This window comes from Schistocerca gregaria, chromosome 1 (assembly GCF_023897955.1).
Source record: "Schistocerca gregaria isolate iqSchGreg1 chromosome 1, iqSchGreg1.2, whole genome shotgun sequence".
In the NCBI taxonomy this organism is placed as follows: domain Eukaryota; kingdom Metazoa; phylum Arthropoda; class Insecta; order Orthoptera; family Acrididae; genus Schistocerca; species Schistocerca gregaria.
The window spans coordinates 890,374,422-890,446,510 of NC_064920.1; the positions used below are offsets into that span (position 1 = coordinate 890,374,422).

Consider the following 72,089-nt stretch of genomic DNA (forward strand, 5'->3'; position numbering starts at 1 on the left):
AGTAAATATAAACCTACCGTATTTTTAACTGATACTAAACTTCTTTGGATGTAAAGAAGAAAAATTCCATGTGGTTTGCTGAAGGCCACAACAAACTAGTCAAGTACTATTCATCAAACACACTCCAGAATTAGAGTTTGAAACCTTCAGATATGAATTAGTACATACTCAATCCCCATCACAAACGTAATTAAACATTAATAATTACTTTTAACACCAAACCAGCAACATATATAACAACATTTCATAGTCTTGGAAAAGATGAGACGCCACGCCTTCAGGGAATGTCGATATGACATTTTCATTTAAGTATCAAGTAGAAATAAGCAGAAGACGTGAACAAAGGTAGGCCTGAAATCCGAAAGGTTATTAGCCGCCACGTAACTAAATTTGAGTATTCATTTTATATAACTTCGCGGGGCGACGGAGAAATGATAATAGCATAAAATCGTTCTTCTCATGTAACGGTGTTGGCTCTTCCCAACCCTCCCCCCCCCCCCTCCCCCAATTTTTGTGACTTTACAAGTATTGGCATCGTTTATTTGATCAGCAAGATAGCGATTTCCGTTTAAACGGGAACTTCGTAAAAAGAAGCACACTTTCACGCACAGGGTGAAATTAGTGGTAAAATTTCGCAGGTATCTAACAACCTAACATCATAGAGTATTTCCTTCAGGACTTATTGCAAAAAGACACAGTTAGGTCAAGGAAATGAGTTCAACTTTCGTAAACCCTTTACATAGGTGTCTTTAAACAGGATGCGGAAAAAACCGCCACGCTTACTTTTTGGCTGGACGCGCGCTTCCGCGATCGATGTAATCTGTAGCCAAGCAACATGAACTTACAGTGCGGTATCGGCACGACACTGGTAGAAGTATGCAGGGTGTCTCAGGAGGAATTGTCAATACTCAGGAACGACCATTCGACGCAAGAAGGTCTAGTAAACATGGGCTCTTAAATGCGTACCGCAAGACCTACGAGCATTCTTTCATATTCGATAGTTTGAAACAAATCTCCTCTATTGGAAGCTCTCTGCTTCCCATATTTTGAGGGGTGGCAGAACGGTCAAACACAAGAAGAAAAGACCAGTAAACACAGTCTCTAAAGTGCATCCGTAAGCGTTGTGAGCACTTGTCCACCTACTCTACGGTGAAACGTATCTCTTCTACTGAACAAAGCTTGCCGTAGAAGAGACTTGTTTCATAGTATCGAAGATGAGGATGTGCTCATAGCTCTTAAGGTATGCATTTTAGAGCCAATGTTTACTTGCCTTTTTTGTTTCGAATGATCGTTCCTTCATATCCATGAATATTGACCATTCCTCCTAGGACATCCTAAATGCTGAGCGCTAATCCCTCACAGGAATCAACTACTTAGCAATGGTTTTGTCCCTTCCGCGTCTGGTAAGTCGGATGCCGCGTGTTTTAAATTAACGAACGGATGATCACCGTCAAGCCTCGACATCAATCACGCTACCACTCAGGTAACCGCCAAATTGTTCCACGGCAACTGAACCACTGCTCAGTTGCTTTCTCTCTCTCTCTCTCACTTGTCTCACTATTTAATGTTTCTTGTTAACAGCGTATTCCCATTAGCCGGTTGTCCGAGCAATGTCCTCTAAATTTATTTTCTTGTTCATGTTTCATGGTTTATGCTCGCTTTGCCACCTTCTCAGTGGTATTCTTCTTCTTCTTGTTTCGAATGGGCCTACTTTGGACGACGCTTGTTCAACTGTTGGGCTTTGATCTTTGCCCAGTATTGTCACGTCCTCTGTCGGTGTAACTCCTTCCTTTCTTCTGTCCACGGGGTACCTTTTCTTCGGGGCTTTTCTTGAAATCCTCGGACTTCCTTCAGAGTGTGTCTCACAGACTGTCTGTTCTGGAGATCACTTATTCCCAGGTCTTTAATGTCCTTCTCATTTTCCGTCAGTCAAGTGCTGCGAACCTTCTTGTTTTGCCAGAAGGTGAAAGACGGATGGTCGATCTGTTTGGAGGCAATCTTGCAACATGGCTGTAGAAAGCTATCCTTCTTTTCCTTGCACAGTCAGAGAGCCTCTCCATATGTTCATAGAGCTCTGAATTATGCCGCCTTCTGAATTCCCCAGCTTCCTGAGGATACCCCTCTCTTTGACTTCCAATTTCTCCATCAGAACTCTCCGTTTCATAGAAAGACATTCCATGGCGTACAGGGATTCTGGTCGTATGACTGATGTGTAGTGCTGAAGTTTCAGGTTGCGTGACAGGCATTTCTTGCTGTAGGTGTTCATAGTCAGTCGATAGGCTAGTTTCAACTTGTTGATTCTCATGAATAATGACGTTTTTTCTGATAAGTTGGGTTCAATACATTCGCCGAGATACTTAAATTTCTCAGTTCTTTTGATCTTTCCCTGGTCTCGTAACATCTCTTTGTTAGCTTCTTTGATGTTGGTGAAGAACTTTGTTTTCTCCAACGACACTTGAAGACGCACTTTGGCAACCTGTTTTCTGAGGCAGTATACCTGCATTGTTGCCATTTCAGGAGAATCAGCAATCAGTGCTATGTCGTCTGCAAAAGCCAGGCAATCTAAAATACGTTCTTCATTCTCAGCGGTATTATTATTCAATCAGTTACTTTTGTATGTATCTCTGAAGACTATACATCTCTTTCTTTTTGTTTAAATTCGAGGACTATTCGGAAAGTAAGGTCCGATAAGTCGCGAAATGGAAACGACAGTGAAAATCCGATGGAGTTTTGCACAGATGTGTTTGACAGTGTCTCTAATATGCCTGTCGATTTGATCACGTCGCTCTTTTCAGCTCTGAGCAAACAATGACCTCCTAAAGATGCCTAGAACACTAGTGTCAACCACCAGGTATGGGGCCCTACTGAGAGGTTTCGCTGATTTCATGCAACCCCACATAACGTACTAGTCATGCATTTCACTCTTCATCACAATTCTCGGTCGCACACTGTAGGGGCAACGAGGAAGAGCCTGCAGCGTTTTTGATGGGAAGTCTTTGATCACCCATTAGACAGCCCAGACTTGGCTCCCTCTGATGTTCTTCTCTGCTCCCAAGCACTGCTGGCTTTGAACACATTTCGCACAGGCAACGTACTGCAGACCAGCGTAGAGAAGTGGCGTAAGGCACAAGCGGCTGTCTTCTATGACAATGTTACTGAAAAGTTGGTACAACACAATGACAGATGTCTAAGTTGGTACGGTGACTAACTAGAGAAGTAGCTTGAATATGTAGCAAACTATTGGAAATAAAGCAATTTTTATTTTCACTGTGGTTTTCATTTCGCGAGCGATCGGATCTTACTTTCTGAATAGCCCTCGTACAACACTCTTATGCCTGGTTTTTATGTATATTCCATGCCGTTTTCGATTTTTTATACACTCCTGGAAATTGAAATAAGAACACCGTGAATTCATTGTCCCAGGATGGGGAAACTTTATTGACACATTCCTGGGGTCAGATACATCACATGATCACACTGACAGAACCACAGGCATGTAGACACAGGCAACAGAGCATGCACAATGTCGGCACTAGTACAGTGTATATCCACCTTTCGCAGCAATGCAGGCTGCTATTCTCCCATGGAGACGATCGTAGAGATGCTGGATGTAGTCCTGTGGAACGGCTTGCCATGCCATTTCCACCTGGCGCCTCAGTTGGACCAGCGTTCGTGCTGGACGTGCAGACCGCGTGAGACGACGCTTCATCCAGTCCCAAACATGCTCAATGGGGGATAGATCCGGAGATCTTGCTGGCCAGGGTAGTTGACTTACACCTTCTAGAGCACGTTGGGTGGCACGGGATACATGCGGACATGTATTGTCCTGTTGGAACAGCAAGTTCCCTTGCCGGTCTAGGAATGGCAGAACGATGGGTTCGATGACGGTTTGGATGTACCGTGCACTATTCAGTGTCCCCTCGACGATCACCAGAGGTGTACGGCCAGTGTAGGAGATCGCTCCCCACACCATGATGCCGGGTGTTGGCCCTGTGTGCCTCGGTCGTATGCAGTCCGGTCCCAGGTCGACGGGCACGTGCACCATCCGCCGACCACTGGCGACAACATCGATGTACTGTGGAGACCTCACGCCCCACGTGTTGAGCAATTCGGCGGTACGTCCACCCGGCCTCCCGGATGCCCACTATACGCCCTCGCTCAAAGTCCGTCAACTGCACATACGGTTCACGTCCACGCTGTCGCGGCATGCTACCAGTGTTAAAGACTGCGATGGAGCTCCGTATGCCACGGCAAACTGGCTGACACTGGCGTCGGCGGTGCCCAAATGCTGCGCAGCTAGCGCCATTCGACGGCCAACACCGCGGTTCCTGGTGTGTCCGCTGTGCCGTGCGTGTGATCATTGCTTGTACAGCCCTCTCGCAGTGTCTGGAGCAAGTATGGTGGGTCTGACACACCGGTGTCAATGTGTTCTGTTTTCCATTTCCAGGAGTGTATTTTGCTAGTGATATATGGTTGTGCACAAAAACTGGGCATATCTTCACCCTGCCAATAATAAAACAAATCTAATGTTTTGGTATCTTGGTCCTGACGGGTAGTTTTCTAATTTAACAGAACCTGACCAAGGGTAGCAGTTACTTTAATTGCCATTCCACCAGAGGAAAGGGGCATCTTCTACAAATTGAAACGTCGTAACTACTATTTTGCGTTGCTGGTAACCAGCGAGACTACTATAATGCTAATTCTACTAAGTCTAACTTACTAGTATCCATACTTCGTGAATTAGGAAGGAAGACACTACGTCCATTACGCAACGCTCAATTTGTTTTTCTGTATTGCTGTAGAATCAGCAGTGCCTTTTACTCGCCTTCACTGTGGGGTCATTAACTTAGCTTCAGCAGTACAACTTGCTTTAGACATCTTATATTAATGAACTGTGCAAACTTCCTCGAAAAAAATACTGTACCAGTAAACACTTTTACGTGTTCAATTAGTAACAAGTCGAGTCTCGGAGAATGACTCAGCTAGCGAAAGCCACCAAGGTAGTGCAGTGGATAAGACACTGGATTCGCATGTTGGAGGAGCGGCGTTCAAATTTTCATCTGCCCACTATGACTTAGGTCTACTATGATTCTTTCGAGTCACTTCTGGGTGCTTCCTTCCACAGACTGCATCCGTTTCCCCGATTCACCCTCGGCCATCAAGCATCCTTTCTAAAGTCATCAGAATCCATGATTGGTTAATCCTTAATATTCCTTCCTGCCTTCAGCGTTAAAACTTAAAAATCTTATTGGTTGTGCCTTCCAAATTAGAGAGGGAAGTAGGTCTCCATTAAGGGGAAGTAAGGAGGACGGAATTTGCGTGGAGCACATGAACTTTAAGACCAGCACCGACGAGCCAGAGTACATTATTTAAGTGGCTGTTCACACATTTTCAACAACTGCAGTGTTAGCTCACCCTCTTCTTCTCAGTCATAACACACTACCATTCGTAACAGACAAATACACACAACTAACTTTATACAATTGTCAGGTGGTCTACATATCCGTGTCACCGTGTCCAGGAGAACATCACATGGCCACGGAAATAAAATAATGTTATATTTAGAATCATAAAGAGCTCGTATCTCGCGAAGCGTGAAAAAATGTAATAACATGAGAGGAACGTAAAGTACAGAGTAAATTAAGAGAAAAACTTATCAAGTGTTACATTATCTAATGCTGTCGCAAATCACTTGATATTTCAGAACACTGCTCGGAGATGTATTTTAATAGCCGAAAAGCATATTAAATGTGGAGACAGCAGCGCGAAAAGGCTTTGTTTTGTTATAATCGGAAACACATTTATACAACAGCTGCGAATGTGGCCACGTCCATAAACATGTTACAGAGTTGTGTATTACATTATTCTTGAGTAAACCAGATGTAGCATGTATGTAGATACGAAGAGTAAAATATCAAGAAATGAAGAACGGCGACATATCATCAAAAACGTATTGATATATAAACTGAAAAGGAATGAAGTGCCTTTCGGAAAGACCTTTCCATAGACCTCGTCGGATGTTAGGAATTCTACGAAATATAGTGCGTAACCAGAACATCAGTTATGGAAAGCACTGTGCGGTAGATGACTGGCCGTAGTTAAACACAATCTTTTACAATCATATTTCCTCACTAATCGTTTCCTGGTTAGAATTCCTTCACAAAAGTCTTCTTTCGTCGTGAATCTGTCTCCAACCAGAAGGATGATTTGACACCGCCAAGTTTTCCGAGTGCTATTTTACATAGAAACTGTGGGTCCCTCTGTAACCGACTAGGTGACTCGGTCATGCTGAAACCTACAGTTCTAAGTGCTTCAGTCCGGCACCTCGCTGCAGCTACGGTCGCAGGTTCGAATCCTGCCTCGGACATGGATGTGTGTGATGTCCTTAGGTTAGTTTGGTTTAAGTAGTTCTACGTCCAGGGGACTGATGACCTCAGATGTTGAGTTCCAAAGTGCTTAGAGCCATTTGAACCATTTGAAATTATGTCGCGTAGCGAAATCGCGGGTACCACTCTCAAAAGGCCGCAGTGCTTTTCGTACACGAAAGAAAGTGATTAAACGATAAGTGCGTATTTCTAAAACCACCAAATTCTGTAAGTTGAGCAGTAGATAGACATACATTACAAAATTAGACAGATGGGGAATACACTCCTGGAAATTGAAATAAGAACACAGTGAATTCATTGTACCAGGAAGGGGAAACTTTATTGACACATTCCTGGGGTCAGATACATCACATGATCACACTGACAGAACCACAGGCACATAGACACAGGCAACAGAGCATGCACAATGTCGGCACTAGTACAGTGTATATCCACCTTTCGCAGCAATGCAGGCTGCTATTCTCCCATGGAGACGATCGTAGAGATGCTGGATGTAGTCCTGTGGAACGGCTTGCCATGCCATTTCCACCTGGCGCCTCACTTGGACCAGCGTTCGTGCTGGACGTGCAGACCGCGTGAGACGACGCTTCATCCAGTCCCAAACATGCTCAATGGGGGACAGATCCGGAGATCTTGCTGGCCAGGGTAGTTGACTTACACCTTCTAGAGCACGTTGGGTGGCACGGGATACATGCGGACGTGCATTGTCCTGTTGGACATCAAGTTCCCTTGCCGGTCTAGGAATGGTAGAACGATGGGTTCGATGAAGGTTTGGATGTACCGTGCACTATTCAGTGTCCCCTCGACGATCACCAGAGGTGTACGGCCAGTGTAGGAGATCGCTCCCCACACCATGATGCCGGGTGTTGGCCCTGTGTGCCTCGGTCGTATGCAGTCCTGATTGTGGCGCTCACCTGCACGGCGCCAAACACGCATACGACCATCATTGGCACCAAGGCAGAAGCGACTCTCATCGCTGAAGACGACACGTCTCCATTCGTCCCTCCATTCACGCCTGTCGCGACACCACTGGAGGCGGGCTGCACGATGTTGGGGCGTGAGCGGAAGACGGCCTAACGGTGTGCGGGACCGTAGCCCAGCTTCATGGAGACGGTTGCGAATGGTCCTCGCTGATATCCCAGGAGCAACAGTGTCCCTAATTTGCTGGGAAGTGGCGGTGCGGTCCCCTACGGCACTGCGTAGGATCCTACGGTCTTGGCGTGCATCCGTGCGTCGCTGCGGTCTGGTCCCAGGTCGACGGGCACGTGCACCATCCGCCGACCACTGGCGACAACATCGATGTACTGTGGAGACCTCACGCCCCACGTGTTGAGCAATTCGGCGGTACGTCCACCCGGCCTCCCGGATGCCCACTATACGCCCTCGCTCAAAGTCCGTCAACTGCACATACGGTTCACGTCCACGCTGTCGCGGCATGCTACCAGTGTTAAAGACTGCGATGGAGCTCCGTATGCCACGGCAAACTGGCTGACACTGAAGGCGGCGGTGCACAAATGCTGCGCAGATAGCGCCATTCGACGGCCAACACCGCGGTTCCTGGTGTGTCCGCTGTGCCGTGCGTGTGATCATTGCTTGTACAGCCCTCTCGCAGTGTCCGGAGCAAGTATGGTGGGTCTGACACACCGGTGTCAATGTGTTCTTTTTTCCATTTCCTGGAGTGTATATCGTTTAAACTTCGTACAAAAAAAACATTACGTGAAGTGATTCTTTTTAAAATGGAGAAAGTTATAGGGGGCAATCAAATGAAAACGAGACAGATGGAAAGAAAGTTAGTAGTAATTAGTCGAAACAACCCTGACAACATGTGGGCGGGCATTGCATTGCAACAGAATGACGCCGTCCACCAACATTCCTGGGATTTTGGACTTGATGACGCTCTTCAATTTCTGCATGTTGTCTACCAACAGATGTGCGTTAATTGTGGCGGCGTGTTCCAGGAAGTCGATGTACAGCGGGCCTTTACAGTCAAAGGAAAAAGTCATACTGACTTTCGCGGAGCTGGCGTGCCTATTGTTTCGACTATGCTGCAGAATTTTGTCTCGGAAGCCCCTACACATCGTCCACACAGTCCCGATCTCTTTTCGTGCGATTTTCATTCATTGGGAGCCCTGAAGAAAGACTTTTGTTGTCCGTCGATTTGCTTCGGTCGAAGAGGCGCTCGCCTCGGTGCAATCATGATTCCGTGGGAAACCGCTAACATTTTCTCCACTGACTGTCTTGTCTCACAGTCGGATAAATATGTTAATAGTTATGACAACAACTTTTCAAACGCCAAACAGTTTTCTTACTGTTTCCATCCGTCTCGTTCCCATTTGACTGCCCCTTAAAGTGAAAACAAAAGGTTTAAAGCAGGTCTAACGAAGAGGCAGCAAGGTTCGACAATCGGTTAAGGGAATGATGAGTAAATATGTCAACATGAGACCAAAAGATGCAGAATCATCGTGGAGTATCAGAAACAGGAGAGCAGATGGAAATAGTACATGAAATGAAACAAAGCAGCTTAAAAATGTTCAAATGTGTGTGAAATCCTAAGGGGCCACACTGCTGAGGTCATCGGTCCCTAGTCTTACACACTACTTAAACTAACTTAGACTAACTTATGCTAAGAACAAAACACACACACACACACGCACACACACACACACACACACACACACACACACACACACCAAAACACATACCCATGCCCGAGGTATGACTCGAACCTCCGGCGGGGGAAGACGCACGAACCGTCGCAGTACTCCTTAGACTACACGGCTACCAACGACGGCAATGCTGCTTACATCATCATAAAGGAATGTCAAATCATATATATATAAACGACACAGTAGAGCAGAAACGAAATCACACACTTGAAATACTGTTGCAATAATTTGTTATGAAAGCGGTGCTGGTAGACAATAAAAGCGGGTTAAAAGCTGTGAGCTGTATGGGGAAGTTAACCTTGCATTACTGAGCAACTGTTTCACCAGGTATCCAGTCTAGCTTACCAAATTCCCAACCAGACTAACATCAATTATAATCTTTTAATCGTTATACGACAACCGGTGATATATATACATGTGTGTACGTGTACCTCACCCCTCATGGTAATGTACATGTGCGTCAGTGAAAAAGACCAATAAAAAGGTGTTAGCATGTGGACGTAATGTGCTGTTCCAGTCTCTTCTGTACCTAAGGTCCATCACCGTTCCCTTTGGATCTCTACGTAATTCGGTGCTCTCCGATACACACGATCGAACAGCGGAGGAGTGGTACTCAAGCGTTACCTTAGGTTACAATATCTCCGGATGTAATTAACATTTTACAATGCAACAAACGGCACTGATTACGTATTTGTTTATATGTTCAAATGTGCTAACAAAACTAACGGGGTACCATTTTAAAAAACGTAGGTTTGTGTTAAAAACATATTTCCGTGCATTTTTTTATGGTTTGTGTTAACCAATTACACTAGCCCCTCTCCTCACGTTCGGTCTGTGGAATCGATTCGTCAGTATTTGATGTGGTTTGCGAAATATATCCAGATTATATATATATATATATATATATATATATATATATATATATATATATATATATGAGAATTTAAATAAAAAGAAATAAATCAGTTTATATTTGGAAACTTATTTTAACATTGATCATTGAAATTTCAGCATATTAAACTTGATTCCTAACTAAACTGGTGTCTTATTTAGGATTTTGAAATTTTGATTTTTTTTAACCTTATGGAACACATCAAATAGGGAGCCAAGATTGGGAGACTACATACAACACTGCATTCATAAAATAACACACGAAGAACGTTGAAACATATCCAAGAGGAAATTAACCACAACCAACCGATTCAATTTTTACCCAAAGAAGTTACGTTCGTAGCACAATCCTATCCGTCATGAAATTACCACACACTGGTATACTAAATGCATACTAACTCTTTGTGAAGTGCTCCCGAAAAGAATAGCTGAGGGCTAATTTGATGCTGACACCAAATGGTTCACGTGGTCAACTTGGTTTACACAAAGAGTGTAACTCCACAATAACTTTGATAATTAAAATAAATTACATCGAAACGCAATTTACAAAAGAAAAACATCGAACTGGTTACTATCGTCTTACTATTAAACTGATGGGCCAAACAATTGCATAAGCACGTGGTACTGGTCTCACAAAGTACACCCCGCGTGGGTTGAACATAAAGAAAAGTTGCTATTTTGAAAAATACTGTCAAGATGAGACGTTATAATCTCACGCACATTCGCATTTAAGATTGATGATCTTAGATAGAGTTATTGATCAACACGTGGTTCCACTTTACTCACAAAGTAGTGAAAAAGCAACTACTGGAAGATATTCTGAACTTCACACTCGAAATACACTGCGTTGCAATTTAAGATAACATTAGATATTTTAGAGCTAAACCTGAAATAACCAGTTAGGCTGAACTTAAGAAATCCATTGTCCTAAGGACTTAGCAGAGACGCGCTTAGCCGGAGATCTTACCACTTCAGACGCTCGCCGCGGACAGACTGACCTGCTGGGCTCCTACCGAGCGTGCTTCACAAATACAAACGGAAGTGACCAGAGAGGCAGCTCCCTATACCAACATGACAAGGGACGGACAGGACCATAATAAGAATAGAAACCTCTCTACTTTTAGAAAGCGTAGCTACCTGTTCCGACGTTGGACCTACTGTGCTCTAGCAGACAGGCTTGTCTGCTACCACCCAGCATGCAACTAGAAAACATTTGCTCATTCATCCTCTCACACAGAAGGGAAGGGGGATGTCAGTACCTTATCATATACAGTATATAAAAGCAAGCGGATGTAGGTTCCTTATGAGACTGTGTGACATGAATTACATATAAACTGTGTTTTAAAGTGTAGTGGTGTGACAGATCGTTCTTGATTATGTGTAAAAGCAACACGTTCCACTGCTCAGTCTCCTCCCAGATAGTCAGAAACACCACAGCAAATTTAGAAGAGGAATTTATGCCGTAAATGACAACACATTTAAGAAATTAACATAAAAGGAATCCAACAGAGACCTTTCATAACCCCAACGCTCTCTCTCTTTCTCTCTCTCTGTCTCTGACACACACTATTTTGTTTTTTGATTTATGTCTCTGATCAAGGACAACGATGTTCCCAGAATAAATTAAAATTAGTGCCAGTCCCCCGATTCCAATCAAACTTTTCAGCAGTTTTCCCTTTGTTGCAAGGTGAATGCCGTGACTCGTAGTCTCCTAGCGAATATTACCGATTTCCCCTCCACCTTTGCTCCACTAACAGGTGTAATTCACTCCTCCGTTTTACTAAGCCAACTCGCGCATTTTAGGCTATCTAAATTTTGGCAGTCAGTCGAAGTTGATGGTTACAACAGCATGGTGGGCAACATACAGGCAAGGTACACACGTCAGTTAGAGAAAGTTCCCCCACAGCGTACCTCCTGACATGTGCCCTGTCCACAACTCCAATAAATCTGATCATAAAGCACAACAAAATACGGCCGTCAGTGTGATGGGATAAAATGAAGTTCACTCAGATTTAATGACACTCGATTTATTATGCTTCAAAAACAAGTAAAATTATCTCTGCGAGCTCAGTCACGGTCACTCTGCATCCGCAGTATTTGATTTAACGTCGCTTTAATTGAATTTGCCGTTACTTGTAGTTTCTTGCGGTGCGTTTTAATTTTAAGAGTCATTGCCTGACTTTCTAAATAATGTCAATTCTACAAATTAATAATTCTACAAATTAATAACTCTGATGGGATTTTAAATACTCTACAGTCTCTCTACTGTTATTGAAATGGTATTGTTGTTGTACTTGTGGTCATCAGTCCTGATCCTGGTTTGATGCAGCTCTTCATGCTACTCTATCCTGTGCAAGCTTCTCCATCTCCCAGTACCTACTGCAACCTACACCCTTTTGAATCTGCTTAGTGTAGTCATCTCCCTCTACGATTTTTACATTCCAAGCTGCCCTCCAATACTAAACTGGTGATCCCTTGATGCCTCAGAACATGTCCTACCAACCGATCCCTTCTTCTGGTCAAGTTGTGCCACAAACTTCTCTTCTCCCCCATCCTATTCAATACTTCCTCATTAGTTATGTGATCCACCCATCTAATCTTCAGCATTCTTTTGTAGCATCACATTTCGAAAGCTTCTATTCCATTCTTGTCCAAACTATTTATCGTCCATGTTTCCCTTCCATACATGGCTACACTACATACAAATACTTTCAGAAATGACTTCCTGACACTTAAATCTATACTCGATGTTAACAAATTTCTCTTCTTCAGAAACACTTTCCTTGCCATAGCCAGTCTACCTTTTATATCCTCTCTACTTCGACCATCATCAGTTATTTTGCTCCCCAAATAGCAGAACTCCTTTACAACTTTAAGTGTCTCATTTCCTAATCTAATTCCCTCAGCATCACCCGACTTAATTCGACTACAATCCATTATCCTCATTTTGCTTTTGTTGATGTTATTCTTATATCCTCCTTTCAAGACACTACCCATTCCATCCAACTGCTCTTCCAAGTCCTTTGCTGTCTCTGACAAAATTACGATGTCATCGGCGAATCTCAAAGTTATTATTTCTTCTCCATGGATTTTAATACCTACTCCGAATTTTTCTTTTGTTTCCTTCACTGCTTGCTCAATATACAGATTGAATAACATCGGGGAGAGACTGTCCCTGTCTCACTCCCTTCCCAACCACTGCTTCCCTCGACTCTTATAACTGCCATCTGGTTTCTGTACAAATTGTAAATAGCCTTTCGCTCCCTGTATTTTACCCCTGCTATCTTCAGAATTTGAAAGAGAGTATTCCAGTCAACATTTTCAAAAGCTTTCTCTAAGTCTACAAATGCTAGAAACGTAGGTTTGCCCTTCCTTAATCTAGCTTCTAAGATAAGTCGTAGGGTCAGTATTGCCTCACGTGTTCCAACATTTCTTCGGAATCGTAACTGATCTTCCCCGAGGTCGGCTTCTACCAGTTTTTCCATTCGTCTTAAAGAATTCGCGTTAGTATTTTGCAGCTGTGACTTATTAAACTGATAGTTCAGTAATTTTCACATCTGTCAACACCTGCTTTCTTTGGGGTTGGAATTATTATGTTCTTCTTGAAGTCTGAAAGTATTTCACCTGTCTCATACATCTTGCTCACCAGCTCGTAGAGTTTTGTCATGACTGGCTCTCCCAAGGCCGTCAGTAGTTCTAATGGAATGTTGTCTACTCCGGGGGCCTTGTTTCGACTCAGGTCTTTCAGTGCTCTGTCAAACTCTTCACGCAGTATCTTACCTCCCATTTCGTCTTCATCTACATGCTCTTCCATTTCCATAATATTGTCCTCAAGCACATCGCCATTGTATAGACCTTCTAAATACTCCTTCCACCTTTCTGCCTTCCCTTCTTTGCTTAGAACTGGGTTGCCATCTGAGCTCTTGATATTCATACACGTGGTTCTCTTCTCTCCAAAGGTCCCTTTCATTTTCTTGTAGGCAGTATCTATCTTACCCCTAGTGAGATAAGCTTCTACATCCTTACATTTGTCCTCTAGCCATCCCTGCTTAGCCATTTTGCACTTCCTGTCTATCTCATTTTTTAGACGTTTGTATTCCATTTTGCCTGCTTCATTTACTGCATATTTAGTGTTTATAATCCTGTATTCACCTGACCAGAAGTCTTGTTAGTCCTGCCACCGAACTCCACTAATTCCCACTATCTCTAACTTTAACCTATCCATTTCCCTTTTTAAATTTTCTAACCTACCTGCCCAATTAAGGGATCTGACATTCCACGCTCCGATCCGTAGAACGCCAGTTTTCTTTCTCCTGATAACGACATCCTCTTGAGTAGTCCCCGCCCGGAGATCCGAATGGGGGACTATTTTACCTCCGGAATATTTTACCCAAGAGGACGCCATCATCATTTAATCATACAGTAAAGCTGCATGCCCTCGGGAAAATTTACGGCCGTAGTTTCCACTTGCTTTCAGCCGTTCGCAGTACCAGTATAGCAAGGCCGTTTTGGTGAGTGTTGCAAGGCCAGATCAGTCAATCATCCAGAGTGTTGCCCCTGCAACTACTGAAAAGGCTGCTGTCCCTCTTCAGGAACCACACGTTTGTCTGGCCTCTCAACAGGTACCCCTCCGTTGTGGTTGCACCTATGGTATGGCTATGTGCATCGCTGAGGCACGCAAGCCTCCACACCAACGGCAAGGTCCATGGTTCATGGAGGGAGGGAAATGGTATTATGTCACCAATATTGACCTTTCCACATAACTAAATTATTTTTAACTTCGATCGTGCAGAGCGCGAGTAAGCGGCATCTTCCCGGCAGACTTTCTGAGGCTCCACTAATTCACTTATGTGCCAAACCGAACGGCGGGCACCAAGCTCCGCCTTCCTAGTGCAGTCAGGCTTCCCCAACATGGCGCTAAGAAGCTAGACCAAGGACGCGCAAAGGTAGATTTGATCCGCCTGGGACAGGATCGATGATTGTACGGTTACTCAACGCGCCTAGTTTTTATACCTGAAGAGAACCGAAACTCTGTAATGAGAGGTAACTCTGTACAGGCCAGGTTTTCAAACAGCCCACTTGGTCTACATCTACATCTGCATTTATACTCCGCAAGCCACCCAACGATGTGTGACGGAGGGCACTTTACGTGCCACTGTCATTACCTCCCTTTCGTGTTCCATTCGCGAATGATTCACGGGAAGAACGACTGCGGGAAAATGGTTCAAATAGCTCTGAGCACTATTTGACTTATCTATGGTCATCAGTCCCCTAGAACTTAGAACTACTTAAACCTAACTAACCTAAGGACAGCACACAACACCCAGTCATCACGAGGCGACTGCGGGAAAGCCTCCGTGCGCGCTCGAATCTCTCTAATTTTAAATTGGTGATCTTCTCGGGAGGTATAAGTAGGGGGAAACAATAGACTCGATACCTTGTCCAGAAATGCACCCTCTCGAAATCTGAACAGCAAGCTACACCGCGATGGTACACAAAACAGGCCCGAACGCTGTTGCAGAAGCAACGGAAAAAGCTTGCAAAGTTCAGAAGAACGCGAAATCCCGAAGATTGGCTAAAATTTATAGACGAGATAAATTTGGCACGGACTTCAATGCGAGATGCCTTTAACAGGTTCCACAACGAAACATTGTCTCGAAATTTCGTAGAAAATCCAAAGAAATTCTGGTCGTATGTAAAGTACACAAGCGGCAAGACGCAGTCAATACCTTCGCTGCGCAGTGCCGATGGTACTGTTACCGACGACTGTGCCGCTAAAGCGGAGTTATTGAACGCAGTTTTCCGAAATTGCTACACCAGGGAAGAGACGAATGGAATATTCCAGAATTTGAAACTCGAACAGCTGCTAGCTTGAGTTTCTTAGAAGTAGATACCTTAGGGGTTGCGAAGCAACTCAAATCGCTTGATACGGGTAAGTCTTCAGGTCCAGATTGTATACCGATTAGGTTCCTTTCAGATTACGCTGATACAATAGCTCCCTACTTAGCAATCATATACAACCGCTCGCTCACCGATCGATCTGTCCCTGTAGATTGGAAAATTGCGCAGGTCGCACCAGTGTTTAAGAAGGGTTGTAGGAGTAATCCATGGAACTACAGACCTATATCATTGACGTCGGTTTGCAGTAGGGTTTTGGAGCATGGAGCATATACTGTATTTAAACATTATGTATCATCTCGAAGGGAACGATCTATTGATACGTAATCAGCATGGTTTCAGAAAACATCGCTCTTGTGCAACGCAGCTAGCTCTTTATTCGCACGAAGTAATGGCCACTATCGACAGGGGATCTCAAGTTGATTCCGTATTTATAGATTTCCGGAAAGCTTTTGACACAGTTCCTCACAAGCGACTTCTAATCAAGCTTCGGGCCTATGGGGTATCGTCTCAGTTGTGCGAATGGATTCGTGATTTCCTGTCAGGAAGGTCGCCGTTCGTAGTAATAAACGGCAAATCATCGAATAAAACTAAAGTGATATCAGTTGTTCCCCAGAGAAGCGTCCTGGGACCTCTACTGTTCCTGATCTATATAAATGACCTGGGTGGCAATTTGAGCAGTTCTCTTAGGTTGTTTGCAGATGATGCTGTAATTTATCGTCTAGTAAGGTCATCCGAAGACCAGTATCAGTTGCAAAGCGATTTAGAAAATATTGCTGTATGGTGTGGCAGGTGGCAGTTGACGCTAAATAACGAAAAGTGTGAGGTTATCCACATGAGTTCTGAAAGAAATCTGTTGGAATTCGATTACTCGATATATAGTACAATTCTCAAGGCTGTCAATTTAACTAAGTACCTGGGTGTAAAAATTACGAACAACTTCAGTTGGAAAGACCACATAGATAATATTGTGGGGAAGGCGAGCTAAAGGTTGCGTTTAATAGGCAGGACACTTAGAAGATGCAACAAGTCCAGTAAAGATACAGCTTACACAACATTTGTTCGTCCTCTGTTAGAATATTGCTGCGTGGTGTGGGATTCTTACCAGGTGGGACTGACGGAGGACATCGAAAGGGTGCAAAAAAGGGCAGCTCGTTTTGTATTATCACGTAATAGGGGAGAGAGTGTGGCAGATATGATACGCGAGTTGGGATGGAAGTCATTAAAGCAAAGACGTTTTTCGTCGCAGCGAGATCTATTTACGAAATTTCAATCACCTACTCTCTATTCCGAATGCGAAAATATTTTGTTGAACCCAACCTACATAGGTAGGAATGATCATCATAATAAAAGACAAGAAATCAGAGCTCGAACAGAAAGGTTTAGGTGTTCGCTTTTTCCCGCTCGCTGTTCGGGAGTGGAATGTTGGAGAGATAGTATGATTGTGGTTCGATGAACCCTCTGCTAATCACTTAAATGTGAATTGCAGAGTAATCATGTAGATGTAGATGTAGATGTAGATGTAGATGCAGAGCGCCTATCTAGCAGAGTCTGCCACTTGAGTTTGCTAAACATTTCCGTAACGCTGTCACGCTTTCCAAATAACCCTGTGACGAAACGCGCCTCTCTTCTTTGGATCTTCTCTATCTCCTCTTTCAACCCGGGCTGGTACGGATCCCACACTGATGAGCAATTCTCAAGTATAGGTCGAACGAGTGTTTTGTAAGCCACCTCCTTTGTTGAGGGACTACATTTTTAACGACTCTCCTAATGAGTCTCGACCTGGCACCCGCCTTACCAACAATTAATTTTATATGATCATTCCACTTCAAAACGTTCGGTACCCATACTTCTGAATATTTTACAGAAGTAACTGCTACCAGTGTTTGTTCTGCTATCATATAATCATACAATAAAGGATCCGTCTTTCTATATATTCCAAATACATTACATTTGTCTATGTTATGGGTTCAGTTGCCACTCCCTGCACCAAGTGCCTATCCACTGCAGATCTTCCTACATTTAGCTGCAATTTTCTAATGCTGCAACTTCTCTGTATACTACAGCATCATCCGCGAAGAACTGCATGGTATTTCCAACACTATCTACTACGTCGTATATATATGTGAAAAGTAATGGTCCCATAACACTCCCCTGTAGCACGCCAGAGGTCACTTTAATGTCTGTAGACGTCTCTCCATAGAGAACAACATGCTGTGTTCTGATTGCTAAAAACTCTTGAATCCAGCTTCACAGCTGGTCTGATATTCCGTAGGCTCTTACTTTGTTTATCAGGCGACAGTGCGGAACTGTATCGAACGCCTTCCGGAAGTCAAGGAAAATGGCGTCTACTGGGAGCCTGTATCTAATATTTTCTGGGTCTTATGAACAAATAAAGCGAGTTGGGTCTCACACGATCGCTGTTTCCGGATTCCAAGTTGATTCCTACAGAGTGGATTCTGGGTTTCCCGAAATGACATGATACGAGGGCAAAAAACATGTTTTAAAATTCTGCACCATTGGACTAGAGAGAAAAGGTACAAAAATGATCGCTGTACGCAGCACTAAGATACTTTATTTATTCGCTATGAAGGAAGACATTAACGGGTTGAGTGTGAACCACTGTACAAAAGTTTTGATGTTCCATGAGAGTGAGTTGTTAATCAAAACACTATGCTGTTTGACGATCAGTAAAAGGCAGCCCAAAGTTGTATTCAACCAAACAGCAAGGGAATTAAAAAAACTGAGATACAATCGTAGAATTCTCGTAATATGAGCTTCTGCACAAGTGAAATTCTAACAATAGATACTACAAAAGGCATCATGATGGGTGAAAACTGGAATCCAACTTTTAAACCCTTAAAGTGCAGATTACTAATTTAGATCACTTAGAAACACCTCCAGTGAATGGTAAACGTTGAACAGTAGGAGAACCGGCCATGAATTGGAAAGTGAAAACGACGGAGGAACAGCTGAGTTTCATTTGCGTGCTGAAGATGTGATGCGAAAAGTGAAAGGGCTGGAGAGAATTGGAATTCTGCAGATGGGCTTTTCACCTGTTTCCATTTCACCGCGAATGTCACGCGTTATTTATACAATGTATAGGCTTTGCAATTCAAATGAATGCTCGAATAATTACGCTGCCGCTGTATGCTGTGCTAGCAGTCGTAAGTTCACATACGTGATGACTGCTGCTCGTCAGCACATTCAAAAGCTAGTGGCACGCTAAAGAGGGGTAATTTATTTTACTGCCACCTGTCGTATGTCTCTGAAGTTTATTACTACTGTACTTATACTGCCGCAGCTAGTGGAGTGTTTAGCGAGAGTTTCTTGGGTCGTAACTCGTTATTACTGAAGCGAAAACAAACAGCGCGCAAGGTGAAAGGCTTACCTCGGTTTGTTATCCTCACTTCTGTCTTTCAGTTGTGCCTAACTGTAGATATTTTCCAAGAATTCTGTAAACCTGAGAGTAAAATATGGCATCAGCGTAAAATCTTTTGGCATGTTCATCCTCTAGTATCTTAAACTTTGCCAAGAGTTTCTCCCTCGCAGTAACATAACTGGGGTAACTGGCGCTCAGAGGAATCTTCTGCAGAGAGCTGTCACGTGTTAATAAACTTATCTGCTTGCGAAATGTTAGATCGCGTACATGACTGAACTGAGCACATTTTTCAGAAAGCGTTCATTACGTAGTTATTAACGGGAAAATTTTGTCAAAGTTGGAAACAGTATTAGTTTTGCACTGTAAATAAATTAAATGTTTCAGGAAGTGGTACTGTAGGCTATTTCGAATAAAACATTCATACAATGTGTCCAGGTTTTATTGATTACGAAGATGGACTTAAGGCTGTTAAAACGTCACACAAACAAATATTCATAGAAGTTAAGCAAAGGCAAATGATTCAGTTCAAGTTTATAAATTCCACGTCACATTATAATGTAAAATATCTATCATGCTATAATTAATTCTGTGTCAACCCAACGAAGAGTTATTGAAATAGTTCAAAAGAATTCTCACTGTGAAATCTAAAAGTTTGATTAGTAATAATCAGTATGAAATATCAAAATAATTCAATCTTAGAAAAGGTCTTTGCATAAAGCCTGAGACTAATCATGGGTGTAGATATAATTTTTTTGTACGAGGGTTATTCGGGAATTAAGGGACGATCTGTCACGAAATGGAGACAACAGTGAAAATCGGATGAAGTTTTGCACAGGTGTGTTGGTGAGTGTCTTTAGTATGCCTGTCGATCGCGTTACGTCGTTCTTTTTAGTTCTGAGCACACAGGGTGCACAAAGATACCTAGAACAATAGTGTCTCCAGCCAAGTACGAGGGCCTGGTGAGAAATTTCGCCTGAAGCTATGCAGCTAACGTTACATAACTGACGTGCGTTTTCTTCTTCAAGACAATTCTCAGCCGCATTCTGCAGGGGTAGTGAAGATGCTCGTGCATCGTTTTCAATTGTAACGTTTCATTACCCACTATACAGCCAGTAATTGTCTCCCTCTGAGCTTCATCTCTGCTCACATGAATCGATGGCTATGAAGACAACATTTTGGCACACACAACGAGCTGTAGGCCAGCGTAGAGAATTGGTGGAAAGCACTGGTGACTGTCATCTACAACGAGGGTATTGGAAAGTTGGTAGCACGCTACGACAAACGTCTAAGTCGGATCGGCGACTATGCAGATAAGTAGCTGGAAGTTGTAGCTAACTGTTGTAAATAAAACAGTTTTGATTTTCACTGTGATTTACATTTCGCGACCTATCGTTCCTTACTTTCTGAATAGCCCCCGTATTAATAGCACACGCTGATTTAAGCTAACGGCATTATTCCATTCAGCAATACTATACGTTTGGTAGCGTTTGTTTTACTACTTTCTGAACAATCTGGTAGTCTGCTCTGCAGTGGGGCAGCAACTAATTTCAGAAACTCGTATCTATAAAGAAGTCGTCAATGATCTCCACAGATCACCCGGAATCCGTCTGTGTGCAAGTACGGCTATATCTCTGAAATGTAGACGACAGAAGTCCAGCATGTGAATATAAAAAAGGTCATTAAAAATGATAATAGTATTTACAGAAGGAAATGTGACCGTGGCTGCAGGTTCTTACTTTTCATACATTCTGCATCAGTGTGCACACTTTATGCGACACGGTAGAAAATTGTAATGACGAATCTGTATTCCTTGAAATAAAACCACCTTTAAACAGTAATCAGACTATATTCTGGAATGAGCGGCACACTTTCCTATACAAATCGCCTTGATTCTGAGGCTGAGTCGTACCTAATATTTCATTTCCATTTACCTGAATCGAAATTTCGATTGCCAACAATGCATCTGTTAAAAAAAAAAGTCTATGAGCTACCGAATTCCTTTGACAACACTAGGGGTAGGTATTCAGAGGTCGCCACGGCGTTCTTTTACACACTGAGGTGACAAAAGTCATGAGGTGTCGGACCTCCTTTTTCCCGGCGTAATGCAGCATCCCAACGTTGGCATGGACTCAACAGGTCGTTGAAAGTCCCCTGCAGCAATATTCAGCCATGCAGCCACTACATACGTCCATAATTGCGAAAGTGTTGCCAGAACTGACCTCTCGATTACGTCCCGTAAATGTTCGATAGGATTCATGTCGGGCGATCTGGAAGTAAAATCATTCGCTCGAAATGCCCAGAATGTTCTTCAAAGCAATCGTGAACAATTTTGGTCCAGGGTCATGGTGCAAAGTAATCTATAAAAATCCCATCGTTGCTTGGGATCTTGAAGTTCATAAATCGCTGCAACTGGTATCCAAGTAGACAAACATAACCATTTTCACTCAATTATCTGTTCAGTTGGTCCAGAGGATTCAATCCATTCCTTGTGGACACAGCCCACACTATTGTGAAGCTATCACCAGCTTGCACAGTGCCTTGTTGGCAACTGTGATGCATAGCTCCGTGGGGGCTGTACCACACTCGAACCCTACCATCAGCTCTTACCAAATAAAGTCGATCATGCCTGGCTTTCCAGTCGTCTAGAGGCCAACGGATATGGTCACGAGCCCAGAAGAGGTACTGCAGGCGGTGTAGTGCTGTTAGCATAGACACTCGTGCTGGTCCTCTGCTGCTATAGCCCACTGACGTCAAATTCCACAACACTGTCCTAATGGATACGTTCGTTTTACATACCACATTGATTTATGCGATTATTTCGAGCAACGTTGCTTGTCTATTAGCACTGACAGCTCCCCGTAAAAACCGCTGCTCTCTGTCGTTAAGTGAAGACCGTCGGCCACTGCATTCTCCTGGGCGCACTTTTGACACTGTGTACCTCGGAATATTGAATTCGCTAACGATTTCCGAAATGGGATGTCCCATACGTCTAGCTCCAACTACCATTCCGCTTGCAAAGTCTGTTGATCCCCGTCGTGCGCCAAAATCACGTCGAGAACCTTAACACATGAATAACGTGAGTACAAGTGACAGCTTTGCCAGTGCACTGCCCGTTTATACTTTGTGTACGCGACACTACCACCGCCTGTATTCGTGTATGTGCGCATCGCTGTCCCATGACTTTTTCAGCTCAGTGTATGGACCAGCACTATTCATAACCCAATCAGTTCGACTCGTGTGTTTACTTTTTCTTTATAGGATTCACCTCTCTGTCTGGTGGATTAGCAACGTGTCAATTTCTGCCATTCCATATCGGTGGAATGCTATGTCACCTGGCGACTAGAATGTTTACAGACACCGTTATCCTTGGAGGATACTCATTTTTATTCCCAAAGGAACCTCTTGCAATAATACTGTTAACCCTTTGAGTCCCAAAAACATCAAAGATTAATTTTAAATTTCTCACAGCATTGATCTTTATCGTCATAATAAGCAACGAATACAAGAAGAAATTGGCAAAAAGTAAGCAATCAATTGTTTTAAAGTTATATTTCCCTTTGGAACCACTGGGCCACAGAGTTTTCAAACACACGTCATTCAATGAGCATGCAGGGTGGCTATAACTAAACTTTCGCTGCTTGAAAGGGCCCTCTTGAAAAAGGACTGATCGTAGGACAATGAAACTTTGAGGAAACATTTGTAAAAACATGCGGAAGAGAAATCAAGAAAAAACTATTGAAAGAAACACCTTTTAATCTTCACATGCGAGGGTAACATTTGTTAACCATGTTTACGTTCCAGATTACAAAAGTTGCTTGACGTGACGACCATCTGCATCCACGACAGTCTGGAACAGGATTGCATATTTCTCTACTAATGCTTGAAACAATGGTGGATCATGGAACGCTCGGCTGTCGTGACACAGCTCGTGCACTGCTTACAGATCTCACTTTACGTCCAGCATTCTCAGCCATGGCAACAGCAATTTGTGGCGCAAATGGCCGTCGGCCTCTCCCAGGAGCAGTTCCCACATCGCCAATTAATTCGAGCTTCCGAATCAAGTTTTGAGCCTCGGTGCGGAAAGAGGACCTCTCCGCATTCCTTCACTACATCGACACTCGCTTGGAGCACCACCACTATTGCTATTGTTTTGATAAGATAGTTGTACGAGTAAAGCCCTGCTCACCTTGTCCAGACCCATGTTGACTGTGTGCAACGAGAATGCAAACTGACGCCGTACCAGTACCGGCGCCTAACGGCAGGTCATGACACTAACACTACTAACGACGCAGATCCTGCAGCGCACTGTCTGAACATCATTCCTATAAACTTGGGGACAAGTGAGGCAAAAAGTTTACCGTCTACACCGGCTCAAATAGCGAAATTTTGATAACAACCACACTCCGTTTAAAAGCAATTTCTTATTTTTTCTAGACGCAATTCAACACCTCGAAACTTCCATGAACTCATAAACAAATTATAGTCCTGGATAACAAGCATCAATTGGCTTAACATTCACTAAATTTATGTAGAAATTGCGTACTGGTCCAGTGCTTTAATTTAGAAACCAATCGTGACAACAGTAATTCAAGATCAAATTCACCTTATAGTAACTTTAGACATACTTGCTTTCACTGTCAATAGTCTTCTCACTATGATCAGTATTAAAAAACAAAAATAAAAAATAAAATAAAAAAAAGTCACAATCTCCTACAATTACGTAGCACAATCTACACGCCGACTGCTGCTTTGGACACTGCAAGTGGCTGATACAATGCACTACATTCGTAGAAGTACCTCAGTGTACCACTAGATTTCTTTGTCTTGCAACAGCATCGGTGATTTCATGCGAAAGGCACGGATACTTTAAAAAAATTAATAAAATAGTGATTTCATGCTAAAACCACTGGTACTCAATGGGTTACGCGGCGGCTCTGCATCACTTTGCTCCCACTGTAACTAACCACACTGACGGCGCTGTACTTTCGAACGCAATGTAAATTTTTTTAGCCACTTACACTTTAATTTTTGTTTATCAGCCGACCTATCCGAGGTTCTGGCACACACAGTACAGGCTGCAGAATGCAATGTACTCTTCCCCGCAGAAGCGATATGGTGAAGGGGATTTAATTTTCGACCGTGGGCAATGGTTTTCCTAGAAACTATTACTGAACGGCCACTTTAAAAAGTGTAATGTCTTTGTAATTGCTCATTTTACCTATCCACCATCTTTGATGCTTTTTAACTTTCGCTCCCGGTTCACAGTAACAATACATTGTCGTTTTACATATCTATTAATCCCCGCTCGGCTTCTATGTGTCAACTATCTGCTAGAAAGACCGAGCGCTTTCCCTAGAAAACGGCCCATTTTAGGCCAAGTTTTAGGGCATTAATGACATCAAGTCCTCTGTATCCCAAACACTCAAAAAATAAAAATAAAAATAAAATCACTCTCGTATACAAGTCCGTCCAAAGAGTTCCGAGACTGATTTCATTCCTGGCGCATATGCGATATCAGAGCAGTAACTATGGCGATAGCTTGAACTAACAGCAGTAAAGAACAGATGTGCAGGCCCCCATTCAGTTGTGATTAGGTAATGCTAAGAAGTGGACGTGTGAGCATAGTGTGTCAATGTTGAGTCACAAACCGCAGTGGAGCAATATCTCTAAATGAAGTGTCCAACAAACTCTCCCGATTGTTTCGAAGAAGTGAAAAATGTGTGCAAAGTTTGTCCTGCACAGTTTCACTCCCGAACAAAAGCAACAACGCACAGACTCCCATGATGACGAGGCTTAGTATTATCAATACGTTCCTACTAAGAAACAACAAAGTGTAAAAATTCGCATCAAGAGTCAACACTTTGACGCCACAACCGATATTCAAGCCAACGTGACGTGCAAGTTGAATTAAGTCTCAAAGGACTCTTCTGCCAGTTTCAAATGGTTGTACGATCGTTTTGATAGTTGCATTCCAGTGGGTGGAGACTATGTACAACACCTGAAGCGTTAAAATCACCACGTGGGCGTTTCTCTATTTTTTATTGTACCAGTTGCGGTACTTTTCGGACCGACATGGTAATTGTCTTTCCATGATACTCCTGTGATTGCACCAAATTACCCATTTCTCGTCAGCAGAGTATGTGCTGACCACTCAAGCGGGATTCGTCTGTGAAAAGCACATTTTCCCGTTCATTTAATGCGTCTTCGCGCAGCTGAAAGCAGCACAAGAACCACACTTTCGGAATTCTGTGTACTTAACACATCCTCTTGAAATTGGAACTCTTGAGACTAACTCGGAAGGATGGCAGTTCGTTCTCGTATTTTTTACAAAATCACTCAAGACAAATATCGAATGGTACCTATGGAAAAGACACAACCTGTTTCCTTCGCTGCCTTTTCCTAATATGAGTTTGTGCTCAGCCTCTATTGACATAATATTCCTTTTGCAGTTCCTGAAGCAGTCGCAAGGTATTCAAACAATTGCATTGTGAACTTCTTTGGATTGCGTCACCTAGTCATGGTTCTTTATTCGCACGAAATAGTGAATGTTACAGACGGGGATCTCAAGTTCATTCCATGTATTTGAACTTCCACAAATCCTGACAAATTCTCAGAAGTAGCTCCGAATCAAATTGCGTGCCTATGCATTGTCGTCTCAATTGCGCAACTGGATTCATGATTTCCTGTGCTCACATTTCGTAGTTATTGACGGGATGCCATCTAGTGATACCCACATCTGGGTTGGGTTGTTTTGGGGAAGGAGACCAGACAGCGAGGTCCTCGGTCTCATCGGATTAGGAAAGGACGGGGAAGGAAGTCGACCGTGCCCTTTGAAAGGAACCATCCAGGCATTTTCCTGGAGCGGTTTAGGGAAATCACGGAAAACCTAAATCAGGATGGCCGGACGCGGCATTGAGCCGTCGTCCTCCCGAATGCGAGACCAGTGTTAAACCACTGCGCCACCTCGCTCGGTCCCCACATCTGGGTTTCACTGGGATACCTCATGGAAGTGTTAAAGAATCTCTGCTGTTCTTACCATCTTAGATAGTTTGCAGATGATGCTTTCACTTACCATCTAGTAAAGTCATCATTAGATCAAAACAAATTGGAAATGATTTAGGGAAAAAAAACATTTCATGGAGTGAAATGTACAGCTAAATCCTAACAACAAAATGCATGAGGTTGCCCACATGAGTACTAAAAAAATTCCATTAAATTTCGGTTACATGATAAATCACACAAATTTAAAGGTTGCCAATTTATTTAAATACCTTGCTGTGTCAGTTATGAAGAACTTAAATGGAACCATCCCAAAGTAAATGTTATGGGAAAGAGGCACCAAAGACCACTTTTTTTTGGTAGAACACTTAGAAGACGCAAAAAATTTACAGACTGTCTACCCCACTCTTATACTTCCTTTTTTGCAGTGTTTCTGTGCCGTTTGGAATTCATTCTACACAGGGTTGCGAGAGGAAATCGACACGTTCAAAGAAGGGCAGCTGGTTTTGTATTATCGCTAAATACGGGAGAGAGTGTCACGAATATGATAAGTGATTTGAGATGACAGTCATTGAAACAAATATGATTTTCGTTATGACGAGATTTTTTTACGAACTTTAAATCAATCCGAATGTGAAATTATTTTGTTGACTCTCGACTACATACGGATAAAGGACTGTCGGTATAAGTTAAGATAAATCGGATCTCCCACGGAAAGATTTAGATGTTAATTTTCCCTACGTGCTATTAGAAAGTGGATAAATCTAGGAATAGTATGGAAGTGGTGCTGTGAACCATGTATCAAGTACCGCAGTCTGACTTACGAAGTAGTCATATAGACGCAGATCTAGAGGAACAAGTTAACGCAAGTTAGCAGTCCTGTTGTGGAGTTTCATCGATCTTCCGGTGGCTTACGCAGAACACTATATGTGTTTCAGAATCGCCCGCCAAAGCCTTGACAAGACACTTTGCGACATAATTAATGTTACTGAGGCTGCAGTCTGAGTCTGGCCCACTTCAAGGTGCCAGGTAACTGAACCACACAAAATACGAACTAAAACTGCGTCTTTGTTGCATTAAAAACAGGTTAATTTATTAATCCGCCATTGTGGAAAGGAATAGTTTACTTTGCATTACGTTATAAACTTGACCAGGAGACTCCCTTCTGCTTGTAACGAAAATGTTATCATGGTTGACACATCGTGGGTCAATGGCACTGGTAAAGTCTGCGTTACAGTTAACGTGTTAATTTGGAAGATATGTTGCTGTTCTCCTGTAGACATATGCAGGAAAATGCTTAGGACAATGTATAAAGATGGTTCACCTGTTCCCTTTCAATCTCCTTCTTTACTCGGTTATGTTTAGCGTCTTGGTTCTGGGGTATGTGCGCGTGGGAAGGCGCCACATTCTGCATGGTTTTTCTGTCAGTGGTAGACACCTAACAGGTTTCCGATTCTGCATACACTCCTGCTGTTGAATTTACCCATACCACGATAGTTCAGCCAAATGTGACTTAAACAGCCAGTTTTTGGCACGCTTGTCATCCCGCACGGCTAAACTGATCCCTATCATCACGACCCACAAGCGATCCCACCAGCCGACGTCTCCGCTGCGTCATAAAGAAACAGACCGTAAATGTCAGGAACATCTGCAAACAGTCTATCAGATCTGCTCACATTGTCTCCCAAGTCGTTTATATAGATTAGAAACAGCAAAGGGTCTGTAATTCCTTAGAATACCCCAGAAATCAATTCTTTTCAACTCTTCGTTTTCCCGTCAACTACTTCGAACTGTGGCATTTCTGAGAGAAAATCACGAATCCAGTCGCACAACTGCGTCAATACCCCATAGACACTCTATTTCATTAGAAGCTGCTTCTGAGGAATGGTGTTAAAAGCGTTCCGGAAATCTAGAAATATTGAAGCAATTTGAGATCCTCTGTCGACGGCACTCATTACTTCCTGTGAATGCAGAGCTAGCTGCGTTTTACAAGAAAAATATTTTCTAAATTGTGCCGACAATTTGTTAAATAAATAGTCTCCTTCGAGGTACCTCACAATGTTAAAACACAGTGTGTGTTCACAAAATCCTACCGCAAATCGACGTCGGTGATATGGGTGTGTAATTCAGTGTATTACTTTTTTTTTGTATACTGGTGTGACTTGTGCAGCTTTCCGCTCCTTTGGTATGGATCTTTCGTCCAGCGAGCCGTTCCTCGTAACTGCTAAATACAGATCTGTTACATCAGCATACCCCGAAAGGAATCTAAGTGGTGTAAAATGTGGAGCGCAAGCCATGCTTTTACTGGCTACATCTATGTCATGTGATTCTGCATTACTCATATTGGCGGCTGTTCTTGATTCAAATACTTGGAATATTTATTGCATCATCTTTGGTGAACTAAGTTCGTAAAACCGTGGTTAATAACTGAGAGTTAGTGAAGGTGTTGATTGTGTCTTGCTAATGGTGTACATTACATACGATAAAAATCTCTTCGGATTTCCCTCCGAATTTATTGACAGAGTTTCGTTCAATAGCTATGAAAAGCATCTGTCACTGAAGTCTGCGCTAAATTTCGAGCTTCTGTAAAACGTCTCCAGTCTCGAATATTTTGCGTTCTTTTTTATCTGGAATAAACTTTTCGTTGCTTCTGCAACAGTGTTCTGGCCAGTTTTCTGTACTGTAGGGGATTTGTTCAGCATCGTAGTAATTTCTTTTGTATGAATTTCTCAATTGGTTTCAATAACATTTCTTTGAATTTAAGCCACATCTGGTTTGTGCTTCCATAGTTAGCTTGGAAGGAATGGAGACTGTTTCCTAGGAAGTCGTTAAGCACTTTTAAATATGCATTTTTAAATATGTATATTTATTGTCTATTTTTGGTGTATTTGCATATTACGATATTCTGTCTCGATACAACGACGTTTTGGTCACTAATTCCTGTATCCCTAATGAAGCTCTCTATTTGCTCGGGATTATTAATTACTAAGGGAGTGAGTATGTTATCGCAAAAAACTAAACTTCGAATGGGCTCCTGATCATATTAGTCTGAGTGGTTGTGTGGACCGCCCGAAAACATCATCAGTTTACTAAACCACAAGTAACTACACGTCACATTAACCCTCGCATTACCAAGATATGGACGGAGAGGAGGGTGGGGAGCGTCGGCGGAGGGGGGGGGGGGGGATACTTCATGCTCAACTTTTGAAAAGACAGCAGTCTAGTGAGCTATTAAATTTTGAAGAAATTAATGTGTTTAACTAGTTCTTCTATCAGATTACATAAATGTTTTATGTGTTTTAGTGAAACGTAATCAAAAAATTTAAATCTTAGTTGTAGACGTGACTTTTCACAATGCATGTGATATTTAATTTTTTCTCGTTTGGACACCTACTTACACATCAGTTCTTTAAGAAGTATACCGTTAGTAAACGTCCAGAATAATTAACGGAATTAGTATTTTAATTTTTTTGTTTTTGGCTTTGGTGGTCATAAAGTATCCCCCCCCCCCCCTCTTGGTAGGCGGCGTTATTAATAGTGCGTTGGTTTTGCTAACATATATTTTCAGGTTCTGGACCCTACCTACACAGCAACACCTCTTTAAAAAATTAATCTCTCGACATAAGCTAACAATTGGTAATATACGTTACGGAAAATGCGTTGGTATTTCTAGGGTTAAACCCTATATAGCCTGACCCATTGATCATACCATTGTGTTAAAGAGAACTGTCGAATATTTTGAGAGGTGGTAATATTCACTAAAACAAAAACCAAGTCCAATAAACATTGTCTGGAAGCACATACTTTCTGAGATGTGAAGTCTTGTTGACAGGAGTGGCTGAAAGACGTTGGTCGTGTGTATGAGATCAGTCGTTGCATTTGCACGCCATCAACACAAGCAGTGATTTGAAGTCTTTCTGTATCACAGTGCTCTAGGCACACATTAGTCTGAGAACCATGTAGTCTGTAGTCCATATTATTGTGCGTTATTGTTCAGTTAATTACTCGCAACTTGGAATATGTGTCGCGTTGTCTACACAAATGACTTCACATTTTCGTTCATGGTTCAGTACATTTTCTTTTCAACTGTGCATCACTTATCAGCAACGGAAGTAACTAGCGAAGCCATTCCCTCAACACTTGAAATTATATCCGTGGCAGCGTACGACCTGATAACATGCTGGTTGACTTTCCCAGTTTCTTATGGACAAAGGTTCTATAGCACAGCAAAAGGTTAACAGCAGAAGGCCACTCATTCCTGTGGTGGACGAACAGGCGCCACATTTAATGGACGAAACTGCTGGAACGAATGTACGACGGTTGGCAGCAGGGAAATGCTTGTGTAGGCGGTACTTCTTGCACAATTCCTACACTTCGTACGATGCGCGACTTCTTACACCGAAGCTCTGACGGATGCGTTGATATGGATGGACTTTGCGATGAGTACCTCCTATGAACAAGTGTCGTGAATGGACGTCACGTTAAGCCCCCTCAATGGATGAGTGTTCAGATCTGAGAAAATATGCGTTTCTGGACCACTGTTCGTTGGACCTTGTTTTCTTCTTTGAGGGAACAATAAACCACTCAGAATATTCGAAACTTTTTTTCAATCGCTTACATCTGTTCATTTTCTTCCTGATGCCCGTTGGAGGAGACAGCGCCGCCTGCTGGCTGCCGCTGCCTCTTACACAGAAGCCGCGCTCGAGTTATTCCGGTTGCGCCCCAGTAGGAGGCCGTGGTGACGACACACCTCCCGCGCGGCGACCCCTGACAGAGGCGCTCTCCTCCGGAGGAATCCTTCCTGTAACACCTGAGGCGTGGCAGCCGAACACTGTACTCAGTCCATTGTCCGATCTGGAACTGTTGGTCACTAACTGGAGAGACTCTCCGTTTCGTCAGTGGCGTACACTGTCTCATCAAAAGTATCCGGCCATGCGTATGTAATGCAGAGTTGACTAGTAGGTGTCGTGAGGGGCGGTAACAGCAGAACCTGTCTATCAGTAGAGCTCAATGACGGTGAACCTGGCTTATCATTGGATGTCACTTGAGTAACATATCTGTCAGAGACATTTCAACCCTTCTAGAGCCGCTCTAGTGGACGTTTGGTGACGTCACTGTGAAATGGTAACAGGGAGGAGCAACTGCAGCTAAACCACGACCAGGCAGACATCGTGTGCTGACGGACAGGGACCGCCGGGAATTGCGGGCGGTGGTTATAAAAAATGTCGTGAAATCAGCGGAAGGGCTTGCGAGGTGCCGGGGTGGGGAAGAGTTCGTGCCTCTTTAATTCTGACAAATTTTGCATCAGACTGAGACATGCATTCGAGCCTCTCCTTATCTACCACCTAATTAATTATGCACACAACGGTAACGGAAGGAAATGATGATGGACCCTGCTAGTTGTTAAAATAAGGAGTGCACACTCACAATAATTTAATAAAAATCGTAATCTACGCAGAGGGAAAAAAAGAGAACTTTATCGTAATAAACAACAGAAAATGGGATTCTGCATATACACTCCTGGAAATGGAAAAAAGAACACATTGACACCGGTGTGTCAGACCCACCATACTTGCTCCGGACACTGCGAGAGGGCTGTACAAGCAATGATCACACGCACGGCACAGCGGACACACCAGGAACCGCGGTGTTGGCCGTCGAATGGCGCTATCTGCGCAGCATTTGTGCACCGCCGCCTTCAGTGTCAGCCAGTTTGCCGTGGCATACGGAGCTCCATCGCAGTCTTTAACACTGGTAGCATGCCGCGACAGCGTGGACGTGAACCGTATGTGCAGTTGACGGACTTTGAGCGAGGGCGTATAGTGGGCCGATGTTGTCGCCAGTGGTCGGCGGAAGGTGCACGTGCCCGTCGACCTGGGACCGGACCGGAGCGACGCACGGATGCACGCCAAGACCGTAGGATCCTACGCAGTGCCGTAGGGGACCGCACCGCCACTTCCCAGCAAATTAGGGACACTGTTGTTCCTGGGGTATCGGCGAGGACCATTCGCAACCGTCTCCATGAAGCTGGGCTACGGTCCCGCACACCGTTAGGCCGTCATCCGCTCACGCCCCAACATCGTGCAGCCCGCCTCCAGTGGTGTCGTGACAGGCGTGAATGGAGGGACGAATGGAGACGTGTCGTCTTCAGCTATGAGAGTCGCTTCTGCCTTGGTGCCAATGATGGTCGTATGCGTGTTTGGCGCCGTGCAGGTGAGCGCCACAATCAGGACTGCATACGACCGAGGCACACAGGGCCAACACCCGGCATCATGGTGTGGGGAGCGATCTCCTACACTGGCCGTACACCTCTGGTGATCGTCGAGGGGACACTGAATAGTGCACGGTACAATCAAACCGTCATCGAACCCATCGTTCTACCATTCCTAGACCGGCAAGGGAACTTGCTGTTCCAATAGGACAATGCACGTCCGCATGTATCCCGTGCCACCCAACGTGCTCTAGAAGGTGTAAGTCAACTACCCTGGCCAGCAAGATCTCCGGATCTGTCCCCCATTGAGCATGTTTGGGACTGGATGAAGCGTCGTCTCACGCGGTCTGCACGTCCAGCACGAATGCTGGTCCAACTGAGGCGCCAGGTGGAAATGGCATGGCAAGCCGTTCCACAGGACTACATCCACCATCTCTACGATCGTCTCCATGGGAGAATAGCAGCCTGCATTGCTGCGAACGGTGGATATACACTGTACTAGTGCCGACATTGTGCATGCTCTGTTGCCTGTGTCTATGTGCCTGTGGTTCTGTCAGTGTGATCATGTGACGTATCTGACCCCAGGAATGTGTCAATAAAGTTTCCCCTTCCTGGGACAATGAATTCACGGTGTTCTTATTTCAATTTCCAGGAGTGTATCTACGAAATGGTATGCGGATTACATATTACAATGAGATTTATTATACATCAGAACATAAAGGCCCATGATTATAGACACAAACAGTAGGTTAAAGGATAGGGGGTACTGAACTGAGACTAAGAGTTGGCTTGAGAACAACGGGCTGCTAATCTCTGTGATGCAATAGCTTGACGATAATGACTGGAGGACCTAATCAATCAAATATTACTATCGCGATTAATAGTGAGAGCTCAAAAGGGATCACTTGGAGAAACAAGTAAGGTGGACTTGTAACAAAGCGAGCGCACGTGCTGCTGAGGGCTTCAGTATACAAATGATAGGTCCTACAGTGCCGAAGCTGCAAAATACTTTACCAATCCTGAAATTTGTAGCAGGTCGGTAGGCAGCTTCTGATGATGTACGCGCCGACTTTTGGTGTGCAGCAACTCTGTTTCAATCCCTGGCCTCAAAGGCTGTTCGAAAATTGTAAGTTCGGCCGAAAAAAGTGCGACTAAGTGGCAAGACCGTCCGACTCCGACGAAGATCGGATCCCGAATCCTACAGCCCGCGCAACACAAGAGCGAAGCCAACATTGCTCAACTCCCTACTCTCCTAAAAAACCGCGAATCGGCATTCAGTGCTGATTCCAAAATTCCCCCACACTGTCTCAGAACATCATACGCCCCAATAGCGACCGTTCCTTCCAATTTCAAGCAGGGCATTATGATGTCAACTAGCCTCAGTTTAAGTTGACCAATCACGCCTCTGCTATTCAGCTGAGGGCACTGAACTTGCCGTTTGAGCGGCTACAAAAACAACCTGCCTAGACCACCGACCATCTGGAGCCAGACAGTCGCACCCATCAAGAAGACAATGCAGTCACTCGGTGCCAGGAGTCTTCATTCCGGACGCGCCGGAACGGTAAACACATAAACTGCGGTTACAATCAGACGTCTCGCAGGTCGTTTCGCCCTGCGTACAATAGGGGAAACTCGACCGACGTCAGTCGTTCTTCCAGGCGTTTAGGCCCATTGTGCACCCCCAACCGGAAAATTCAGTGTGCCGCGTCCTCCAATGCTCGCCTCACACAGGCCACACAGGAAAGTAACGCAACATGTATGGGAATCACGTAAAAATAATTTTGAGCTCTCATTACAAACACTCTCATTAAAATAATCTTATTCGGTCTGTTACTACCGTGCAGTGACATAGAACATTAATAAAATTGATGAAAATGAGAGGTGACATGCAAAAGAGGGCATGGAACCCCTTAGGCTCATTTGTGAATTTCAAAGTACGTATGGAAATAAAAAGAGTGAAGTACAGTGGTCAAACAGCTCCCCATAAGCCACACATATCTGAAGTTAGTGTTACGCGGCGCCTGAGGTCAGTGGATGATTGGAAACGAGTGATTTGAAGCGATGGAAGGGTCTGGACTTGGCAAATCCCTGGAAAATGTTATGTGTCATGATGTGTAGAGCCAACTGTGAAAGACGGAGGAGGTGATGTTACAGTATGGAGTGTTTTTCGTGGCTAGATTTTTATCTCCTTGTTCCACTCAAGAAAGCGGAACGATATGAACTGATTTCACAGCGTTCTGTACTGCGTGCAGCAGAACAAGAGTATCAGCGTGGAAGTGCACCCTGTTATAATGCAGCATCTGTTAGACTATGGTTTGCATACAAAACACACCTGAAATTTCGCTCCAGACCCCAGGTTACAGTTAACTCTGGTTTCGCCTGCTGACGAAGAATAGACTGCCTTTCCTTGGTAAGCCTTCAGACACCTCACTCAGAGTATCCCCAGTAGAGCTCAAGTCGACACACCCACGTTAATACCCACTAACAGGTGTTCAGGCCCTTTGCATCATATAGTGTACATCGAAACCATCTACACTTTTCCTCGCCGGCCTTGGTGACCGAGCGGTTCTAGGCGCTACAGTCTGGAACCGCGAGACCGCTACGGTCGCAGGTTCGAATACTGCCTCGGGCATGTATGTGTGTGATGTCCTTAGGTTAGTTAGGTTTAAGTAGTTCTAAGTTCTAGGGGACTAATGACCTGAGATGATAAGTCCCATAGTGCTCAGAGCCATTTGAACCATTTTGAACCCATTTCGCGACCGCAGTACGGCAGCAACGGATGTTTGAGAACAACATCTGTTGCTGCCGCAGTACGATCGCGAAGTGGGGCCGAGGCTGTTCCACAGATAATTTATTGCAATATGACGATTATTATGATATTATAGTTTTTAGTTTTTGACGTTGTCCAATATGGACAAATCGTAGTTCCATTTATTCTGAAGAAGGTTGGGTTATCCCAACTGAAACCTAGGTAAATCTAGGTAAACATTGCAACTGAGGCTGTTGTTAATTTAAAATTAATTTTGAGCGTCGTTTAAGACGATAAGGAACTTAACTGCATAGGCTTCTGCAGCCACAGTCAGTTGACGTAAAAGTTCTGTATCATATAGTGTCACAATATAAAAAATTTTACACTATGACATTGTACGATACTTAGAAAACTTCGATGTCAACGACAGAAAACTTATTCTACGATGTTCCTTCAGAAAACAACAATTAATTTTACTCGTTACCGTAGAGAGAAAAATACTTTTCACCAGTCTACAGGCAGGGAGTGGCGGTCTGAAATACGTGCATCCGTTTTTGATTCCCTTTCTTAAAGCTTGTGTAATGTTTTCCTGTTAATCATAACTTCTCGCAGGTTCAGAGGTCTGGCTTCAACACCTACTATGTGAACACTGTCAAGTAGGAACGCCGTTATCGGAAGGATGGACACAATGAAACCTGACTAGGGATATGGTGTACTATGCTCCAGAATCAGCAGGCCAAAAAAATAAGATTTCTTCCGGTCATGGGATACAGTGTATACAGTTCAGATTGTAATCCACGACAAGGCGCTTCATTGGGGTAATTAAGAAAGGATCCATCACATCTCTCCTTAACTGCCACGCAAATGCAGAAGACGAAACTTGTTCCAATCACCGTCATTCACAGCGTCTACCTTTAGTTTGAGCTCCACCACTTTCAAAGCACAACTCCCAAGAAAACAAACAGTACGAATTATTCATGTTGTTATCTAATTACATGCCCGTGAACTGCTGAAGGAAGAATGTAACTCTAGGCCCCAGTGCGACTATCTTGCTCCATTTCACTGTCAATGTACCCATACCACTTCTGTTAGAATAACGGTGCCTTCTCAGCTTTTTCAGATGATCAGTTGTCTCGTATAATACGCTATATTAAAGCTTTCACGTGACTTCAACTAAAAACCAACTACAGTGCCATATAATATCTGCAATTCGTGTAAGACTGGTTTACTGGTGGTTCATAGCAAAATTTCTTGAGATTGTTTGATTTTTGTCGCATACCTATCGTCACGAACATAAGTTAAAACATTAGAAATAAATACGCCGTGCGACCAAAGATATTCGATTACGAAAATTCTGGAATGAGATTTTCACTCTGCAGCGGAGTGTGCGCTGATATGAAACTTCCTGGCAGATTAAAACTGTGTGCCCGACCGAGACTCGAACTCGGGACCTTTGCCTTTCGCAGGCAAGTGCTCTACCAACTGAGCTACCGAAGCACGACTCACCGCCGCTACTCACAGCTTTACTTCTGCCAGGAAGTTTCATATCAGCGCACACTCCGCTGCAGAGTGAAAATCTCATTCTGGAAACATCCCCCAGGCTGTGGCTAAGCCATGTCTCCACAGTATCCTTTCTTTCAGGAGTGATAGTTCTGCATGTTTCGCAGAAGAGCTTCTGTAAAGTTTGGAAGGTAGGAGACGGATACTGGCAGAAGTACAGCTGTGAGGAGCGGGCGTGAGTCGTGCTTCGGTAGCTCAGTTGGTAGAGCACTTGCCCGTGAAAGGCAAAGGTCCCGAGTTCGAGTCTCGGTCGGGCACACAGTTTTAATCTGCCAGGAAGTTACAAAAATTCTGCTTTATAGATATGAGGCATTTGGGAGACAAAATTACTGTTCCAGACTGTAGTTACCTTTAGGAGTAGTGTCTTTAAATAATGAAAACGTTCTGGCCCTCAGATTCGAACTCAACCACTGCTTAAATTTTGAATTAAAAGCATTAGCAATGTCGGTCGAAGACTTCCGGCAGAATAAGTGGCTCTCGCTTTGCCATTGGCCTTGTCAAAGAGAGCGGAGGAGTGGACAGAGATTCAGGGCACTATTTTCCCCTTGATGTGGGAAACTACCCCTGAAAGGTGGAAGAATAAGCAATGATCAACGGCATGAGGCTGGAGAGCGCAAAGGAAACAGTTGCGTTAAAGACACATCATGTGTGTACACAGGACGCATGACCTGTACTAGAAAAAGTACCATGATGACCTTTCCACTGGCAGAAGATTCCGGATTAGTCCCCCATTCAGCCGGCCGCGGTGGTCTCGCGGTTCTAGGCGCGCAGTCCGAAACCGTGTGACTGCTACGGTCGCAGGTTCGAATCCTGCCTCGGGCATGGATGTGTGTGATGTCCTTAGGTTAGTTAGGTTTAAGTAGTTCTAAGTTCTAGGGGACTAATGACCACAGCAGTTGAGTCCCATAGTGCTCAGAGCCATTTTCCCCCATTCAGAACTAGGGGAGGGGACTGCCAAATTGAAAGCGAACATGAGAAAAAGATGAATTAACGAATTACGGGATAATATTCTATGACTCGGAGCATGGAATGTCAGAAATTTGAAACGTGGTAGGAAAGTAGAAAATCTGAAACGGGAGATGCGAAGGCTCAATCTGGATTTACTGAGGGTCAGTGCAGTGAAATGGAAAGAAGAAAAAATTTCTGTATAGACGAGTTTAGGGTAATATCAGCAGCAGAAAACGTCATAATAGGGGTAGGATTCATTGTGAATAGGAAGGCAGCGCAGAGAGTGCGTACTGTGAACAGTTTAGTGACAGGGTTGCTCACATCAGATTCCACAGCAGGCGAACGGCGACAACCATAGTTGAGGCATACACGCTAGCGTCGCAAGCATCACATGAAGAGATAGAGAAAGTATATAGGAAAAAGGGACGGGTAATTAAGTATGTAAAGAGAAATTAAAATCTAATAATCATGGGGGATTGGAATGCGGTTGTAGTTGAAGGAACAGAAGAAGGGGTTAAGGAAGATAATGAGGTTGGCAATAAGAATGAGAGGAAGAAGATTAATTGAATCCTCCAACAAATTTCAGACGGTAATAATGAATAGCCTATTCAACAATCACAAGAAGAGGAGATATGCTCTAAAGAAACTGAAGACGCTGGGACGTTCTAGCTGGATTACATCATGATGTTGGATTGCGAGGAGTATCCATATACAGATACAGATTCAGACCACAATGTAGAAATGAGGAAGAGTAGAATGAAACTTAAGAGAATCGCCTGCAACAATCAATGTGGCAGGAAGTGGGATACTGAAGCAATGAGGAATGGCGAGACGCGTTTGAATCTCGCTAAGGATATGGATACTGTGAAGAGGAACAACAGAGTAGGCAGCTCAGTTGAAGAGAAGTGGACATCTCTAAAAAAGGGCGATCACAGATGTTGGAGAGGCAAACATATGTACAAGGAAGGTAACTGCGAAGAAACCTTGGGTAACAGATGAAGTACTTCAACTGATTGACGAGAGACGATAGTACAAAAAAGTTCAGGGAAGGACAGGAATATAGCAATGTAGATCCCTTGGTCATGAAATAAATTTTAAATTTAGGCTAACCAAGGAGAAATACCTGCAGGATAGTTCAGCGTATAAAAAGTCAAAACAACCTTAGGCGAAATTAAAAGCAAGGGTGATAACATTACGCAGAAAAGAGAGCAGGTACGTGGAAAGAGTACACATTAAGCCTCTGCGAAGGGGAGACTTCCATGATGACGTGTTACAAAAGGAAATTGGAGTCAACAGAGATGACATAGGGGAACCAGTATTACTCAGATTTCAAAAGAGCTGTGGTAGACTTGAGATCAAATAAGGCATAAGGTATGGATAACATTCCATCGGAATCAATCTTGTGACCTTCCAGTGCTGACGAGTTATAGCGTTTGTATGGGATCAGCGCAGTAAGGTGGAGTAAAGTGGGACGTTGCAGAATGGCATAAAAGAACAGTGTTGTTTGGTCTTGGGGGTGATCAACCTTTTGCACTGTCCTTGTAGTTATAGACTATAAACACCGTACTAGAAGAATTTTTTTCATTTAAAGCTAATGAAGTTTGATGTCCTCATGGTCTGTTAGTTCCGTTCTTTCAGATGTTTTCACTACAATTGTAGGTATTTAACTGCTGTTTGTTGTTGAGATAAAGACAGATGAACAAAAGGAAATCTCTTTGTTGGAGGATTAAATGAGAGAATAAATGGCTTGAGAAGAGCTTGAGATGGTTCTGCTGACATGCTTTGAGGCGTGGGAAGTGCGCTGTGAACCATCACCCCCCCCGCCCCGGAGAGGCGTGTGGGGGAGGGATGAGAGCAAGAGGGGGCGGTTAACGCGTGAGCGCCGTCTGGACCGGTTTCCGGCCTGGAGTTGACCTTGCCCAGCTGTGCCTCACTGCCGTCGACCGCACTCCCGTCGTATGCTCCAGAAGTCGCATTTAATCACATATTGTAATCTCGACCAATGGTTCCCCACTTGGGCGTAATTAAAATGAAATTTTATGGGGGTAAAAACTAAACAATTCTACTCTGTTTCAGTCAAGAAACTAAATTATTTTCAAAATATTATTACATTAACACAATTTTGAAAGACTCTAAAAATGATTACATATGTAATCAATAAGTACTTTTTCACAATTAGTATCATTAATTCGACGGAGGTTAAAGGTTCCTCACATAGTCCACCCACTACACGCGTATGTTGTGCTTTGTCCCGTATATCACTGATGATAAAAGACAGACTTATACGGAACAGATGCTAATATCTGAAGAAAATGTATTATCTAAGTTGTAAATAGTACCAGCAATAGCCCAGAAATTTCTTCATCACCCGCTTTCGAAACAGATAAATGAATTAACTGATAGGACAACACAGCATTAGCTTCATAGGGGCTACTATAGTGCTGTACACAGTGTTATTCCTACTACTATCAATACTGTGGTCAGCATTACAGCCTGAAGTCTTCCAATTTCTGGCAGTTCAGAAGTGAGGAGTGCAGCAATCACGTGAACAGTAAATACAGTGGACACATTCTAACCTGGTTGATTTTAAACAAAGTTGCAAAATGGTTCAAATGGCTCTGAGAACTATGGGACTTAACTTCTGAGGTCATCAGTCCCCTAGAACGTAGACCTACTTAAACCAAAATAACCTAAGGACATCCATGTCCGAGGCAGGATTCGAACCTGCCACCGTAGCGGTTACAGACTGAAGCGCCTAGAACCGAAACAAAGTTGTAGTGTGCAAGCCAAGCAAGTGTCGCAATGGAAAGGAATAACGCACGGGAAGTATGTTTTGTAACTGGTGTCCACCCTCACTGTGGATAGTTAGCTTTCTTATCTAAGAGGGAGTTTGGATAGCACTTGCGATGCACCACGAGTTCCTTCCTCATTTCATTCTAACACTCACTCCCAACAATATCATTCATGCTTCATCATTTTAAAAAAACAAGTGTTCCAAGAGACAAGTTTCATTCTACAGTTTAGTAATGTGCTCAACTTGGTGGTAATGTGGTGGAAGTTGAGGGGGGGAGGCGGGGGCAGGAGAATGGGGGGAACAAAGGTTCTAGACACTGTACACTGGTTTTATGCGTCTTTCAGTGACTCTTTACCAGTGACAGACCAACGTGCTGCTAATAAAACTCCCACTCAGTATCGACAATTATGACATTCCGTAACGATTGTCAGGTGGGCTGTAGAAAGACGTTCTAGGAACAAAGTAAAGGTAGACGTTAAGAAACGGATGTCTTTAAACAAAAGTGATCTAAATTGTACGGGCATGTGTACAAAACGAGCTTGCAAAATTGTTTACACAGTACCTATTATGAATAAAACCCGGCCGACTGTTTGTATTTCGAGTTTCATCTTTTTATTTCCGACATGCATTTCGGACCGAAAGCTCCATCATCATGGTTTTAAACATTCACAGGGACGCTTGCCGCTTTGCACTGCTGGAGCAGTCGCACTGACAAATGTTACGTTATTATAGACGTGTAAAAACACGTGAGCTCTAGTAAAAACCAACTACAGTGCCATATAATATCTGCATGTGATGTGAGACTGGTTCACACATGACCCGTGGTGAAATTCCTCGAGACGGATTTTTGTTCTGTACCTATCGTGAAGACTGTAAGATGAAACATTGTAAATACTTCCGCTATGCGAACGAAGGTATTCTATTCTGTAGATATTAGACATGGAGAAACAAAATTGCTCTCAAAGACTATAGTTATCTTGCTATTACGAGAAGTTATATAAATCATATCGAAAACGATAAAGTGTGATTTTACAATTTTTTTGTTGATATTCGAAAGAACATAAGACTGCAAAATGTACGAGCTGCAACGGATGGGACGATTTAAGCCAAAACACCTTGAAAATGTGGCATTCATTGTAATAAAAACTCGATGGGTTTCGCGCTGGGTAAGATCAGACTGCCATGTTATGTGGTGAGAAACTTCTGAAGATATTATTCAAATGATACACCGCAAAAACCTTCATAGACATACCCCACGCTTTAACAGTCTTATTTCATGTTGTCTTACATTTCTTGAAAAAACAATTCGAAAAACCGTAAAAACACTATCCACTTTTTCATTATAATTTTATGACGAAGCTGAGCGATATTTGATTATTTTTCTGTTCTTGTCCTGGCTGTTTTTGAGGAGAATACAGAGCTTGCTAACTCAGGAAGTATGCTTCAAATTAACTTAAAGGCCAAGGTTAGTCTATCTTGACCACAAAAGATCAGTCACAGAGGCTGCATTGCAATTCGAAGAAGCAATTCTGATAGGTACTTTCCCATCGCTTTGGCGGCGAATGCGGTATCCTCCTACAAATGCAGCTGCCACTAAACCTCTAGCAGTCCCTAGTGTATAACTGCGCGTGACAAATCCACTTTCTTGTACGCTGTTCAAAGAATGGGTCAACACGGCGCCACTCGGTCATTGTAAGAAAATTCGTCACCTTTCCCTCCGAATCTTGTTATCCAATCCACTGAGTCTTGCAATCAACCAATGCGTGGTACATGGCTAGCCGAAACCAATCTCTTGCACGTTGAGAAGCATTCTGTGAATCAAGTACGGAAAATTTCTGCAGAATTTCCCAGTATACAGATGCCTAACGCGACATTCTCGCTGGGGGGTGCCCTTCCCCCCCCCCCCCCCCCCCCCCCCGCCAAGAATTTTTCAAAAAGGCCAGGAGTTATGTTTAGAGGAGAATAATTTCGGGCACTTGTCGTGAGGAAACCGTCTGGGCCATTCGTGTTCCAGTGGTCGTCGGGTGCAACCCGTTTCTTTCAGTTTTTAGCCTTTCTTTCAGTCTTTAGCCTCTGCTGACTGGCGAATTCTAACGCACGTCTCCCGAGTTTGAGTAAGTCTCGTATGTCGCATTAACGCTAATCACTTTCTGAGCAGCTCACAATTTGCGGGATTTTCTGCAAAACTTGAGTTGAGTGATTAATTGTGTCATTTCGTGACTCATGGACTCGTTCACTTTGCATTTGCGACCTGCACAGATTAGGAAATCTTGTAGCATTTTCAAAGCAGCCTTCTACGTACATGAGGTATCTCCCACAGTGTTAGTGGCACATTCATGGTTCAACTGAGCTTCTGAAAAGTTTTATGTTTCAATATTTTACACTACTTGGTGCTCGTTGCGTTGGAGCAACTTCTCAGTCATCATTACGAGACCTAATTTTCATTCATTTGGAAGGTTATTTTCCATAATTTTTATGTGGTACACGTCAAGATTTTGAGTGAATAAATGACTTATTAAATTCAGACTTTATTTGAATCTCAGGATCAAACTATTGTCTTACAACTCATCTGGGTATACAACTCTCTGAAAACGAATATAACTCGCGCGTTCCTGACTTGTTTTCTTGCTGTTCCATGGCCAAGCAGACTGGTTTGATGCAGCTTTCCGTGCTACTCTATCCTGTGCAAGACTCATAATCTGCGAATAACTACTGCAACCTACATCCTTCTGAATCTCTTGGTCTCTCTCTACGATTTTTACCCCTCAAACTTCCCTCCAATATTAAACTGATGATCCCCTGGTATTTTAGAATGTCTTATACAACAGATTCCGTCTTTTAGTTAAGTTGTACGATAAATGTATTGTCTCCCCAATTCTATTCAGTACTGTTTCATTAGCTACGTTATCTACCCATCAGATCTTCAGCATTCTTCCGTAGTACCACATTTCAAACGCTTCTGTTCTCTTCTTGTCTAAACTCTTTATCGTCCACGTTTCGCTTCCGTACATGGCTACAGTCCATCCGAATACCTTCAGAAAAGACGTCTTCACACTCGATTCTATATTCGATGTTAACAAATCTCTATCGTCAGAAATGCTTTCCTTTCCATTGTCAGTCTACATTTTATATCTGCTCTACATCGCTCATGCTCAGTTACTTTGCTGCCCAAACAAAAAACCAATCTGCTATACTACGATACGTATAAAAGGCAAACACTAAGGAGGAATTTCTACGGTTAAGAAGTGTACCGCAATATACAGGTACTTTAGTGTGGGTGGTTTGCTTTTGCTAGAGGTCAGGTGCTTTTACATTCATATAACAACATAACGTCTGTGAATGTATTTGCTTCGGAAGCCTCATCTGATTCCTGAAAACTCTCATGATGGAGCATCATCTCTGAAATCCGTTTCTGAAATAAGATTCCATAAACCCCAATAAAGACAATCAACGAACTTTTCTTCATAAAATACTGTATTTTACGGGCTATAAGACACTTTTTTTTATCGAAAAATTGCCTCCGAAATTCAGGTCCGTCTTGTACTCGAAGTTAATATAAAAATATCCAGTGTTTGATTAAAAATTCCCGACATTCTTAAAAATGAACATACATTCGATACCACGGGAAACTTATCTCTATCTGGCGACATTGGATTCAACTGACAGCAGCAAAACAGCGATGCGACGAAAATGAGTTGCGGGGATTCACAAGCTTGCTAACATTGTCTCCCGCTCGTCCCGCCATCACAAACCCAGACCATTGCCCAACCTGTGATGCGTCATTACAGTTTACGATGCCACTGAACTTGAATTGAAAGGGATTCAATTCATCAGTAACAGTATAATATTTTCTTTAGTAGTTAGTCTCGTAATGGAATAAAATAAAGGTGTTCACTTGATGCAGGCTATAAATTGAAAGTAATAGCATGTTTTTGTTGTGGTCTTCAGTCCTGATAATGGTTTGACTTAGCTCTCCATGATACTCTATCCTCCCTGCGCAAGCTTCTTCATCTCTCAGTACCTACTGCAACCTACATTCTTCTGAATTTGCTTAGTGTATTTATCTCTCGGTCTCCCTCTACAATTTTTACCCTCCACGCTGCCCTCCAATGCTAAATTTGTGATCCCTTCATGTCTCACAACATGTCCTACGAACCGGTCCCTTCTTCTTGTCAAGTTGTGCCACAAAGTCCTCTTCCCCCAATTCTATTCAATACCTCCTCATTAGTTGTGTGATCTACCCATCTAATTTTCAGCATTTTTCTGTATCACCACATTTCGAAAGCTTCTATTCTCTTCTTGTCCAAACTATTTATCGTCCATGTTTCACATCCATACATGGCTACACTCCATACAAATACTTTCAGAAACGACTTCCTGACACTTAGATATATTCTCGATGTTAACAAATTTCTCTTCTTCAGAAACGCTTTCCTTGCCATTGCCAGTCTACATTTTATATCCTCTCTACTTCGACCATCATCAGTTACTTTTCCCCAAATAACAAAACTCCTTTACTACTTTAAGTGTCTCATTTCCTAATCTAATTCCCTCAGCATCACCCGATTTAATTCGACTACATTCCATTATCCTCGTTTTCCTTTTGTTTATGATCATCTTAGATCCTCCTTTCAAGACACTGTCCATTCCGTTCAACTGCTCTTCCAAGTCCTTTGCTGTCTCTGACAGAATTACGTCATCGGCGAACCTCAAAGTTTTTATTTCTTCTCCATCGATTTTAACAGCTACTACGAATTTTTCTTTTGTTTCCTTCACTGCTTGCTCAATATACACATTGAATACCATTGGGGAGAGGCTGCAACCCTGTCTCACACCCTTCCCAACCACTGCTTCACTTTCATGTCCCTCGACTCTTATAATTGCCATCTGCTTTCTGTACAAATTGTAAATAGCCTTTCGTTCCCTGTATTTGAAAGAGATTATTCCAGTTGACATTGTCAAAAGCCTTCTCTAAGTCTACAAATGCCAGGAACGTAGGTTTGCCTTTCCTTAATCTTTCTTCTAAGATACGTCGTAGGGTCAGCACTGCCTCACGTGTTCCAACATTTCTACGGAATTCAACCTGATCTTCCCCGAGGTCGGCTTGTACCAGTCTTTCCATTCGTCTGTAAAGAATTCGCGTCAGTATTTTGCAGCTGTGACTTATTAAACTGATAGTTCGGTAATTTTCACATTTGTCAACACCTGCTTTTTTGGATTTGGAATTATTATATTCTTCTTAAAATTGTGAGGGAATTTCGCCTGTCTCATACATCTTGCTCACCAGATGGTAGAGTTTTGTCATGACTGGCTGTCCCAAGGTTGTCAGTAGTTCTAATGGAATGTTGTCTACTGCCGGAGCCTTGTTTCGACTTACGTCTTTCAGTGCTCTGTCAAACTCTTCACGCAGTATCATATGTCCCATTTCATCTTCATCTACATCCTCTTCCATTTACATAATATTGTCCTCAAGAACACCGCTTCTGTATAGACCCTCTATATACTCCTTCCACCTTTCTGCTTTCTCTTCTTTGCTTGGAACTGGGTTTCCATCTGAGATCTTGATATTCATGCAAGTGGTTTTCTTTTCCCCAAACGTCTCTTTAATTTTCCTGTAGGCAGTGTCTATCTTACCCCTAGTGAGATAAGCCTCTACATCCTTACATTTGTCCTCTAGCCATCTCTGCTTAGCCATTTTGCACTTCCTGTCGATCTCATTTTTGAGACGTTTGTATTCCTTTTTGCCTGCTTCACTTGCTGCATTTTTTTTATTTTCTCCTGTCATCAATTAAATTTAGTATCTCTTCTGTTACCCAAGGATTTCTATTAGCCCTCATTTTTTTACCTACTTGATCCTCTGCTGCCTTCACTATTTCATTCCTCAAAGCTACCCATTCTTCTTCTACTGTACTTCTTTCCCCCATTCCTGTCAATTGTTCCCTTATGATCTCCTTGAAACTCTGTACAACCTCTGGTTCTTTCAGTTTATCCAGGTCCCGTCTACTTAAATTCCCACTTTTTTTTTTTTTGCAGTTTCTTCAGTTTTAATCTACAGTTCATAACCAGTAGATTGTGGTCACAGTCCACATCTGCCCCTGGACATATCTTACAATTTAAAATCTGGTTCCTAAATCTCTGTCTTACCATTATATAATCTATATGATACCTCTTCGTATCTCCAGGGTTCTTCCATGTATACAAACTTCTTTCATGATTCTTGAACCAAGTGTTAGCTACGATTAATTTATGCTCTGTGCAAAATTCTACCAGGCGGCTTCCTCTTTCATTACTTTGGCCCAATCCATATTCACCTACTACGTTTCTTTCTCTTACTTTTCCTAGTGTCGAATTCCAGTCACCCATGGCTATTAAATTTTCATCTCCCTTCACTACCTGAATAATTTCTTTTATCTCATCATACATTTCATCAACTTCTTCATCATCTGCAGAGCTAGTTAGCATATAAACTTGTACTACTGTAGTAGGCATGGGCTTCGTGTCTATCTTGGCCACAAAAATGCGTTCACTATGCTGTTTGTAGTAGCTAACCCACACTCCTACTTTTTTTATTCATTACTAAACCTACTCCTGCATTACCCCTATTTGATTTTGTATTTATAACCCTGTATTCAACTGACGAAAAGTCTTGTTCCTCCTGCCACCGAACTTCACTAATTCCCACTATATATAACTTTAACCTATCCATTTCCCTTTTTAAATTTTCTAACCTACCTGCCCGATTGAGGGATCTGACATTCCACGCTCCGATGTGACGTCAAACTCGGCGTGTTCCAGTGTGTCCAGCACAAACATGTTTACGACGTGGGAGCAATCGCTGGGCTCACCCCCCAGCGTACCGGCAGTCCAGCGCGCGCGGCCGCCTCATGTGACAGGCATCGGCAGTGTCTCCGCGCGCTGGACAGAGGGTGGCGAGGATTTGAACTAATTCAGTTGGAGCGCGGACGTCGTGGCGACTGCATTGCGATATCAAAGATGTGTGTGCTGACTGTGTTGGAGAACAAGTGACGACTTTACTGCTTGAAATAAAGTCTTCAGTCCCTTCCCCCCTGCAAAATCAATAGACGTGACTTACATTACTATAAGTGCAGTTTATTATTTGACGCGATTATGATAGGCTACCAGTGAAAAAAGATATGTGACGGAACAAGTTTGTACATGTTATCAGTTATGGTGACGGGATTTGAACTTGTTATGGATGTAAGGAAAATGGCTTTCTCACCGAGAAAATCGGACATCTTGAATAAATAATAAATGATAATAATAAATTGAAGTACAGTTTTCGTGACATTATCGTGTTTCAATTTGGCGCCATTTTCTAGTGGAGGTAGGCCTATAATAATAAATAATAATAAATGATAATGAATAATAATAAACAAAAGAAAGGTTTTGCAGACATTATCGTGTTGGAATTTGAATTTGGAGGGATTTTCTAGTGGAGGCAGGTCAATAATAATAAATAATAATAAATGATAGTAAATAATAATAAATGATAATAAATAATAATAAATGATAATAAATAATAATAAATGATAATGAATTTTAATAAATGATAATCAACAATAAAGATTAATAATTATAAAGGCAAGTACCGTTTTGCACGCATTATCCTGTTAGAATTCAAACTTCCTGCCAATTTCTTCTTCTGGAGGCTTAGGTTATTGAACTTAGCCAAAAAAACTATTTTCCCACCAAAATTCAAAATTGCCGACATTCTTTCTGGGCGTTACGTTAGTGGACGTAGCACAATTGACCTATTTTTCCGCTAACAAACTTCCCACTAATTTTTCTTGAGGTTAGGTTAGTGGACGTAGCACAATTGGCTTTTTTTGCTGCCAAAATCAACCATCTTTAATGACGTCACGGTGGCACTCTCTGGGGGCAAGGGTATGAACTAACACAGTTGGATTGCATACACACGTGCATGATATAAATAATAATAAATAATAATAAATGATCATGAATGTTAATAAATGGTAATCAATAATAATAAAGACAAGTACGGTTTTTGCAGGCATTATCGTGTTGGAATTCGAACTTCTCGTCATTTTTTCTTCTGGAGGCTTGGGTTAGTGGACGTAGCACAATTGGCCTAATTTCCCACCAAAATTCAAACTTCCCGCCATTTTTTCTTGAGTTTAGGTTAGTGGACGTAGCACAATTGGCCTATTTTCCCGCCAAAATCCGCCATCTTGGATGACATCATGCGCTGTTGCCAAGTCTAAAAAATGGTTCAAATGGCTCTGAGCACTATGGGACCCAACTGTTGTGGTCATTAGTCCCCTAGAACTTAGAACTACTTAAACCTAACTAACCTAAGGACATCACACACATCCATGCCCGAGGCAGGATTCGAACCTGCGACCGTAGCAGTTGCCAAGTCTAGATGCCATCATCTTGGGTGACGTCATCACTTCCATCTTGAATAAATTTGGCAACAATGCGTCGTGAGCTGACATCCTCCTTGTCCCCCTACTGCTGCCTTTGTAAGACATTCCTGTCACCACTGGTAACCAACTCTCAACTCGATTTTTAATTACTCTTTTAAGGCTTTCATTTGACTAGACCCTCGTACTACATGTATGTAAAAGATATACTCTCAAAACTTTCTAATCCTATGTATAAGTGAAAATTTGTCTCAAGTTTTATCTATCTTCTTGTAGATGGTGTGGTGTAATGAAACCGAATGAATTGTTTTGATACATCCCATAATTAAACTGTGCAAATTAACAACCGAGTTTTACAGATAGTTGAAGAATTTCATTATTTATGGCGATTGAAGACAATAACTGGAATATAAAAGGAATATAATAAACAGAAAGGCAAGAACGGCGTACATTGCTTCTGGTAACCTACATAGGACTTTCAGAACTAAACTTCCAATGACTGTGAAGGGGAAAGTTTACAATTTGTGTGTGCAGCTACTTTTGACTTACGGTAAAGAGATAAAAGCTTTTAAAGCAAACACTGTCGAAACCCTGACTTTTGCCGCCAGAGCAATGAAACGTGACAAAAATAGTCGATCGCCGATTGGTCTCCTGTGCATCCTACATCAATCCAGCCAGGCTAAGGTCCCTGATGGATGAACAGGAGTTGGGAATCGGTGTTTGAAATATTCTGTACGCTATTTCTTACCAGGATGAATTACGTTACCTTAAGATTCTTCCAACGAATTTCAGCCTGGTACCCGGTTTTCCTGCTATGTCTATGACGTGGGCGTTCCACTGTAAGTCGTGTCATCGGTTACTCTGCTGTATTTTAAAATTCTTACTGTTTGTCGTCAGTAGTGTAATCGAACAGTAGTGTATCTCTTTCCATATTTACGCACAAAATAGACTTATGGTAAATTTGTTAATTCCCACTATTTTTTAACCATTGCGAGACACGTCAAACGGGAATAATTTGTGTGGAAAATCTCATGAAAGATGGAATACCTGTTCCGGGAAAAACAATAGTAGTTAAAACGCAACTGTTGATTTATAAAAATGTTCCTGAATGAGAAAATTCTTTTCTTCTCTAGTGTTTGTGCCTCCAATGTACAGTGTGCTAATGATGGTCAATCATCGATCTCTAATTTGGCAATAACATTATATTTATGTTGCAACAAGGCGCAGTCCGTTTGAAGCTGACGTTAGGTAAGTGAGGAACCTCGTGAATTCTGTAAATGTTTTTTTCTTCGTATATTCGTATTTAAAGTGTTTTTGTTTTGTATTTTCTATGCGGAAATGGGAAACGAGTGTGGTATTTGCCTAGACGAACGTGAAAAGCCGCCAGACAGTTATCCTTACCTCGACCAGTTTACCGACGCTGCCGGCTTTAATTCTGTGCTTGGGTTCGATGCATGTATAGATACCCCCTCTGTTTCACAAGCTAGGAGTTAAGCTGTACCTCACGTCTTGTGAGAGTAGCTCACAGTAGTGTATTTAATTGATCATCAACAACTGTGTCGTGGCAAACGTTTAAAACATCCCTTGAAGTGAAAACAATGATCATTAACATCGAAACTTCCTGGCAGATTAAAACTGTGTGCCCGACCGAGACTCGAACTCGGGACCTTTGCCTTTCGCGGGCAAGTGCTCTACCAACTGAGCTACCGAAGCACGACTCTCGCCCGGAACTCACAGCTTCACTTCTGCCAGTATCCGTCTCCTACCTTCCAGAGCCGTGCTTCGGTAGCTCAGTTGGTAGAGCACTTGCCCGCGAAAGGCAAAGGTCCCGAGTTCGAGTCTCGGTCGGGCACACAGTTTTAATCTGCCAGGAAGTTTCATATCAGCGCACACTCCGCTGCAGAGTGAAAATCTCATTCTGGAAACATCCCCCAGGCTGTGGCTAAGCCATGTCTCCACAGTATCCTTTCTTTCAGGAGTGCTAGTTCTGCATGTTTCGCAGAAGAGCTTCTGTAAAGTTTTGGAAGGTAGGAGACGGATACTGGCAGAAGTGAAGCTGTGAGTACCGGCCGAGAGTCGTGCTTCGGTAGCTCAGTTGGTCAGTCGTGTTCCGGCACTCGGCCAGTGCACATCGCGCGGTGACGGGCGGTAGCGCGGGCCAGTGTTTACGTCGCGAGCAGTGCTGAGGTGGAGAGCTGAGCAGCGTGTGCGAGCGCTGTTAACGTTTATTTCTGTATAACTGTTGTAAGTAAGATGTCGACAATTAACAGAGCGAACAGCGTTCAGTGTGTTTTCGATCGCGCTGCCTTGCGACCGACGGCGTTTGAAATTCATGAGTGGATCTTTGAGGATTTGAAATTGCCTGAAGATGTAGTCGACACATTCCAGTTGGACTTTGTGCAGTACTCGTTATTTATCAAATTTATTTCGAGTGGCACTTACGAGAAATTCGCTGAGGAGCATGTTGGTGTGAGACCATTCCGTCATAATGATGGCAGTATTAGTAATGTCCAAATCGTGCCTTCGGGATACGGAGTAAGAACCGTCAGGGTATTTAATGTGCCACCTGAGTGCCCTAATGATCTGATTGCACGTTCTCTGTCACTGTACGGCGCTGTTTTGTCAGTTACAAATGAAAAATGGTCGAGTGCCTATCGCTACCAAGTTAATAGCGGGGTGCGCAGTGTACGTGTAGACTTGAAAAAGCATATACCTTCGTATGTTGCCATTGGCGGCTGTCGTGCACAGGTAACTTACATTGGTCAACCCCCTACCTGTTCGATCTGCCATTCAACTGAACATCTGCGGATGAACTGTACACGTAGACGTCCATTTCAACTTCCACGGGAACGTCCTGCAGACGGTAGTGAAAAGCTAGTACCACTATTGAGTGAGGTGGTCGCGGGGACTGTACCACCACCCCGGCAGCCGGAACATGTCAGCGAGGCGGAGGTGCCAGTTCAGGTGGAATGCAGTGCCACAGACATTCGCGGTAGGACGGACGTCGATTCGGCACCGTCATCCTCACCGGGGCAGTTACCGCTGGATACCAACGATGCGCCAACCACCTCTGAAACTAAGCCGTGTGAAATACAGGAGCGGGTGCAGATCAGTTTGCCTGAACCACCCCTATCGGTAGAGACTGTAGCAGACACGAAGAAAGGCCGCCGAAGGAGAAGCAAAGGGAATAGTAGCAAAGAGGAAAAGTCGAATGATTTAGGACCCGTACACATGTCAGAAAGTGGCAGCGAGACTGAACCTCAATCTTCTTGCTCCGTGCGCTGCGAGGACACCGCGAGGCAAGAACACATTCGTGAACAAACCAAACACCTGAAGGCACTACTGAGCGCTGAAAGGGATCAGAGCACCGTAACGGCCAAGAGGAAGAGCAAGCAGAGCAGCGAGCAGCTGTAGCAGCGCTCCCGCAGAAACTCGCTGACGTCAGTCGCAGCCCCGCGTGGTGGCCAGGCGGATGCGACCACGTTGACAGACTCAACCGGCGGTGGCGGGCAGGGCGGCGCGCGCACCGCGCAGCACCCCGACAGCAATGAGCCGTGGTGGCAGCAGAACGAGGAGATGCAGCAGTAGCTGCTCTCGCGCATGACCATCGCGCTGCGACCTTCCCCTCCCTGGCCCGTTATTGGTTTTGACATTTCGTTTCGTACTCCAAACGTTACCAACGAGTTTGGTTCAAAGCCGGAGAGAAGGACGATGCGAAACTCACAGCTCATTGTCCTCTGAACCATTATGTGTGACAGCCAAACGTACAACATTACCACACTTAACGTCAATAGAATTCAAAGTGCGGTGAAACTCCGTTCGCTCAATGATTTCTTGTATGGTACCAGCGTTGACATTGCCCTCCTACAGGACGTAGTCACAGCCTTAGAAGTGCCCGGTTACGTTCTTATTGATAACATCAATCTTCAGGATGCTGTAGGCACTGCCATCCTTCTGCGCGACGGTATACCCTTTACGGATGTGCAGCGGCTGCCCAGTGGTCGTGGCATTTCTCTTCGAGTGGATGGTGTGCAGATTGTTAACGTGTACGCCCCCTCAGGTAGCACTCATAAGAGAGATCGTTCAAAATTTTATAAAACCGAGGTTCCCATTCTTCTTAGTGGTTATCGTGAACATCTCATCCTAGGTGGTGACTTCAATTGTTTGCTCAACGACAGAGACCAAACTCCTAACACGAACAGATGTATCGAACTTGAACATTTAATTCATGGCATGCGTCTTCACGATACATGGGAACAACTGCACGGTGAACGGGTAGCGTACACCTTCGTAACCAGTCATTCTGCCAGTCGACTGGATAGGATCTATGTGTCCGATGCCCTCCAGCGACACACTGTGAACTGTGACATAGCTCCTGTCAATATCTCCGACCATTGTGCATATCAGTGTTACCTCAACCTACACCGCCAGCCAATTTACCGAGGGAAGGGCTACTGGAAATTGAATTTCAGCCTTCTGCAGGATGCCCAACTTGAAGAGGAGGTGAACTTAACGTGGCAACAGCTCCAGCGGCACCTACGTCGTTACGCTAGCGTTCTACAGTGGTGGATTCAGTGTGCTAAGCCTAAATTACGCCTGACCGTCATGAGCGACGCCCGACAAAAAAGCTTTTGGCAGAAACAGACTATTGAATTTTATTATCGCTGTTTGAGAGAACTGTACAGTCGCACTAACAATCCTTCTCGAGACATCGACGTAAAGATCAAACGATATCAAGCGAAAATCACGGCGATACAACGCCAACGAATGCATGGCGTCATCGTGCGAGCCCACCCTAAGGACGTTGCCGCCGAAGATCGGGCCTCTCTGTATCACATCCTGAGAACGACGAAACGGTGTAAAGCCATGTTGATTGAAGCCGTCGTTGATGACGCTGAGAATGCCATCACGAAGCAACGTGACATCATCTCGCACGTCTACGACTATTATAGTCAACTTTACAAGAAGCAACTCGTTGATGAACACTCGTGCGAGGATTTTCTTAGGACCTTGAGCTGTCGCTTGGCACAACAGGATAATGCAAAGTTGGAATCTGTTTTCACACAGGACGAAATCCGACTGGCGGTTCACAGTGCAAAGAAAGGGAAATCACCAGGACCTGATGGTCTCAGCGCTGAGTTTTACCAGCGATACTGGAACGTCCTCGGTCCGACACTCCTCGAGATAGCGAATGAACTCTGGCGCCTGGAAGTCATACCCAAGGCATTTACGGAAGGTATCATCCTGCCCTTACCGAAAAAAGGGAACAGCAGGAAGGTCGAAGACATGCGACCCATCACACTCCTGAATGCCGACTTCAAAATCATCACCAGATCGATTAAGCTAAGGATGCAAACCGTTATGTACAAGGTTTTAGGCAGTTACCAGTACAGTGCAGTGCAAGGTCGAAGTGCAATCTAAGCTGCCTGCGATTTGAGGGACATCATCTGTTCATTTGCTGAAACTAAAGGACAGGGCGCTCTGATCTTTCTAGATTTTGAGAAGGCTTATGACCGTGTACGTCATGATTTCCTCTTTCAAAACATGAAGAAACTAGGATTTGGACCTCATCTCATAGAATTAATTCGCAAACTTACTACAAACGCCTCTTCACGGATTCTCATTAATGGCCATTTTACAAAAGAAGTTTCCATCGAGCAGTCCATCCGCCAAGGATGTCCTCTCTCAATGATTTTGTACGCCATTGCAGTAGAGCCGCTCCTGAACAACTTAGTGCATAGCGGGATCGGGCTTAGCGTCGAGTCTGTCACTATCCCATGCATTGCGTATGCTGACGATATATGCGTAACTGTGTCATCATCACAACAACTTCTGTCAGCAGCAACTCTTCTACAAACATTCATGTTTCTTTCAGGAGCAATACTCAATAGAACTAAAACCACAGTTTTGCAGATCGGTGGCGGTATCGGAGACATATCCCATGTTACCTGATGCAAGGTAAAGGATTCTCACACAACCCTCGGTGTTACTTTTGAAGCCAAACCAGACAAATTCCTAACGAAGAACTGGTCACACATGCTTCATAAATTACGTGCTGCTTTGATGCTTCACTCCGACCGTGACTTGAACATACTACAGAAAGTTAAGACCATCGAGATCGCCATTACGAGCAAGATGAATTATTTGGCGCAAATTCTTCCAATCTCCGACCACCTAGCCAAGAGTATACAACAAGCGTTATGTTGGTTTATTTTTAGGGGGCATATTTTCAAAGTTCAATTCGATACCTTAACCTTACCTTCGTCCAAAGGTGGCCTTAACCTCATTAAAGTAAACAAAAAATGTGTCACCCTGCTCCTAAATCGCATCAGGAAGGACTTTCGTACCCGGAGGACCAGTCTCATCAGGAACCTCATTCAGCGGTGGAAACCTCATAGCTTGGACCCACCCGTTAATATCGCCGGCATTCCACTTTCTTACCGACATGTGCGACTATACTACATGGAAATGAGCTACATTCGACACAACATCGTCGATACCGGAAGCCTGACGAACAGGAAGCTTTATGATCTTCTCATGACAACAAACCACAGGAATCGTCTCGAAGAAAAATATCCACATACACATTGGAGTATAATATGGCGGAATGTGCACAACGACATGTTACCATCACGCGTCATAGCAGACTGGTATCTCACAGTCAACGATAAAGTAGCAACGAATGAAAAGCTACATAAAATAGGCCTTCAACCAACGCCCAACTGCGACGCATGTGGAAGAGTCGATACGCTCCTTCATAGGTTCACTTGCGGACATGCAGAAGAAATTACAACATTTCTTCGTCAACGATTGTCAGTGATAGACCGTACGACGCCCAGTGGTGTAGAACTTTTAGAGATCACTCAGCCACAAAAACTGAGGTATCCACGAGCAAAAAACAACGCTACAACGTGGATCATGGGCCACACAGCATCGTTTATTATGCAGAATAGGCATGCTACTTTTCTAGACTATTATTCTTACATAGAAATTGAACACTTTAAAATAAGCCAACATTGTGACTATAGGAGGATATTTGGAAATATGCTGAAAATCATAATTAACGGTTAAATGCTTCAAATACAATATTTGGATAGTAGAGGTTGCCAGTTGCCTGTATGTATGAATCCTATTTGCTTCCTGGGACTTTATTTCTTGCCGGAATTTTAAGATACTATTCAGATGCTCACAAATGCAGAAGGCATTTTTTTTTCTTTCCCATTTTCCTCTCAACATTTTCCTCTCTCGCAGAGCAGCGGAGCAACTTTCCTTTCGACAATGATGTGATAGTCTTTTGTGCACCTCAAGAAGACATTTCCTTTCTTTTCTTATATTGCGCAACGGCAGCCTAGAACTCATAAATACTATGTTCATTCTATTTTCATTACGAATCGAAGCACATGTTTATTTTTTCCCTTCCTAAAAAATAAAAATAAAATAAAAAAAAATTAGTAGAGCACTTGCCCGCGAAAAAAAAACGGGTAGCGTAAAAAAATAAAAAATAAAAAAAGTAAAAAAAAGATAAAAATAAAAAAATATGGATAGAGCGTCTTCCATGTAAGCAGCAGATCCGGGGTTCGAGTCCCGGTCGGGTATAATAAAAAAAAAAGTTGGTAGAGCACTTGCCCGCGAAAGGCAAAGGTCCCGAGTTCGAGTCTCGGGTCGGGCACACAGTTTTAATCTGCCAGATCGTTTCATATCAGCGCACACTCCGCTGCAGAGTGAAAATCTCATTCTGGATAATTAACATCTGTTGAATAATATACACACTGCGTCATGAATTTCAAAATGGCGTAAATACTGAGGATCTTACGGAAGTGACAGTCAGTAATGATAGCCCACAGAAAAACTATGTGCCTAGCACTTCACATCTGCCTCCGATCGAAAGACGCAGATATAAACGTTCGAATATGTAAAGATCTATGTTTCAAGACAGACACAAAGAGTTTTCATTATACGAAGAATTGTTCATAGTACGAAATAACAAGAAAAGCAAGCGAGCCTTGTCTATGATGACGATAAAATCAGACAGCGCCATGTGAAGCATACAGCGTGATCGCTAGTCTGATGCTGGCAAGAATCGCTGCAGCCATCCCTGCTGAAGAGTCCATTAGTGGGTTAACTGAGAATAACGCGTTCACGACGTTAAGATCCTCAAAAGCTGACCGCCAAGCTCGACCGTTGCTACTCAAAAGACCTCACTGGTGAAGGCAGAGACGAAAGCCAACCTAAGTGTAGTATTTCGTATTTGCGTACCACACCACGTCATGAACTAAGCTGTACCCAACCGCTGCACTTCCTAGAATAAAATCTCGATTGAATAATTTAAAAAAAAAACTGGTTAACTGTGAGTGGAACTCGCACACCGAGGGTCCCGTAAGAACTTAATTATGCATAGAAAAAATTTATCTGTCCCGGGAATCCAGAATTTCGACAATTTCTGCCTGTTATCGATGTTGATGCTGTCAAGGCGTAAAATATGTGACATAAACGGCGGTATCTTTTGACTGCATCGACGTAGAGTCTTAAATATTTTACGCTGCAAAGGAACCGTAGACTTTAGTATGTGACATAAATTTCTACTTGAAACGTCTTCTCCTTCCCGAGGAAAAGAATAGACGGTCACACGGTCGGACAAAAGTTAACGAAACCCTACTTTTTCATCTGCTATATTACAAATTAACTGTTTCCGGATTTTTTCCTATACTTGTACTTTGGAACCTTGCTTTTACCAAATTTCTCAATCTACATCAGTGGTAAGTACCCTTCAGGTTTTGATGAGTGATTTTGCGAGCATCAAAATTTGGGACATATTTGGCCGTATCTTTTGACTGCATTGAGTTAGAAGCTTAACTTTTTTACGCTGCTAAGAAAGCGTAGACGTCAGTACGTGACACAAATGTCAGCTAGATACGTCTACCGCTTCCTTTTTAATCGTCAGGAAGACAGACAGACAGACGGACGGACAACGAAGTGCTCCCGTCAAGGTTCTGTTATTACCGACTGAGGCGCGGAGCCCTAAAAATGGTAAAGGCACTTGTAATGACGTTTCTAATTAGTACAGTTCGCAGACGACGGTGACCCTACTTCGCGTCCCTACCGGATAAGTACAATTAACCGACAATATTCAGTACAATTTAAGGTGTGAAACAGAACGACAGTCAAGAACCAATTCTCTGACAATTTACCTGTCCGGGGACCCCTCCGTTTTGATGTTTCCTTATTTCTTAGTAAACTGAGGTGCTGGTACCTGAAACTCAAGGAGTCAGACCGAGCAACACAAGCAGTTGTTGGAGGATCGCACCTAAAGCAGAGAATTGGACACGGAATATGTTTCTCTTGGTAACAACTTTCACCAACGCGTCCATGAATCAGTAGCACACTGTTCGTCCGAAAAATCCCGGCAATGATTTTATTCCTGCAGTATAAGCGACTTCAGAGCAGTAACTACGGTGGCAGTTAGAACTGCCAACTGTAAACAACAGATGTGCATTCGACCAAGTCGCGAGCAAGCGGTGTTAAGTTGTTGTTGTTGTTGTTGTGGTCTTCAGTCCTGAGACTGGTTTTATGCAGCTCTCCATGCTACTCTATCCTGTGCAAGCTTCTTCATCTGCCAGTACTTACTGCAACCTACATCCTTTTGAATCTGATTACTGTATTCATCTCTTGGTCTCCCTCTACAATTTTTACCCTTCACGCTCCCCTCCAGTGAAAAATTTGTGATCCCTTCATGCCTCAGAACATGTCCTACCAACCGGTCCCTTCCTCTTGTCAAGTTGTACCACAAACACCACTTCTCCCCAGTTCTATTCAATACCTCCTCGTTAGTTATGTGATCTACCCATCTAATCTTCAGCACTCTTCTGTAACACCACATTTCGAAAGCTTCTCTTCTCTTCTTGTCCAAACTATTTATCGTCCATGTTTCACTTCCATACATGGCTACACTCCATACAAATACTTTCAGAAAAGACTTCATGACACTTAAATCTATACTCGATGTTAACAAATTTCTCTTCTTCAGAAACGCTTTCCTTCCCATTGCCAGTCTACAATTTATATCCTCTTTACTTCGACCATCATCAGTTATTTTGCTCCCCAAATAGCAAATCTCCTTTACTACTTTAAGTGTCTCATTTCCTAATCTAATTCCCTCATCATCACCCGACTTAATTCTACTACATTCCATGATCCTCGATTTGCTTTTGTTGATGTTCATCTTATATTCTCCTTCCAAGACACTGTCCATTCCGTTCAACTGCTCTTCCAAGTCCTTTGCTATCTCTGACAGAATTACAATGTTATAGGCTAACCTCAAAGTTTTTATTTCTTCTCCATGGATTTTAATTTCTACTCCGGTTTTTTCTTTTGTTTCCTTTACTGATTGCTCAATATACGGATTGAATAACATCGGGGAGAGGCTACACCCCTGTCTCAGTCTCTTCCCAACCACTGCTTCCCTTTCATGTCTCTCGACTCTTATAACTGCCATCCGGTTTCTGTACAAACTGTAAATAGCCTTTCGCTCCCTGTATTTTACGCCTGCCACCTTCAGAATTTGAAAGAGCGTATTCCAGTCAACATTGTTAAAAGCGTTCTCTATGTCTACAATGCCAGGAACGTAGGTTTGCCTTTCCTTAAACTTTCTTCTAAGATAAGTCTTAAGGTCAGTATTGCCTCACGTGTTCCAATATTTCTACGGAATCCAAACTGATCTTCCCCGAAGTCAGCTTCTACCAGTTTTTCCATTCGTCTGTAAAGAATTCGTCTTAGTATATTTCAGATGTGACTTATTAAACTGATAGTTTGGTAATTTTCACATTTGTCAACACCTGCTTTCCTTGGGATTGGAATTATTCTATTCTTCTTGAAGTCTGAGGGTATTTCGCCTGTTTCATACATCTTGCTCACCAGATGGTACAGTTTCGTCAGGACTGGCTCTCCAAAGACCGTCAGTAGTTCTAATGGAATGTTGTTTACTCACGGGGCCTTGTTTCCACTCAGTATCTTATCTTCATTTTGTCTTCATCTACATCCTCTTCCATTTCCATAATATTGTCCTCAAGTACATCGCCCTTGTATAAACCTTCTATATACTCCTTCAACCTTTCTGCTTTCCCTTCTTTGCTTAGAACTGGGTTTCCATCTGAGATATTGATATTCATACAAGTGGCTCTCTTTATCCAAAGGTCTCTTTAATTTTCCTGTAGGCAGTATCTGTCTTACCCCTAGTGAGATAAGCTTCTACATCCTTACGTTTGTCCTCTAGCCATCCCTGCTTAGCCATTTTGCACTTCCTGTCGATCTCATTTTTGAGACGTTTGTATTCCTTTTGCCCTGCTTCATTTACTGCATTTTTATATTGTCTCCTTTCATCAATTAAATTCAATATTTCTTCTGTTACCCAAGGATTTCTAGCAGCCCTCGTCTTTTTACCTACTTTATCCTCTGCTGCCTTCACTACTTCATCCCTCAGAGCTACCCATTCTTCTTCTACTGTGTTTCTTTCCCCCATTCCTGTCAATTGTTCCCTTACGATCTCCTTGAAACTCTGTACAACCTCTGGTTCTATCTATGTCCTTAAATTCCCACCTTTTTGCAGTTTCTTCAGTTTTAACTTACAGGTCATAACCCCTGGAAATTTCCTACAATTTAAAACCTGATTCCTAAATCTCTGTCTTACCATTATATAATATATCTGATACCTTTTAGTATCTCCAGGATTCTTTATACAACCTTCTTTTATGATTCTTGAACCAAGTGTTAGCTATGATTAAGTTATGCTCTGTGCAAAATTCTACCAGCTGGCTTCCTCTTTCATTTCTTACCCCCAATGCATATTCACCTACTATGTTTCCTTCTCTCCCTTTTCCTACTCTCGAATTACAGTCACCCATGACTATTCAATTTTCGTGTCCCCTCACTACCTGAATAATTTCTTTTATCTCATCATACATTTCATCAATTTCTTCATCATCTGCAGAGCTAGTTGGCATATAAACTTGTACTACTGTAGTAGGCGTGGGCTTCGCGTCTATCTTGGCCACAATAATGCGTTCACTATGCTGATTGTAGTAGCTTACCCGCACTCCTATTTTTTATTCATTATTAAACCTACTCCTGCATTACCTCTATTTTATTTTGTTTTTATAACCCTGTATTTACCTGACCAAAAGTCTTGTTCTTCCTGCCACCGAACTTCACTAATTCCCATTATATCTAACTTTAACCTATCCATTTCCCTTTTTAAATTTTCTAACTTACCTGCTCGATTAAGGGATCTGACATTCCATGCTCCGATCTGTAGAACGCCAGTTTTCTTTCTCCTGATAACGACGTCCTCTTGTTTAGTTCCCGCCCGGAGATCCTCTGGAATATTTGACCCAAGAGGACGCCATCATCATTTAACCATACTGTAAAGCTGCATGCCCTCGGGAAAATTTACGGCAGTAGTTTCCCCTTGCTTTCAGCCGTTCGCAGTACCAGTACAGCAAGGCCCTTTTGGTTATTGTTACAAGGCCAGATCAGTCAACCATCCAGACTGTTGCCCCTGCAACTACTGAAAAGGCTGCTGCCCCTCTTCAGGAACCACACGTTTGTCTGGCCTCTCAACAGATCCCCGTCTGTTGTGGTTGCACCTACGGTACAGCCATCTGTATCACTGAGGCACGCAAGCCTCCCCACCAACGGCAGGGTCCATGGTTCATGGGTGTAGATCACGTAATTAATGAGGAGGTACTGAATAGAATTTGGGAAAATAGGAATTTGGGGCACAACTTGACTATAAGAAGGGATCAGTTGGTAGGACACGTTCTGAGGCATCAAGGGATCGCCAATTTAGTATTGGTGGAAACATGGAGGGTAAAAATCGTAGAGGGAGACCAAGAGATGAATACCCTAAGCAGATTCAGAAGGATCTAAGTTGTAGTAGTTTCTCGGAGATGAAGAATCTTGCTCAGGATAGAGTAGCATGGAGAGCTGCATCAAACCAGTCTCAGGACTGAAGACAACAACCACACTAAATCTCGACGTGGTTGAGAACAGACAGCATCTGCATCAGTGTGCCTTCATCCATGATGTTCATCTGCCTAGTGTCTTCGAGAATTACTTGTAATATTATCAATGGAATGGAACTTCAGGCATGGAGGCCAGCTAAACGAGGATTACAACAGGTTCGCATTTTTATGTCTGATTGATGGTCTCAGTGCAGTAGAATTACAACCTAGAGTCTGCGAGCATCTGGAAATAACTTTATTGTCATCTCGTAAGAAATCAGGGAATTCCTTTCTGAGACATTATATCGTTTTTACCTATCCTGAGGGTATTTGGAAAAGCTGATAATTTAAGTCGAAACGAAAAAGGTGATAAAGTGTGCACAAACATCATCTGTACTACACAAGACGGAATGCAGCGAAAGAAATAAAATGTGATGTTTAGTTTTACGTCATTGTAGAGGAAATCCTTCAAATTTATGTCCATAATTCCATCTATACACGAACAAATGCCTACCATTCCTGGCGCATGGAAAGGGGCTTTCGATGCGGAAGGGCTTCAGAAAAGCAAGCCGAGTTATGTAACATCTAACGGAATCAGGATTGCTACTAATGTTCCAATATGATTAAACACCGACCTAGTCTTAGGCTGTATGTGGGTGTTCCATGACCTTATGGCATCTCAATGACACAATTTTGCAAACTTCACTAATTCCCACTATATCTAACTTTAACCTATCCATTTCCCTTTTTAAATTTTCTAACCTACCTGCCCGATTAAGGGATCTGACATTCCACGCTCCGATCCGTAGAACGCCAGTTTTCTTTCTCCTGATAACGACGTCCTCTTGAGTAGTTCCCGCCCGGAGATCTGAATGGGGACCTGTTTTACCTCCGGAATATTTTACCCAAGAGGACTCCATCATCATTTAACCATACTGTAAAGCATCTACTGAAAAGGCAACCACATGTTTTTTCTGGCCTCTCAACAGATACCCCTCCGTTGTGGTTGCACCTACGGTACGACTATCTGTATCGCTGAGGCACGCAAGCCTCCCCACCAACGGCAAGATCCATGGTTCTTTGTGGGCGGGGGGTGGGGGTTTGGTGGGGTGGGGGGTGGGGGGGGGTGGGGGGGGGTGTTTAGTAGTGGATGTGTGAACTTATTGTGTCAACTGTGTTGTGTCAGAAATCGCAGTGCAGTAACATCCCTAAATAAGACATTTTGCAGAATGTTTTGAAGAAGAGAACAGTATATGCAAAGTCTGTTCCTCATTCCTCGACTTCCAAACAGAAACATGGTTGCGTAGAAACCTTTGGTGCCTTGATTGAAGCGCAGAAGGCGGACAATTCGTTTCTGGAAAAAATCATCATGGGTTACGAGACTTGGTGTTATCAATATGAATCTACAACATAACAACAAAGTGCAGAAATGCGCATGAACTGTCAACGCTTTGACGACCTAAATGACATTCAGGCCAATGTGACACGCGAATTGCATAGCATCTCTAAGAAGGACTTTTCTGAGTGTTTTACATGCTTGTGGGAATTTTCCGTGCATTGCACTTAAGTGGGGTGGGAAGACTATATTGAGCACCTGAAGCGTTAAAGATTTTTTATTCATCTGGGCTCGAAGCGTTTTGATCTAATGGAGGGGAGCAGGGAGGGAGGGGCACGGTATGTTACATATCCATCGAGGTGAGGTAGTAAATTGTGTTATTTCCTCTTTTACTCATATCCATAACCTTTCCTGTCAACGGAGTCACAATCATATCTGCCTGACCTAGCTATAAGGAACTTAGGATGCGAGTTTGCTCTCAAAATGATTTAAATGGGATAATAATTAGATCTCATAGAATCTCTCAAGACGTTCGAGCCACTTGCCAGAATGAGAGATGGGGAACAGATAGACATATCAAAAACTGAATTTCTTCCGATAATATGAATGTACCATCATGGACGAAAGATCGTTTAATATAAGGTTTTGGTCATCTGTTAATGAAAGAATAGACGCTCCGTTACATCCTGCTGGTTCACAGCCGCAAGAAGTACTAAGAGAATTGAGGTCGGTACAAACTAATTAAAGTGGCTGAATGTTACGACGCTTCCTAGTCACGTCATTTGAGGCTTCCTGGTTACATCATTTGATATGATTGGTCTTCGTGCTGAGAAATGTGACATTACTGTACATAGGTCACTGGCGGGTTTATAAGTGGTAGTTCGAGCTGGAGTCGTGTATGTACAGGTCAGATAGCTGTAGAATGAGATTTTCACTCTGCAGCGGAGTGTGCGCTGATATGAAACTTCGTGGCAGATCAAAATTGTTTGCCAGACCGAGACTCGAACTCGGGACCTTTGCCTTTCGCGGGCAAGTGCTCTACCAGCTGAGCTACCGAAGCACGACTCACGCCCAGTCCTCACTGTCAGAAGTAAAGCTGTGAGGACGGGGCGTGAGTCGTGCTCGGGTAGCTCAGACTTGCCTGCGAAAGGCATCGGTCCCGAGTTCGATTCTAGGTCCGGCACACAGTTTTGATCTGCCACAAAGTTTCAGATTACTGTAGTTTCAACGATGAGTAAGACGGTTCCACACCTCAAATCAATCTGGTCTTCTGGAACACAATGTGTTCTGGGACTTTTCTGTTTTCAGGACAGGTCGCCGAATACGCACACAACTATGGTCGTAAGTTTCTGACGTCACTCTGTTGCAGAGTTTGGAAAACGTTTCATATTCAGGTACATGTCCCTTCTGGAGACCGAAAAATCTCCGTTTTAGAAATCAACACTGGTTCTGCAAACAATTCTCGTACCCTTCAAGACCCAGAAGATACCAGTTCCTAGGTTGGTGCCGTACTCTTTTACTTCAGGAGTGCATTCGACACATTTCTCATTGTCGCTTCGTGAACCAAGTACGAGAGCACTGACAGTGTGATTGGACCGAAGAGTTCCTAGCACACAGAACGCAGAAAGTCATTCACGACGAAAAGAAACCTTCAGACGTAAGAGTAATTTCGAGTTTACCCCTAGAAAGTGTTACAGCAGCACTATTGTTCATAATACATTCGAACGACCTGTAGATAACGTCGGAAGATCGAGGTGGCTGTCCACAGGTGTTGCTGTGGTATATAGAGAAGTCGTAAAGCCGGAAAACTATTGCGAAATATTACGAGGGGCGTCCAGAAAGTAAGTTCCGATCGACAACTATGAAAATCCGATAAACTTTGCACAGAGGTGTTGGGCAGTGTCTCTAGTATGACTCCAGATAGTATCACGTCGCTCTTCTCATTTCTGAGCTCACAGTGAGTGCGTGAAGATGTATAGAAAGTAGTGTCTCCCGCCACGTACTAGGGCCTGGTGAGAAATTTCGCCTGAAGCTATGCAGCCAACATTACATAACTGTCGTGCTCTTTCTTCTTCAAGACAATTCTCAGCCGCATTCTGCAGGGGCACTGAAGAGGTTCCTGCATCGTTTTCAATTCGAAATGTTTGATTACCCACAGTACAGCCCGTAATTGTCTCCCTCTGAGTTTCATCTCTGGTCACATGAACCGCTGTCTATGAAGACAACATATAGGCACAGACAACGAACTGTAGGCCAGCGTGGAGAATTGGCGGAAAGCACTAGCAGCTGCGTTCTATGATGAGGGTATTGGAAAGCTGGTACAACGCTACGACAAATGTCTAAGTCAGAACGGCGACTACGTATAGAAGTAGCTGGAAGATGTAGCTAACTGTTACAAATAACACATTTCTGATATTCACTGTGATTTTCATTTCGCGATCAGTCGGAACTTACTTTCTGGACAGGCCTCGTAGAAGCCTTTCAGATGATCGACATTTGTTGCAGAAATTGACTTTTGACCCTTTACATAAGTAAAGGTAACGTATTGCGATTAGGTAGATGAGAAGACTCGATACTAGAATACTGCACGATTGGCGAACAGTTACTAGTTGCAATAACATCCATTAAATATCAGGAATTAGATAGCGATATAAAGTAGAACGACAATATAAAATGAATCATAGGAAATGTAGATGCCAGACTGATATTCATTAGAAGAATTTTCAGGAATTGTAGCGCACTCATGGAAGAGCTTGCTTAAAAAACCTCGTTTGGCCTTTAGTTGAGTGTTGCTCGGTAGTCTGGGAATAAAATCATAAAATCACATCGGAATAAATTCAGATTTTGTGGCCGTCAATGAGCACGAGAAAACGTCAATAAACACTGTTAAAAACACGCAAGAAAATCTATAAAATAACGAACTACACCAGACAGTTTTACACACGAAAACCTCATAAAATTTTACAGATGTCCATAGGTCGTTTTAAACATAGAAACAAAATGAAAAACACGTTTAGCAAGCAAATAAAAACCAAGCACACTTCAGGACAGGTCAACTGCAGCAATGGTGACCGTCACAGAAGGTTGTATGCCACTGTTTTACAAGGATACATAGTTTAAAGGTCATCGCAACACAAGTCGTTGTGCTTATTGCTGAGCACCGTGACCCCATTAACCAAGCATCTCCATCCTGCACGGTTGCCAGCTTCTCTTAAGAACCCACTGAAGAGGCTGGCCAGAGATCGTCTTTCTCTGCTCCATCCAGATGCTCGCTGCTCGTCCACTCGGTCTCTTGTCTTCGATCTTCCCTTCCACGATTTTTTTTTCCTAGTTTTTCTCCATCTCTTCTGACAATATGGCCAAAGTACTGGAGAATATTTGGCTGACACGTGAAGAAAGGCGCCTGGAGACTTTGAGTTTAGTCTTCTTTCAGTCCACTTTATGCGCCAGCACCAAAGCTCAAATGCATTAATACGCTACTTGTCTCTGGTCTTAAGGACCCATGTTTCGCAATCATAAAAGAAGACGGAATACTCCATTCTTTCAATAAGCTGGACTTTTTTGTGTCCGTTTTTGCTCTGTTCCGACGGATCTTGGTGAGCTTCTTCATAGCCGCTCGCCCTAGCGTGATCTATCTTCTTATATCATCTACGCAACTTTTCGTGTCGCAAATGGTTGACCCACGATAGATGAAACAATGCAAGACTTCCAGTTCCTTCAATCGACGTGCAACTGGAACCTGTGCTTCTCGACCAGTCATTGTGAGTTTGGACTTTCTGATATTGATGTCATATCCATGTGATAGGCTAAAGTCCTTTACTCTTCGTAGTAGCTCAGCAATCCATCTTCGCTGCTGCCTGAAAGCACGAAGTTATTAGCAAACCGGAGGTTTTTAATAGTTCTACCATCATTTGAGATGCCGATTATTGTATAGACTTCCCCTCAAAGTTGTCAAGTGTGGTGGGGCACCGAACTCTACAAGCACCTGTCACAACTTTTCCCAAACAATAATCCTGCGCGACAGATGACATACTGTATAAATTTAAAATTGGGACTGATTTCTGTTGGCAGTCACCGAGTACCAATAATGTAAAAAAGGATAAAATACATATATAATCTAAATAACAGAATACTCTGATGTTAAAGTATTCGTGATCTACATAAAATTTACGTGAATACATATCAGAAACAATAAACAAACCGCTGAGGATGCCGTAGCTGTAGAGAAACATGTTTGGAGATTAAACAAGACAAAAAATTCAGCTCCTGCAAGAGGGTGTACCCTCTTTCATTCATTATTACTTTCTGCAAACACGGGAACAGAACTTGAAATTCCACTGTGGAAACGCACCTTCCTTGCTTACAGACGACGCAACTAGTAAGCCACGGCTCCGTTGTAAACCTGAAAGACCCTAAGCCCATCCGCTGATCGATCGCGCGGCTGTTCACCGTTCGCAGCCACAAGACTGTGAATGGGCCGCAAGGAAACTACTTGCTGTGCGCCCTGTGTCAGTGTGACTGCTTACGACTGACGGGTAGCACTTTGGGGACAGGCTGTGGCTGGAAGTCACGTGAGCGGCGTTGATGCTCCTCTGTGTGTGTGTGGTGACCTTGGCGCCGCACCAGGCTCGGCCGACGCGCTTCAGAATGCGCCTCCCTCGCGTCGTCCACAGAGAAGCGAGCACGTGGCTGCGCTGTACCACATCACACCGAGATTACTGAAACTACCCAGCCCACCACTAAGAAATACAGCACGCGAACGTAGTGCCATCGCGCAGTCTTCAACGTCCAACTTCACATCTACGTTACCATTGTTCCCTCTACAATTTTCTTAACCCTAGATTAATAAAACCTCGTAAGATATCCAATCGCAATTGGTATCTCTCCACGGTTCCCGACAATCTGGACACATGTAGACACATGTTCTTGAACATCTTCGTGGGAAACATTGTTGTTAACAATGGCTGAGTTCTGGTTTGATCAATTATAAATGGTTATGAAAGCCTGCGACTGTGAAAACAATAGGTTTGTTTATATACAGGGTGTTACAAAAAGGTACGGCCAAACTTTCAGGAAACATTCCTCACACACAAATCAAGAAAAGATGTTATGTGGACATGTGTCCGGCAACGCTTAATTTCTATGTTAGAGCTCATTTTAGTTTCGTCAGTATGTACTGTACTTGCTCGATTCACCGCCAGTTGGCCCAATTGAAGGAAGGTAATGTTGACTTCGGTGCTTGTGTTGACATGCGACTCATTGCTTTACACTACTAGCATCAAGCACAGCAGTACGTAGCATCAACAGGTTAGTGTTCATCATGAACGTGGTTTTGCAGTCAGTGCAATGTTTACAAATGCGGAGTTGGCAGATGCCCATTTGATGTATGAATTAGCACGGGGCAATAGCCGTGGCGCGGTACGTTTGTATCGAGACAGATTTCCAGAACGAAGGTGTCCCGACAGGAAGGCGTTCGAAGCAATTGATCGTCGTCTTAAGGAGCACGGAACATTCCAGCCTATAACTCACGACTGGGGAAGACATAGAACGACGAGGACACCAGCAATGGACGAGTCAATTCTTCGCGTAGTTGACGATAACCCTAATGTCAACGTCAGAGAAGTTGCTGCCGTACAAGGTAACGTTGACCACGTCCCTGTATGGAGAGTGCTACGGGAGAACCAGTTGTTTCCGTACAGCGTGTGCAGGCACTATCAGCAGCTGATTAGCCTCCACGAGTGCACTTCTGCGAATGGTTCATCCAACAATGTGTCAATCCTCATTTCAGTGCAAATGTTCTCTTTACGGATGAGGCTTCATTCCAACGTGATCAAATTGTAAATTTTCACAATCAACATGTGTGGGCTGACGAGAATCCGCACGCAATTGTGCAATCACGTCATCAACACAGATTTTCTGTGAACGTTTGGGCAGGCGTTGTTTGTAATGTCTTGATAGGGCCGCATGTTCTTCCACCTACGCTCAATGGAGCACGTTATCATGATTTCATACGGGATACTCTACCTGTGCTGCTAGAACATGTGCCTTTACAAGTACGACACAACATGCGACTCATGCACGATGGAGCTCCTGCACATTTCAGTCGAAGTGTTCGTACGCTTCTCAACAACAGATTCGGTGACCGATGGATTGGTAGAGGCGGACCAATTACATGGCCTCCACGCTCTCCTGACCTCAACCCTCTTGACTTTCATTTATGGGAGCATTTGAAAGCTCTTGTCTACGCAACCCCGGTACCAAATGTAGAGACTCTGCGTGCTCGTATTGTGGACGGCTGTGATACAATACGCCATTCTCTAGGGTTGCATCAGCGCATCAGGGATTCCATGCGATGGAGGGTGGATGCATGTATCCTCGCTAACGGAGGACATTTTGAAAATTTCCTGTAACAAAGTGTTTGAAGTCACGCTGGTACGTTCTGTTGCTGTGTGTTTCCATTCCATGATTAATGTGATTTAAAGAGAAGTAATAAAACGAGCTCCAACATGGAAAGTAAGCGTTTCCGGACACATGTCTACATAACATATTTTCTTTCTTTGTGTGTAAGGAATGTTTCCTGAAAGTTTGGCCGTACCTTTTTGTAACACCCTGTATAAATATGAAGATAAAATATTAAACGAAAAACGTGAAAGCGAATCAGTGTATTTATTCATATGTTTCGATAGTATACTCAAATAAAAATTGTAACACATAGAAATAAGCACAATTGTAAAATAGACATAAGTAAATTATGATCCAAATTGTATAGGTAGATAACCTCTGTACAAAAGCATATCATACTCTGTGGAAGACCTAAATGTCATCTCTGTTGACTACTTGTAAGAACACCTGTGTCACTGTCTTGTTTATGTAAAATGTTTTCGATGTTTAAAAGTGTACCACAAGTTGTGTGTGATGTTTAGTGTGTGTGAGACTTTGCACAAATGGACCATAAGGAAACTGTAAGTACAAATTCTTCTAAATTTTGCCACTAACTTCACAAAAAGATCGACGATTGACTAAAAATCGCGTGTTTTCTCATATATTGCAGTAAAGTCAACAAAATGGAGCAGAATCTCTCACATCGACAACATCACATAAGAATGACATAACAAAAACAAAAAACGCACTTGAAAACGGGAATAAAATAAAGAAAATCGTGACTGGTGGCAGATAAGTTATTTATATACAATGGCTGAATTAATTATTGTCTGACTCCAGCGGTTTGCTGACACTGGTGCTCTCGTTGTAAATGTTACGAATGTTTAGCAATGGTGTTCCTGTTTTCTAATGGTCGGTATTTATCTTTGTGTGGTATCATAGGTGAAATATTAAGCAGTCAAAGCTAGAAGAGTGTTAGTTTACGTCACATTGACCTTCTTCAGAGCTAATCTCGTCTTCTGCTAGTGAAATTGGCCCAACATGGGTGGCGGTGAGTCTGAGTTTGACACCAACATACTGGATGATTTGCTTAGGAAACTTCACTTGAACGGCAACAGCAGAACCTACAACGACCTCAAGGGAGGAAAGAATGTCCATTTTGTCCTTCCCGCAAATGAAGATTGATGACATTTTGCGAACAATGTTCAAGAACAATTTGTGAGGAAAACTGAACAAGGTCTTGCTTCGATTATAAGAACAGTGTCGAAAGCAGAAGATTCTACTCGTTTTGTGCGTAGAGTACCGTAATCTTGGAGTTATAATAATTCTGATAACTTGTACCTACGGCATACATAAATTATGACTTTTCCCCGCAATATTTTGAGCAGTAAAATTGCCATTGTAGGATATAAAACTATATTTTTGCACTTTTTTCTATGTTATATACAGTTGGAAGTCAAATAATTGTAATTAATTAGTGTGCATAAGCTATAAATTGCGATTTATCGCGAATAAAATTTGGGGTAGTAAAATTTACGATGGTTCAACAGCAATGTTACATTTTCCCTGCAACAGTGCTCTAAGGTTAAGGATCACACGTTACTTGCCGCGTTACCATCAAGTAGTTTTTCCTCGGATACCGTATGTTGGAAGCGAGACGAAGAAAAAATGTAACTAGTGAACTGATTCGTCCAAAATATTGACTGGCAAATTATGGAAGAAAATGGTACGAAATGAACAAGGAGAGATAACTGCCACGTGAAAATTTTGTTAGGAGCCTATCATTATTGAGGTGATAAAAGTAACGTGACACGGCTCTCATCATGTCTACAATTAAAATTACATGTCAGAAATATAAATGAGAGCAAAATGCTGAGAATATATTCCATCGCACAATGCATTTCCTTTCACGGATAAACAGAATCGACATCAGAGCATAGGTGCCTCTTGCGAGTCGATTACCGTATTTATTTTCAGACTCCTGTGAATAATGGTTCAAATGGCTCTGAGCACTATGAGACTTAACATTTATGGTCATTAGTCCCCTAGAACTTAGAACTACTTAAACCTAACCAGCCTAAGGACATCACACAACACCCAGTCATCACGAGGCAGAGAGAATCCCTGACCCCGCCAGGAATCGAACCCGGGCGCGGGAAGCGAGAGCGCTACCGCACGACCACGAGCTGCGGTCCTTGTGAATAATGCTGATAGATTCCCCTCTGAAAAATTCATGAAATTTTCTGAGGAGATCATTATGCGTCTTTCTGCTACTGCTTATAGCTGATATTCTTCGCCATTTCTTTTACACTCTCTCGCCAGTCACACAATCTTCTAATTCTTTGTACGCCCTCAGTGTTCATTCCCATATTATGCGGTATTTTATCCATGTATGCGGGATTCATAAAAAGTCTCTTTCGTGGAAGTACTGCTACTTCCTAGTATCGAAACAACGAAATGAAACTTGCTATTTGATTTACCTACCTTA

At 43.1% G+C, this 72,089-nt stretch overlaps 1 non-coding gene across 1 annotated transcript; it reads left to right on the forward strand.

The window, feature by feature from the left end:
• Positions 1 to 36,925: 36,925 nt before the first annotated feature.
• Positions 36,926 to 37,000, forward strand: Trnas-uga (transfer RNA serine (anticodon UGA)). Its single transcript has one exon. It is a non-coding gene; the product is annotated as a tRNA-Ser (tRNA).
• Positions 37,001 to 72,089: the final 35,089 nt, after the last annotated feature.